This window comes from Dermacentor andersoni, chromosome 8 (genome assembly GCF_023375885.2).
Source record: "Dermacentor andersoni chromosome 8, qqDerAnde1_hic_scaffold, whole genome shotgun sequence".
Taxonomy (NCBI): domain Eukaryota; kingdom Metazoa; phylum Arthropoda; class Arachnida; order Ixodida; family Ixodidae; genus Dermacentor; species Dermacentor andersoni.
The window spans coordinates 36,495,449-36,567,537 of record NC_092821.1 but is presented as its reverse complement, the minus strand read 5'-3'; the positions used below and the strand labels follow the sequence as shown (position 1 = coordinate 36,567,537).

The window sequence follows — 72,089 nt, the reverse complement described above, 5'->3', positions numbered from 1 at the left end:
ATAATCCAACGATTCCCATCAGATGAACGCGGGAAAGGACCGAGCAGGTCGATGCCAACTTGCTCAAAGGGAGTGCTGGGGGGTGGCACTGGATAGAGTTAACCAGGAGGAGCGCTCGTTGGACGCTTCTAACGTTGACACTCGCTGCAGCGGGACACATAATGGGCGTTCGTTTGGCGTATTTTAGGCCAGTAGAACCTTTCTTGAAGGCGGTAGACAGTTCGCACAGAACCGAAATGACCAGATGTTCGATCGACATGCACAGCGCGAGAGACGGAGACACGGAGACTCTCCGGGACCACCAGAAGATATCGTGGGCCTGTAGCAGAATAGCTTTTTGTAAAGAAGCCCATCACGAACGCAGAAACTATTGGATGGTGCTGATTGCCTTGCAGTAATGCGCAGTGGTTCTAAAGTTCTGTCTTTTTGTTGCTCGACCTTGAAGGTATTTATATCAGGAAATCCCGGCTCCAGTGATGCGATATAGTAGTCGAAGTTGTCCGCATCGCAGTCCGTCGTTTGAAGCGGCATGCACGAGAGGCAGTCAGCGTCGGCGTGTCCGCGGCCGCTTTTATAAAAAACGGTAAAGTTATATTCCTGTAAACGAAGTGTCCAACGCGCAAGCCGGCCCGACGGATCACGGAGATTAACCAGCCAGCAGAGAGAATGATGGTCTGTCACCACAGTGAAGGGGCGCCCGTACAGGTACGACCGGAAGCGCTGTACTGCGAAAATAACTGCAAGACATTCTTGCTCTGTAGCGGTGTAGTTACGCTCGGACTTACTTAAAGAACGACTCGCATAGGCGACGACGTGTTCTTTGGTGTCGACGCGTTGAATAAGGACAGCGCCGATGCCAATACCGCTAGCGTCCGTATGAACTTCTGTGTGAGCCGCATGGTCGAAGTGTCGGAGAATGGGATGGGACGCCAGACGAGACTTCAGCTCACGAAAACTAGCTGCACATTCAGGAGTCCATTCAAAGGGAACGCCCTTCTGGAGGAGGCATGTCAGCGGATATGCGATGTTGGCAAATCCACGAATAAACAAGCGGAAGTACGAGCAAAGCCCTAGGAAACTGCGTAGCTCTTTTACATGGCGAGGTTGCTTGAAAGCTTCCACCGTAGCAGTCTTCGCTGGATCAGGTCGTATACCGTCCTTATCCACTAGGTGTCCCAGAACGACTGTTTGCCGCTCTCCAAAATGACACTTCTTCGAGTTGAGCACCCAACCCGCTTTGTCCAAACAGTCTAGCACAAGATCGAGACGTGCGTTGTGCTCACTGAACGTGCGCCCGAAAATCACTACACCGTCTAGATAGCACATGCATACTTCTCACTTCAAACCACGCAGGATGTTGTCCATGAAGCGCTCGAAAGTTGCAGGCGCGTTACAGAGCCCGAATGGCATCACATTAAATTCAAAAAGGCCATCTGGTGTTACGAATGCCGTTTTCTGCTTGTCTGCATTGTGCATAGGAATCTGCCAGTACCCCGACCTCACGTCAACAGACGAAAAGTAAGACGCTGATGAGAGGCAGTCGATAGCACCATCAATACGCGGAAGAGGATATACGTCCTCTTTAGTGATGGTGTTGAGGTGGCGGTAGTCAACACAAAATCGCCATGTACCATCTTTCTTTCTAACCAGAATCACTGGCGCTGCCCGCGGACTACAGTATTCTTGGATTACATTCTTATTTAGAATTTTGTGGAGTTGGTTATTGATCAGGTTGCGTGCCGATGGTGAGACTCTGTATGGTTTCTGTCGCAACGGTTGGGCAGATCCCGTATCTATGCGATGGTGTATACGAGAAGGAGGAAACAATGTTGGCCCCTCCTGCTGGAAAAAGTCGAACAGTCGGTCATGTTTTAGCAGAATATTCGCCACTTCGTGACGCTGCTTAGTGCTGAGTGACTTGTTTGCCATAGTCAAAAAACAGGAGTGCGCCGCAGGGCAGGCATTAACGCAATGGCGCTCATCCGCAGAATCGAAGGCCTCTGTAACAATGGCGAGCGATAGCACTTGATCTTCTTGGTAGGCGGCAAGTTTCAGACCCTGTGGTAGTATTGCAGGTTCACTCGAACAGTTTACGGCCCATAAGTTGGTGCGTCCCTGAACAACTGACAGCGTGCAATACGGTATCAGTACATTCCTCTTGATGCAACTCAGATGAACGGGATCCACGGTAGCGTCAAACGTTCCGTCGGTGGTGGGGAAACAGGCGACTGAAACACAGGTTGCGGATAACCGAGGCACAACTGTATCCCGGGATACACAAAGCACACTTTCACGATACGGTGGGCCATCCATAAACGCAGCAGAAAAGCTCGTACCTACACTGATTTCACCCGTTTTGCAGTCGACGGTGGCACCACACAGTTTCAAAAAATCAAGGACCAGGATTACGTCATGCGTAGAATGAGGTAGAACAGCGACCTCCGCGTTAAATATTTTACCACCCAAGGTAACGTCTACATTACACACGCCCACACGATACAACAACTCCCCACTCACTCCGCGAAATGTATGGGCACGGTCCCAGCGAAACATCACTTTTCGCCCTAGGAGGCTTTTGAACGCAAGACTCATCACTGAAACGGTTGCTCCCGTGTCCACTAAGGCCATGGATGAAACCCCGTCAATTATTACAGACACCTTATTCTGAAACATACAAATGGTTGGAGGTATCTCTGTCGACATCGAAGATTGTCCAGCAACCTCGCCTCCAACGGCCGCGCTGGCTAGTTTTCCGGAGGGGGCGACGGGTATCGATGCCGCGGAGAGGGCGGTCGGCTTACACGAGGAGCGGGTGGTGGTGTCAAGCTGCGATCAGATGCTGGAGAATGGTTCCGCAGCGACTCCGCGTGCTGGTGAGGCAAGCGTCCTAAATATGTGTGCCAGGGCGAATATGTTTCGCCCAGAGGAGCGCGGTACCGCCTAGACATCGTCGATCGGTCGAACCTCGGTGGTTGGCGGCGTTTGCAGTACCTGGCAATGTGACCCAAGTCGCCACAGCTATAACACACAGGTAAACGACGATCGATGAACTGCCCTTCGAAGCGCTCAGCCGTGGGGGGTCGTGTAGCAGAGGGAAGCGGCTGAGCCTGCTGCACAGGAGGAACGGTCGGTCTGCGTGCAAACCTGCTGGGGCGAGGGTGCTCTGCAGGTCGGTGTTCGGGCGTAAATGCGCCCTCACGTGGCCATGGACCTCCTCTGTGGTTGACGTCTGTGACACATACCGCCCGTTGCCAGGAAGCGTAGGGTGCGGCAGGTGCCATGTGTTGCGGGTAATAAGCATCAGGTTGTTGAATGACGTCGCGAGCAAGTTCCTGGTGCCGCAGCAGTTCTTCACGCACGATCTGCCGTATAGTAGACGAAAGATCGGCGGACGGGCTCTCATCGACGCTGGCAACGGTTGTCACAATCGTCAGGCGTCCAAATTTTGGCACAATGCGACGTGTTTTCAACGTCTCAAACCTATGGCAATGACGCGCGACATCTTAAACGGAATCAACGTGTTCCCGGCTGATGAGGAAATTGTATACATCTTCTGAAATTCCTTTGAGGAGATGTCCGACTCGGTCTTCCTCAGACATCTGCGAATTTACGATTTGGCACAGCTTGAGGATTTCCTCTATGTATATAGTGCATGTTTCTCCAGGAGCTTGAGCTCTTTGAGCTAGTGTTCTCTCGGCGCGTTTCTGTTTGGCGTAGGAGTCGCCAAAACACTTCTTGATTTCCTCAACGAAGCGCACCCACGTTGTTAGGGAGTCTTCGTGGTTTTCATACCACATCAGCGCTGCCTCACTCAGAAAGAGTACGACATATTCAAGCTGAGAAACAGAATCCCAACGGTTCTAGCGGCTCACCCTTGCGTAGTGCATCAGCCACTCGTCGACGTCTTCGCCCACTTTTCCCGCGAACGAGCGTGGTTCCATGTAGTGCTGCAAAGGTCCAACTGGCGCTGACCTTTGAGCAGGTGAAACTAGAGCTGGCATTTGTCCACCTCCGTCCTGAGCCATAGGGAAGGTCGTTGGCAAGAGACCGGCAAGACGACGGCTCCGGCGAAGTTCTAGGTGTTGCGACTCCGTGGTACGTTGTGTCGTACCCCGCACCTGCACCACTCTGTTACGCCCACAAAAGGCGTTACTTTGAAGCCGGGTAGAGTTAGATTCGATGGCCTTGATGAGCTGAGCGCCTGTCGAGATTCAGCTAGCCAGCCACCCATCGTCTTCTTCTTTCACCAATCTGCGGTGCCCCCGCATACTGTTTGTTGAGGCGTGAACCCACTATGCACGTAAGAGCGTCACAATATATATATATATATATATATATATATATATATATATATATATATATATATATATATATATATATATATATACAAGTTATATATATATATATATATATATATATATATATAGTTATATATATATATAAGTTCAGTGTTTGACGGAAGCCCGTCTGGTCGGGATGAAACATGGGTAAAAGGTAAACAAAAACCCGGTGCACTTCGCCGACCAAATAAAGATTTAAAAGAAAAGATATCCTTGCCAAGGCTCCCGTGTGGGAGCCGAAACGTCTTCTTTTCTTTTAAATCTTTATTTGGTCGGCGAAGTGCACCGGGTTTTTGTTTACCTTTTACCCATATATATATATATATATATATGTGTGTGTGTGTGTGTGTGTGTGTGCGTGTGTATGTATGTGTGTGTGTGTATGTGTGTGTGTGTGTGTGTGCGCGCGCGTACATACCAAAAAAACATGACTTACGTAATAACGTAAACGTTAGTCGAAACAGGTCCAAGGAAAAGAACATGCTTCGGCGTACGTCATGTTTACTCGTTTATGCAATACCAACGACGCCAGTGTGACTTCTACGCCGCCACATTTCTCAGTCCCTCTCTCCCCCTCTCTCTCTCTCTCTCTCTCTCTCTATATATATATATATATATATATATATATATATATATATATATATATATATATATATATATATATATGTATATATATATAATGCAACATAAGAAGCCAAAATGCAGACACCTACGACAACACAGGGGCAATAGTTCTTAGTCGCAATTAGTAGCATTAATGTTATGATAAATTATCGAAATCACAGTAAATGAAGAAAGAACTTGCCGCAGGTGGGGAACGGTTCCACGTTTTCCAATTACACGTGCCATGCTCTACCAATTGAGCTACCTCCGTGCCATTTTCCAATCAACACTCTGGGGTATTTAGGTTTTCACTACTAGAAGTAATCCCGGGAGGGTTGGCGGTGGATGTGGAATCTTGGCGGCGGATGTGAAACATCCTTTCTGCCATAGGCTTGACGAGTACGGGATCTTTTTGGGTGAAGGGGACTGGTCAAAAAACCCAGACATGCTACATGCACGCATCAGTGCTGCCGTATTCAAGACCATCGTTATGTAATTGACGAGAAGAAAGGTGGTTGACCGAGGGGATTCGTTATCATTACTGATAAAGTCTGAAGCCAAGAAACAAAGGCAGCAAGGACAACAAAGGGCAAATTACTTGTACTTGCTAAACGAATTATCGAAATTATAAATAATGGAAATGAAACTAGATGAGAAAAAAGCACTTGCCCCACGTGGCGTGCGCTCCCTCGTCTTCGGTTTACGCTAGCGATGCCCTCCTAGTTGAGCCACCGCGGTGCCGCTTTCCCATCCACTTCCCGGGGTATTTATGTTTTTGCTACCAGAACCATCCTTGGGAGAAATTCCTGCGATATCCTGTGCTCGACGAACAAGAGGCCGCTGGCCACACTGGTTTCGGTCACGGAGCTCAGTGTTGCAGGGTAGGGACACCGTGGCTGAAGTCTTGACTTGTTTGACTGCCACTTGCGTACTGTCGTCTTCACGCCGTGGCGCTTTAATATGGCTTTCCGTCTCCACACCCTGCGCGTCAATTGTCGTCATGGAGAAACTTCGTCGTTCTTCATTTTTCACAAAAACCAGAAACGTGCGGCACCATTCCTTTAAATATTGCACTTGTTATTATTACAATATGCTGCAGTTGTTCCGCAAGCATCCCCATGTCTTCTACTAGTGTTCCCTTATTGAAGGCGCGCCAAACGACGCATGCTGTCTGACCGCGATTTCCTCATCACCCGCCATCCTTCTATGTATGCAAGGTGCCACGAGCGAAGAGTGGCTACTCACCCGTTTCGTCACGGCGTTCGCTTTGCGCATACCCTCCCATTCTTTTTCGCTTCTTGGCTGCTGCCCGTGACAAGAATGGTGGGCGCTGCAGCTTTTGGAATGCCTTGGCAGGGGGCTCACGCGTAATTACAGCCTCCCAGAGGCCATTGTCATGACGGCAAGGGATTCCAAAGGACATGATGGCAACAGCCAGGGAACTCTAGAGGACATTGCTGCGAAGCCTGCGGAGTTCGTTAGAAATGTGTCACAGACACCGTGCCCGCGCTCCTCTATGTACATTACACTCAGGCAAACGTGAAAAAAAAGGACAAGAATATCTCAATTAGAGTGGTCGCCGCGGCAATACAACGAAAATATGGCGAGTAACGTTCGGTGAAAGCGTTCAGACAGCCGGAGGTTGGCACGAAGACGCCGTTTTGTGTATGTTGTCGGTTGCGCGAAGCATTTCATCGAGGATGGGAGGAAAAAAACCGACTTCCCGCCATCGCTCAACAGATCACGCACAGCTCTCTACCATAAAACATCGGAACGTAAGAAGAGCCCGGCGATGTCAGAGGCAGTGCCTCAAGTTGGAGAAGCCGTCTCAGCGTAGCGTGTCATATGGACGATGATAGTAACACTCCAGTGGTTTCCAGAAGGCATTTTTGGGTGTGAACTATACAAGTCAAAGCCGACAAGGTGAATTGAAGTGGACGGGTACGGAATTGACGGTATCGGCCCCAAGGGAACAGTGGGTAGACGTTGCGGTGCTGGAGGGCTCCCAAGGAGACGTATTTAGCAATGCTGGTAAGAAAATGAGGCAAGAAGCAGCGCTACTTGGCACTGTCGTGAGTTTTGTAAAAGTTTAGGTTTCCTGTATTGGGGGGGGGGGGGGGGGAGCCATCATGAAATCTTCCTTAGACAGTGAGTGGAAGGGAACCAGGACTAACAGAGACCCATCAGTTGTCTTAACGTTAGTAAATGCACCGGTATCAGGCACTAATGCGAAGCTTGTTCGTTCAACATGCCGTGGGAAGCGACAGTTATGGTGAACATTTGGAACCACTTAGCTGCTCTATAAAACAACAGATGTATAAGCGATCAAGATGGCATTGCAAACTCCAGGGTTGGTGGACCTTATGAGCCCCTGAGCTACTCTATAAAATAGCGGAAATACGAGTCGTTATGTTGATGGAATAGCAAACTTGCGTACATAAAATGAATGTGTCTATCACGGCTAAAGATATGCTATTGGAGAAGGGACAAGTTGTCTAGATGGTGGAGTAGGAACCGTAGACGGAGGTAAGCGACGTGACGGCGGTTGACAGTGCGACAGGGCATGTGCATTGTGTAGTTATTTTTGCAGACATGTCTCAGTGAGGGAATATTCGTGCAGACGACGAATCCATTTTGCGAGGCGATTGGTCAAATTATTTATTGACTACAGCCTACAAGAGCGTGGTGGTGTGTCACGATGGTGAAAAACTATGCAGATCACACACTTTGTCGGAAACTATGTACCCATTCCCTGTATCCTCTTCTTCCTATTCTATCTAGCTTCCTGGCTGCAGCGCGTGAATAGAAAGGAAAGCGCTGCAGCTTCTGCAATGCTTTTGCCGGGGCCTCACACCGAAATACAGCCTCCCGGATCCCATTGTAGCGACAGCCAGGCAAATCCAGAGGAAATGGTGGCAACAGCCAGGGAGCGCCAGAGCGAATTGTTGCAACGCCTCCGGAGTTCACTGGAAAAGTGTCATAGACACCGCTCCCGTGCTCCGGCCAAGCATGCTACGCACGTTCTCAACCACTCCCGCGGCGGGGCGTACCTGACAGCAGCAGGAGCACAGAAAAAATCAAGCAGAGGAAAAGAAAGCTTGTCTTTAATGGCGGCCGTACAGGTGTGCACTGAATTTTAGAATGGACCAAACTTTGAGAAGAAATTCTTTTCCAGTTGTCATCGAATATCCTTTTGCAAAAAAAAAGGTTACCGCTTCCGCACCATACTACTTATTCTTCAGCGGCGGCATTACGTTATAGAAGAATAACGCCGATGCCTTGTCCAGGGCAAAGAATGAGGGCAAAGAATGGTTGCTCTGGACGCACCAAAGTTTGGCAGGATAACGCTCAGGTGAAGACGTCCTTTAAGCTGTCAAAGAGTGCGTCGGATTCATCAGAGCATACTAGGGGAGTGTCGGAATTAATGTGGCGTTAAAAACGGGCTGGGAGAGGCACGAAAGTGCGTACAAATCGCCGGAGATATGATATAGAGGCAAAGAAATTGCGGTGGTCTTTCGTGTTCCATAGTCGAGGAAATTTGAGCACAGCTGCAATCCTATTTGGGTCATGCTGAATTCTCTATTGATGACAATACAACGAAGGACTTTAATGTTTTTCATGGCGATGAGCCATCACACCACCCAGAAGTTGTGCGAAACACCTTTCAGATTTGCAGCGTAAGTCCGGCCCTGTAGGTGGTTTCATGTTCGTAGTTGAGGAATCATACTTTCGCGACATAAATGCGGTACAAGGCGACGCTTACTAACTTTTGATTGTCTTCCCACTTGTTATAGTCGCTGACTCTGTTATAGTTGTTGACCACATGCTCGACTTGGAGATCACGATGTTGGCGATGGTGTGAAAATGATCAGGCATCGTTACGCCATGGTTGTCACAAAGGCTTTGTCCTACAGTCATCATCTTGCAAATCCCGTAACATGCTCGTCGGGATTCCGTTGCGCAGATGCAGTTGACATGCAATCGTCGTCATTCTGTCGTCGTCATACATTCGTTGTCACACCTTAGTCGTGATGCCATCGTTCTATGCTCGACCTTTTAGCGTCAATATCCGGTTCTCGTCGTGCCGTTCTCTTCACGTCCTGCTCATTCCACAGGCGTCATCGTACTATTGTCATCTTGCTGTCGTTGTCACGTTGCCATTTTACCATCGTCATGACTTCAGTAAAGACAATAAATTGTCGTCACGTCTTCTTCGTCATTCTGCAATTCTTATTCTAAGTACTTCATTTCTTCGTAACCTTACCATGACCATGCTGGCGTGATTGATTCGTGATTATGTCTGCGTTGTCAAGCTATCGTCGCCATTTGTATATCCAGCGTTTCTGTCCACATACCAGCTAGCTCCCCAAGCAGCCGCGCCACGAAAGTAGCGCGTTTTCAATTCAACGAGCGGGCTATTTTCGAATAATAAATCTGCAGGTCGCTTATTGAAAAAGGCAGTTGAGAGACATGTTCTAGAAGACAATCCACCCGAGACAAATGCTGTGATCACGCTGTTGAAAGCACGAAATTTGTTCCCAGAGCACTTAAAGATGCAGCAATGGAAGCCTATGAAAACGACGATAAATTGGTATTCGATTTTCGAAACGAAATACGTAGCTGTGATGAAACTACGGCTGCGATATAGGCGCTACAACGAATATAATGCGGAGACTCAGATTTCGATTGATGCCTAACTGGACTATCTACAGATGGCGGAAACCTGCTCTCAAAATTATGGGGTTTTACGTGCTATAACCACGATCTGAATATGAGGCACGCCATAGTGCGGGACTGCTGAAATTTGGACCATCTGGGGTTCTTTACCGTGTACCTAAGTACACGAGTGCTTTCGCATTTCGCCCCCGTTGAAATGCGGACGGCGTGGCCGGGATTCGACCCCACGACTTCGTGCCTACCAGCCCAACACAGCACTGCTCCCAAAAGCGACTTTTGAAACACGGTCGTGAAACTCACGTGGTATCAATAGAAACCCCAACGTATCACTGCGGTAGCGGTAGCCGAGTGGTATAATTGCTCGCACTTGTAGTCCCGCGCCATGTTGGCAACGATGCAATACCAAGCTCAGTTGTTATTTTCTTAACGTCACGTAGGACTGATTTCGATAGTCTCCCACCGGATGCCAGAGGCACGAAACTCAAGGTTTAGTTCCGTTTTGGTTGTTCAGGAGTGCTCTTCAAATGTTATACTTTCTATTTTTACGTCCTAAAACGAAGCAATGGTTTGCTCATTTGTGATGTCATCGCTTGTGTTATCAGATTTTATTCTTTAGACAACATAACAGCCACGATACGCATGTCTTTGTGTTACGTAAAAAAAAACTATCAGTTCAAGCACTTCGTAGAGATGGTTAACCAGCGAGGTTAAAACGCGGGGCCCCGGTATTTATCACTTAGTAAATCCTGGCGATTAATTGAAGCATTTCTAAATTATTGGTTACGTCTTTCTATTTCTTAATGAGGTCGCACACACGTTTGGCTGCGACGGAGAGAACGACGCCAGTGACGGTATGCCAACAGACCAGCGTTGTCTTTTGCGTTCGATGCCTCGAGTTTGCTCCGTGACGTGTTTAACAGCATCCGCCCGGCATTGCCGCTTGAGATTCTTCAAAATTAAATTGCTTCACGGTTAAATCTGTCTGTCACGTAAGACAACGAATGGCTTGTACCACCTTAAGCAATGGCGCATGCCCCCGTAAACGCGACCTCCCGATTACAATGACGGAAATGAAATTCTACGCTGGAATGGCGAAGCCAGCTGTGCAAAGAGGCGAAGACGCTCGAGCCATTTCTGGTGATGATAGCTTTAGTGAAGTCTGACAACGACGGCACGGGGTCCGCATAAACAGCTACACTGTGAAAAAGAAAAACTGTCGTGCCTCGTAGCATGGTCCTACTCAGGGATTCTGGACATTGCACCTTCACCATTCCCTGGAACTTACGGCGATGCACATTGTTACAAAGTGCGTGTACTCCTCGGCGTCACCCCATCGCCGCCAAGAGTTCCCGCCGCGGCGTGACCGGCGCGGGGAGCGCTCTCCCTAGATCCCGCCGGCAGCGAGACGGCTTCCTCACGTGACAGCCGGCGCGCGGCGAGAGAGAGGAAGGGAGAGAGAGAGGAGAGGGAGACGAGCATGGAGTGATCTGCGAGAGGCGGGCAGAGTTGCTGGACCGGCGAGGCAAGTGGCACGTGAATTGGACGTCAGGCAGGCGTGAGGACGGCGGCCTGAGTTCCCGTAGCCGTAGCCTCCCTAGACGCGGCCCCGAGTCCGTTCCGATCTTCGGCAGCGACGTGCGGTTACGACGGACCCAGCAGCCCGGCGCCTCCCCAGCTCGGACGCCCTACTTGACACTCCGCAGATAAGCCCACGCCACGTGTTCAACATCTCTCAGAACTTTCCGCCGGACTGTATTTTTTTAATCGCGTTACATCTTTCATTTATTTATCCATCGCGTGTTAATTATTGTATGTTCTGTTAGTGTAGGGTTTGCGGCGTTCATTGTCACGTGTATTTTTCATTTTTGTCGCGTATTTTTTGTTATTTCGCGAGTCTTAGGAGCTCCCACGTGGTGGGCTTAGTGTCGCGCGAGTGGCGTCAGGGCGTGTGCTGTGTGACCCGCACGCCTTCCGCGAACTAAGCCCCACGGCTTGTAATTTGTATGCTCTTTTTCTTTTATTATGTTTTGCCCATGATTTTATTTTATTAAATTGAATGTGTTAGTGGTACGTCGCCTCCCGTCTCATGCCTCTGGTTCACGGTCGATCAGGCGTGGACCTTATCGCCGGTCAGCAGTCGAACCATCAGTAAACGCACGCGGGGTGGGTTTGTTGTCGCCCCATCCCCTCCGGTTCGGAGAGTGCGACTAGCTCACCACCAAACTTTTGACAACTGGCGTCCGCACGACAGGACTCGCTGACCACGATCTGCCGTGAACACGAGGCATAGAGGGCAGAACAAACGCATTCTGTCAAAAAGCGCAATAGGGCCGAAATATGGCCGAGGAAGCGGAACGATTTGTTGCGGTCGGGAAGCAGCTGGGCCTGGAAGGGACAGCACTTCAGGAATTTCTGCGCGAGGAACGGGCGGTGCAGCGCGAGCGCCTTAAAGAACAGGAGCAGCGAAAACGCGAAGACGATGAGCGCGACAAGGCGCGGAGCGACCGGCGTCTCCTCGAAATAGAAAAAGAGCTGGAGCTACTTCGCGCAAAGAGTGATTGCGCAAGCAGTAGTGGCGGCTCAGAAAGCCTGCCCAATGGGAGCCCAGTGACAGCGCAGTTCGCGGGGGTCAGCCTCCAAAGATTACTGGCACCCTTTAATGAGAAGGCGGACGACCTGGATGCATACCTGACGCGCTTTGAGCGAGTGGCCGAAGCGCACGGATGGGCGAGGGAACAATGGGCCACCGCCCTCAGTACGTGCCTGACGGGGGAAGCGCTTAGCGTGTTCGGCCGCATGCCGGCGTCGGAGGCGTTGTCTTACGACAAGGTGAAACGGGCCCTCCTGCGTCGCTTCCGCCTGACAGAAGAGGGCTTCCGGAAGAAGTTCAGGACGGAGGCGCCCCAGGACAACGAAGCGCCATCGCAGTTCTTCGCCCGGCTGGAAAATTACTGGGAGAGATGGGTCCACCTCTCAGAGGTCCCGAAGTCCTACGAGGGAATCAAAGACCTCCTCCTAGCCGAACAGTTTCTCGAGAACTGCAAGCCCGCGCTGGCGATGTTCCTTAGGGAAAAAAAGAGCCGGGACATCCTGGATATGCTCCAGAGAGCCGACGAATATGTGAGCGCCCGAGATACAGTCAACTTCGGCAGGCGTGAAGCGAAACAAGGAGGCCAAGCCGGGGACTGTCCCGATGCGGGCCGAGGCAGGCGACAGTCCAACAGTGGAACAGGGCTCCGTTGCTACCTATGCTCCCGACCGGGACATGTCGCGTCACAATGCACGAGTACCAATAAGAAGCCGGAGCACTCGAACAGGGAACAGCCGGCTGCTAGGAATGTCTTGGCCTGCCTTGAGGAGGATGGCTACCTCGAATTAAAGGACGGCCAGCGCTTGTCCGTTGTAAATCTGGGCACTTCACCGGCCGCGGGTGATCTCCCTGTAGTCGAAGGCCGCGTTGCCGGGAAGACCGTGAAGGTCCTGAGGGACAGTGGCTGCAACATTGTTATCGTCAACCGGGACCTTGTCCAGCCATCGGATCTGACAGGCCGATGCCGAGCCGTCTACCTCGTAGACCGTTCAGTGAGAACTTTGCCCGAGGCTCGGATCGGGATAGACACGCCCTACTACCGAGGGGAGGTCTTGGCGGCATCCATGAAGGACCCACTCTTCGACCTCATCCTGGGGAACATCGAAGGTGCCCGAGCTCCGGCAGAGCCAGACGATACGTGGGGTGAAGCCTCCGAGCGGGATGAAGATAACTGGGCGGGGCCATCGATAGCCGAAGCCCAGCCTCCGCCCGTAGCTGCTGTTACCACACGCCGGCAGACCCAACAGCAGAACTCCCAGGCCTTCCGGAGATTGCCGGTGCCGTCCACCCTAGCTGAAGTCACTCCCGAACAAATGAAGGAGGACCAGCAGCGAGACACGACCCTGCGACAGCTCTTTCAGCTACACAGAGAGCAACGCAGCGTGAAATGCAAGGGGGGCGGATCATTCAACATCCAACTGAGGGACGGTCTGCTGTACCGTGAATACGTGCCAGACTCGGGATCTGGCACGGTGCAGCTGATAGTACCGAGACAACATCGCGACAAAGTCCTCCACCTGGCACACTGCGGGCTAATGGCGGGTCACCTTGGACAGAAAAAGACCACGGACCGCATACTGGCCGACTTCTTTTGGCCGGGAGTGCATGGAGATACGCACGCGTTTGTCGCTTCGTGCGACATTTGTCAGAAGACGGCCAGCCGGGGGTCCGTAAGGAAAGTACCACTCGAGAAGATGCCGCTGGTCGACACGCCGTTTCGCAAGGTCGCGATTGATATCCTGGGGCCGTTGAAACCAGCGACCCGAAAAAGCAATAGATACATCTTGACGCTGGTCGACTATGCAACCCGCTTTCCCGAAGCGATTGCCCTGCCGAGCATAGAAACCGAGCGAGTGGCCGAGGCACTGCTACAAATCTTCTCCCGGGTAGGCGTACCAGAAGAGATGCTGAGTGATAGGGGATCCAACTTCACCTCTGAACTCATGGCAGAGGTAGGACGCCTACTTTCGTTGCGTCTTCAGACGACGACCCCGTATCACCCCATGGCCAACGGCCTCGTGGAGAAGCTGAATGGGACATTGAAGAAGATGCTGCGGCGCATGTGTACTGAACAGCCCAAGGACTGGGACAGGTTCATCGAGCCGCTACTATTCGCCTACAGGGAAGTCCCGCAGGCCAGCACCGGGTTCTCCCCATTTGAGCTATTGTATGGGCGGAACGTGCGGGGTCCTCTGGCCATACTCAAGGAGCTTTGGACCGGAGCGAGACTAGAGGAGGAAGTCAAGACGGCATACCAGTACGTCGTCGACTTGAGAGAAAGGCTCGAAACGACATGTCAGATGGCACATGAGGCCCTCGATGAGGCAGGAGAGCGCTACAAGCGATACTATGATCGCGGAGCAAAGGCGAGGATTATGCGCCCGGGTGACCAAGTACTCCTGCTGCTGCCTACGGAGCATAACAAGCTCGCTATGAGGTGGAAGGGGCCGTACGTCATAAAGGAAAGGAAAGGCGAGGTGGACTACGTGGTGGAAATCAATGGCGCTGTGAAAACGTTTCATGCGAACATGCTAAAGAAGTACCACACCAGGGAACCGGCAGCTGAGACACCCGTCATGACCGTGGTAGCAAGTGCCAGCGACCGAGGGATGCCAATGTGGCCCTGGGGGGAGCGAGGCGACTACCGCGACGTCGCTGTTTCCGACAAACTCCACTCGCAGCAAGCGAAGGAGTTGCGAGCCATAATCGCCCTACACCATGATGTGTTTTCAGAGCAGCCAGGGTACACCGACTGGGCTGTGTGCAAGCTAGCCACAACGACGCAAGAACCTGTACATGTAAAACAGTACCCACTTCCCTTCGCAGTAAGGCAAGAAGTGGAAGCCGAAGTCTCCACGATGCTTCAGATGGGCGTGATAGAAAGGTCTCACTCACCATATAACGCCCCGACCGTACTGATAAAAAAACCCGATGGCACGAACCGTTTCTGCGTGGATTTCCGACGGCTCAACGAGGTTCTGATTGCCGACTCGGAGCCGATCCCTAGAGCGGACTGTCTGATCGCTGAGGTGGGAGGTCGGAAAATATTTTCGAAGATGGATCTCTCAAAGGGGTACTGGCAAGTGCCTCTAGACGAACAATCCAAGGAGAGGACAGCGTTCTCTGCGCCCAGTGGGCTTTATCAATTCAAGAAGATGCCGTTTGGCATAAAAACTGCTCCTGCTGTTTTCGCGAAACTCATGCGGAAACTTCTCGACGGCATCGCCAACGTCTACCATTACTACGACGACCTCTTGATCGCGACAAATAATTGGCAGGACCACTTGGATGCCTTGGGGGAAGTACTGGCGAGGCTACGAGAGGCGGGGATGACTGTCCACCCCAAGAAATGCGAAATGGGGTTCGATCAGCTGTCTTTCCTGGGACACAAGATTGGAGGAAGGAAATTGGGCCCCATGGAGTCCACTTTGGATAGAATACGGAACGCTGCCCCGCCGAAGACCAAGCGCCAAGTTAGGGCCTTCCTGGGACTGGCCGTATATTATCGCGAATTTATCCAAAATTATGCCACCATCGCAGCGCCCTTGACGGACCTGACGAAGAAGCGGGCGCCGAATCAGATACCCTGGGGAGATACCGAGCAGGAGGCATTCGATAAACTGCGAAGGCTGCTCTCCGAGGCCCCCATTCTACAGATCCCCGACTTTTCCCAGCCATTCGTGCTACGCACCGACGCCTCCGACCAGGGGCTCGGCGCTGTCTTACTACAAGATAAGGGGGGAGTGCTTCACCCGGTTGCATACGCCAGCCGAAAGCTCCTGCCGAGAGAACAGGCCTATGCGGCCATTGAGAAGGAATGTCTGGCCATTGTCTGGGCAGTAAAGCGCTTCAATTTTTACCTTTACGGTAAGGGCCCGTACATGGTCAGTCCGCCCGTCCGTTCCGCCCTCGTCCGGTCGCGTGCTGATGGCTCTCTACTGGTGAGCGAGGAGCGGTCGCAACTTTCCCTTCCGCACGCCTGCTCGTCTCTCATTGGCTGGTCCGAGGCGGACAGTTCGGCTGTCGTCACAGCAAACATGGCGCTTGCTCGAAGCGAAGCGGGGACGTAAGGCTTAAGCTACAGCCGCGTCAGAAACAGTCTATTTTTTCTCCTTTTTGTGATTTTACTAGTTATCTGGCACCCACGGAGATAGTCATCGAAAGCAGCAAGCCGGCGTACCCTTCCAGACCTCATCAGTGCGTGCGATCGCCAACAGAAACAGACGGAGCGCAGGAAGTGTGTGTTGTGTTTACGAGAGCGTCGGAAGAAATATTTGAAGCCGTCGACTTCGTGATTTTTTGTTCCATGCTTCGCGTGCGTGTCGCAAACGAGAAGTCCATCACATACACGTGCATTCTGAGCATGTTGCACATACACGTGCATTCTGAGCACTGACACATGTTCAGTGCGTGGCGAAATAACTAGCGTCCGATTGGCGCACCCAGCGTACACGTTTGGTTTCTGCTCTGTGTATGCGGATCGTTGCCGCGAAGTGGTGAACGCCAGCCCTTCGCAACTTTCAGAAGTAATGATACGATCAGTAGCGATAAATTTTTATCGCCTTGTTATCGCTGCCATTCCGCGTGTGCTATACTGCGCGTCCCTTACAAAAAAAATTGTTGAAAGGTTATTGACGTATCATTGTTCAACGTCAACAAATGACCTTGAAAGATCATTGGGGAATTGTTGAAACATCATTGAGGAAATTGTTGACAAGTGTTGATAATTGGCCCGCGACATTCACTGGAAACATCATTGTGGCCTCTCAATTTGAAAGATCATTGGCATATTGTTGAAACTATGGTGTACTTCAATGCTGAAAGTCCATTGAAGCATTGTTGAAGGTGTGTTGTTTGTCAATGTTGAAACCCAATTGACGTATTGTTGAAATGTGTTGTTTGTCAATGTTGAAAGCCCATTGAAGCATTGTTGAAGCTCAAAATTGAAAGCCCATTGAGGTATTGTTGAAATGTGTTGTTTGTCAATGTTGAAAGCCCATTGAAGCGTTGTTGAAGATGTGTTCAGTCTCAAAATTGAAAGCCCATTGACGTATTGTTGAAATGTGTTGTTCGTCAATATTGAAAGCCCATGGAAGAATTGTTGCAGATCTGTTGAACATCAACACAAATTATGTTGAAATCCCTTTATGCCCTACTGGGTATTTAGCAGTTTAAACCTGCACTTACCTTAAAATACTGCTGAGCTATGTTGCATATAAGTACCTTTGATGTCACGTTGGTATGTTTGCTGTGAGAGGATAGGGATAAAATTTAAATACAGCCGTTTTGTATCGCAGGCCTCTGTCACCCTGGGCTCAAAACATGCTCCTAGATTGCCTGTAATAAAACATATTGCAAAACTGCTAGCAGTACTGTTATGCCACTTTTTTCAATTGTCAGAGTGAATGGTCCTCCACAATATCAAGAGTGCTGAACTGATGCAGACAAAAACCATTTTTCTAGGTGAACTGTTTATTTGTAACCAAACATCTGTGTAAATGTACAAACATTTGTAGTTTGAGAACATCAGAAACTTCTTAAAAACTATTGCACAGTACAAACTTCCTGCAGCTTGACACCATAACAAAATTGAATACTGAAGGTGTAGTCTGTGTGGCCCTCAAGTAAAATACATTTCCCAAAAGAAATAAATTTTAAAAAATAAATACCTAAATAAATAAATGTAGAAGCAGACTGACATGACTGTCAATAAGAACACTCAAAAAAGGTACTTGCTTTCTCTATTAGGGAGCCAGTGGTACTATTACCATGGCACGATTTGCTTGAGCCCACAGCACTCAAATGAGACCTGACATGCAGGGTGGTTATCTTTAAGTTTCATGGAATTTATTAAACACGGACTGTTGCAGCTAACATAATTCTAGATACAGAGTGCCAAACATTACTTGCATGAGAAATCAAGACACCATAGTCAGCTGATTAAGAAAAACTCAGTTCCTAATAAAGTTTTTACGAATTGTAGACGGTAATTTTACAAGGTGTATGCACTAAGAACGAACTTCCAGAATGACACCAGTAACAAGACACATGCCATCAAACTGGCTGTAGAAATGCACTGCTGTAGCACTTTTTTGTTAACACAACACACTGTTATGCATTGAAGCACAAAAGTAACCGGAATGCCCATGTATTTCTCACATTTATGAAAAAATCTCGCAACTGGTGTCATCCTGGAAATTAATTTCAAGTGAATATGTCTTTCAACCTCACTGGCTACAATTTGCAAATTGAAATATGTGCCGTGATGTTTAAGTGAATTAATAAATTTATGAGAATCAGTTTAATGTTTCCATTTCTTGTGCTAGTAATGTCCACCTCTGAATAATCCAGCGCAAGAACAAAAATTATGCTACCTGGCACAGACAACTTTAAAAAAATCTGTAAAACTGAAAAAGGACCACTGTACAATCCTTATTTGTTGGTTGAATGGTGTGTGCCAATTTCAGTAAACCTTACATACTTCTGAAATATGGCAATCACAATAAGTGATGCTTATGGGAGCAGTTTATTATGCTGCATTGCTGTTGCATGATACAGTTGCGTTTTCTGCCATGATAACGTTCCTGCGCAGGTCATTCCATATCAAGCGACTTATTCATATTAACTACTTCAGATTTTTATATGAAAAAAAAAACTATTATTGATGTGCTGGAACAAAACAGTTACTCCTTTTGTGAGTTCAATTTTATTCACTGTCACAAAAAAATAACGAAAGAATTCAGAAAAAGATATGGTTTCATGCAAACATGAAAGGCACATCATTGCCATTACCGGAGATTTTTTGTTGCATTTTAAATTTAAGCCGACTTATACCTATTAATTTTTACTCATGTATTTTAGATAGCAATAAACCGTGTTTACAAAGCTATGTAAAATGCAGTTTTTACTGAACTCTGACAATGGCACAGATGCACTTGCAGGTGTGCGATTCCATGCCCAATCGACCAGTGTTTTTTTGACACCACACATATAGCTGAAACATTGCCATGTGTTTACTAGATTTCAAAACTCGTTACCCACTTTTATTAATTTTTGCCAGATATTTTGTAGCATTTTGGTGACAGTTTAGTTTTCCTGCTCAGCTGAGCTAGAGGACATCAATCAACATTCTTTTTCAAATGCACATTGTATTGATCGAGGCCTTCAAATGGTGTGCGTGGAAATACGTGAAGTGATGCAACTGCCAAAATAGCCAATTTTTCATATATTTGAATACTTCAATTGCTTTTGGCACCGGCAAAAATGAGTCAAATTGCAATCCGTTAGATTTTTTTTCGTAACGAAAAATTCACAGGACAGAACTTAAATACAGAATGGTAGCCCAGGTGACATAGTATAGCAAAATATATGTGCAGCTTTGAAGGTTCAGCTGATCGCCTGTAAAAATAAAACAAATTCTAATCTTTTGCAAGAAGCTTCATGTTGAATGAAAAAACAGCTTTCGTAGTTGGCCAAAAAATGTGATACCTTATTGGATAGCTCTACATGTCTGCTATGCATGTGTGAAGTTAAAGAAGGAATTATTTTTAAATACGAGAAATTCTTTTTTGAAATTTTGTCAGCACAGACTTTTCTCGGATGTGCGCACAGCTTGCCGGCTGGGAATGCACACGACAAAGCTGGCTTTGTCTCCACACAGATGACAAAGAAGCGGTGTTAGGGTCTGCATTTTATTGCCAAGGGCCACATGCTCTAACGCAGCGAGGCTTGTGTTTGGTGTGGGCCAGGTAAACCATACAGCCATTGCACATAAACTATCAATATGAGGTCTGTTAGAAAAGTATCTGACCTTTGGCTGAAGAAAAAAAAAAACTGGCATAACTGGAGCGTTGGAAACCTAATCACCCTCAAAGTAGTCTCCTTGGTACTCCAGTCACTTCTCCCAGCAGTGCTGCCATTGTTAGAAGCATTCCGAGAAGGCCTCTTTCCAAACGGAGTTTAGCTCAGCTGTCGTTGCAGCCATAATGTCTTCTCTTGTCTGAAATCGCTTCTTTCAATGGCCTCTTGACTTTGGGAAACAGCCAGAAGTCGCAGGCGGCCACATCAGGAGAGTAAGGAGCCTATCGAACTACAGGAGTCTGGTTATTCGCCAAAAAGTCTGAATCAAGTGCGAGAAAAGCATTGTCGTCATGGATGTGCCAATTGCCTATTGACAACTTCTGTATCTTGCGCCACACAGCATCACATAGGCCATGGAGGACATCCCTGTAGTAGTCTTTAGTGATTGTTTGACCCTGTGGTGCATACCCGTGGTGTACCACACTGCGGGAGTCAAAGAAAGCAGTCAGCAACACTTTAACGTTGATGCGCACTTAGCGGTCTTTGGTTGGTGACGTGGAATGCTTCCACTGTAATGACTGGGATTTGGTTTCCGGGTCGTAAACATACCCCCAAGACTTGTCACCAGTGATTATGGTGTTCATGAAGTTGGGGTCACTGTTTGTGGAATCCAGCATGTCTGTGAGACTTCAACACGAAGTTGCTTTAGCTCCACCATGAGCAGCTTGGGAACGAATTTCGGTGCAACTCTCTTCATGGCCAAATCTTCAGTGATAATGGAATGTGGATAAAATGTGCTGATGCCCACCTCTTCCACAATTTCTTGGATAGTCACATGACAGTCCCGCATCACCACGGGGTTCACTTCGGCAATGACGTGGTCATTTTGGCATGTTGATGGCCGACTGGAGCGTGGCTCGCTCTCCACCGATGCGTGGCCGTCTTTAAACTGGTTGTACCACTCCTTAATCTGTGTGCTACTCATAGCATAGTCACCAAAAGCAGTCTGAATCTTCGGAATGGTTTCCACTTGGCTGTCGCCCAGTTTCTGGCAAAATTTGATGCAGTAGCACTGCTCCAGTCACTCCGCCATTTTCCTTGCAATAAAAAACCGACGAGAGCACTGTGTACTACCTCATTCAAATGCTGCATCCCAGCAAGTCACGCTATTGGCAGGCAGGAAAAAATTCGTGCATGCGCACAAAGGTTCAAGGGCGGCTGATGAAAACGCACTTGTTACATATTCATCAGGTGTTCGCAAAAAAAGGTCAAATACTTTTCTAACAGACCTCGTACGTATTAAATACGTGAGGGAATCCTGCAGTGCTAAAAGATATGGTTCGTGCAGTTTACAAAAAGAAATATCAGCTATTATGTAGACAGTAAATCCAGAAAGAGCGCTGATATTGTTTATACAAAGCATTTTAAAGGGCATGTCGCAGTGCAATGCAACATAGAGGGAGCAGGACACTTTGTGCCCTGCTCCCTGAAGCCCAATGACGATGCAAGTAGAAAACACCTTCATAATTAGGACTGAAAACCTACATGAGTACGAACAAATTCTTGTGGTGGTGTTTGCTACCACTGTTTCAGAGCCGGAACATGCTCATCTATAAAAGTCATATGTGCCATGTTTAGTCTGATGTGGTCAGACACCATTGGCAACCACTTCTTGCGTTCATGTTAAAAAAATACGAATTGAGACTGCAGCTGCAGCGCTAGACATCACCTGCCTTCGCAATGATAAAAAAGGCAGTCAGTTTGTTGAATAGTTCTTGTGGCTATTTATATTAACAATATTTCCTTACTAGATGACATGGCTTCATATATTTATGCTATATTTATGCTGTATGTGTGATCCACAAATGAACATTATAAACAATTATTTATCGCACTTAAAGAATAATACCTTTTTGTTACTTGTCACATGTATAGCAGACATGTAGGGCTGTGTAACGATGGGCGACATATACTTTTGTGCCAACCACCAAAGCTAATTTTTTTACCTTCAACACGAAGCTTTCTGCACAAAATTTGAACTTCACAGTTTTTTAGCTGATCAACTGAACCTCCAAGGCTTGAAATATTTTGCAGCTATCCCAAGTCAACCAGTCTGATTTTATATTTATTTTGTGCCTTCTGTATTTCCCTACGTTAAAAGACAATTCAAACTTTGCAAATTTTGGCACTCACACCACTTCAGTCTCTTGACATGAACACCATCTGAATATTTGGATCATACAATTTCCCTTTCAGAAGAAACGTGTATCAGTGCCTTCTAGCTTAGCTGGGCAAGAACAATAAATTTTTGCCAAAGATCAAAGAAATTTTTGTGAAGGAAAATAAATGGGGAGCAAGAGTTTGGAGCTTCAACTATATCTGTGATGGTCAAAAAAACGTTGGTTGGTTGCCCTGGAATGACTCAAGTGTATGTACGAAAGCAAATTTTCTCATTGTACCTACTCAATATCAAGCAAACTTGAAATGGTTTGCCGTAATGGAACAGTTCTTGACAAATATGGGTGGTTTGGCATGAATGGCTTAAGATACTTAAAAATATATTAATAAGAAAACACTTTCCTTACTAGAACCATATCAAAAACTAACATAAAAATGCAGTGAACTATAACAAAGCACAGCACTTGTATTCTGGATTGAGCAATCCAATGTGGACTTCTCAGGAGACTAGCATAATTAACATAAATAAAATTAACATAAAAATGTGAATGCATAGAAAGGCACAACATTTGTAAGCTCATTTGAGAAATCCAAATTGGGCCCTTCAGGAGACTAACACAGAGCATAAAAATGTCGAGAGCTACAAAAGCACAACACTTGTGTTTTGGTTTGAGCTGTCCAACCTGGGCTCTTGAGAGGTTATTGGTCCCATGCGAGAAGCGAGGCCACAGTTCTTTACCTAGGGCATGTTGGTACCAGGCAATTTGCGACACGTGAAGCCTGCAAAAACAAGAAGCCAGAACAAGCTTTAAAAAGCAACTTCCACATGCAAAAGAATGGCATGCAATCTGCCCTCGTTATAATGAAATTGATTTATGTATTTGTGTTGCTTTATTCCAACTTTCCACGGGTACAGCTTTACAGCATGAGCATGACCATTTAAATTTATTCAGTGTGGCACAGGACTCGACTAAGTGTCAAAAGCAGGAAAGGGCAAAGAGGAACAAAACACTGTAGCAAAATAACTTGATGAATATCCTCAATGTCGAAGATGTGAACTTTACATGCTAAGAAATAAAATGGTGAAAAAAATTTATGTTATTCATAAATAAACCTGAGCTGACAACTAAAATTATTTCTTGTAACTTTCATAATTAAAATGTGCAGCACTTGACTGTGTTTTTCCATGCTCCAAATACAATACTGTCATGTCACTACAATTGAGTGTCGCTTCATTTGAAGTTAGGTTTCCTGAGTTCACATGCAATCGGAATGTACTTCTCGCCTTACAATGACTTAGGACTTTCTACATTAAAGAAGACACTGCTTACAGCAAAGTATGTTTTCTGCCTCAACGACTGAATTACTGTTATAATGAGGATTCCATGTAGTTGTGCACCAAGCTGCTTAGCATGACACATGCAGAATGTGACAGATACGAAGAAATGCTGTCTTTTAAGAGCCATATGCCATAGGACTGACTTCTTTAACCCTTTTAGGGTTTACTGCCGTACATCTGTGGCTGTGACGGAACGTTACTGAAAAAATGTGCCTTTTCAGAACAAAGTGTTGCCTAGCATCCCACTGGAGGTGCTGCAACCTTCTGAGACTTCTAGAAAATATTCTTATAGTGCTTTCGCTCCATGGGTTTCTCCAAAACTGATTTTCACTTAGCTCCTTGGTGTCTGTCATTGCAGTAATTTGGGAGTGTTGCCACAAGTTTTTTGTAAGTTTCATTACACAAAAAAGTTATGCTGCTTTATCCTGCATAAAAAAATAAAACATGTAAAACTGCAAATACTGAAATGGTATTGCCACTTTATTGTTATTTAAAAATATTATTTACCAGTTTATTTTCTCGGAATGTCACTCTGAAGAACTTAAATCTGCAATCAAAATATTAAGGGTGCGTGAAAAGTGATTTTTGAGGCTGAACCGAATAATGCTAGAAGCAAATCAAATAATGGATAGTTTCTGAATAATGAACAGCTGATATCACAATTAATGTAAGATGAGGCTCACATCCTAGTATTATTAAAGTTAGCAAGTTTCTGCCATTGTTATGTTATGAAAAGCTGTTTACTAAAAGCACAAATGGAGCAGCAGAAAGTTGCTTCACATGCACAGGACTCTTCAGTAAGCATAAATGATTGCTGTACAGCCTCTAAAGTGCAGCTACTGAAGTAATGTAGCCTGGTCTGCTATTACAAGTTGTTACGTTTATGTCTACACTATGTTATTGGAGGTGAAAATTTACCGTACTATGGCTCAAATTTCATGTTTTATTGGTGTTTCGAAATATTAGAATACTCGCATTTACAAATAGTGACCATTCAAAGACTAAATTGAATAGGACACTATTCAATTCGAAAGTTTTGAGCATTTGCACACCACAAAAAATATATAACTCCTAAATTAGAGAGGCATATTTTTCCCCAAAATGTGATCCTCAATGGGCTAAACAAGAGTGACAGAAAAGCCCATTCATCTTTTTGATTACTTTAAGCCCCTAATCTACTTGGCAATGGTTCATAATAACCCTGTTAACAGGTAGGTGAAGTAAGGAAGCAGGAATCAATTCTAACAATTTCAGAATGGGAGTAGTGGACATGTCCGATGGTCTGTAAGAAGCTTTATACATTAGGCCCCAAGAGCCTATTCTCAATTTATTGAAGTATATGGGGAAAAGCCACATAAATATTTTTTTCATATCTTAGAATACACATAAATATTTTTTTCATATCTTAGAATACAAAGTGATAAAGTGTGCGTTAATAAATACGAGCCATAGGTTAAGTGCTTAGAATGAGTAAGCGCCCACTAAACGTAGTACTGTTGACAGAAATGCTTGCAACTCTGTCCCTGTTGTTTCTTTGATTGAAACAACCAAAATAAAATTGCCACACCACTCAGGTTCCCTCTGCTAAAAGGCTGCTGTCTGGCATCACATGGAACTCCTTCAATATAGGAGCAACCTTAATTCGATGTGGTCTGTTAAAATTGGTGAAACTACTGTTTCACATCTCAGAACCTGGAGAGCTGTTTTGACTTCTGCAATTTGGTGAACATGCTCCTGCTCGAGCTGAGCAGTAACCACACTTGAGCATACCTTCTCCGCAATTCGCGTATTAGAATAACATTTTCAGGCTAACTAAACATGTCCTCCATGCCAATAGATTTGGAGCGTGCTTCACAGACAACTATTCCTTGCAATGACAGCCAAGCAACACTGCTAATGCGCAAATGCAGCTCATTTTATGTGGTGGAGCCACTAAAAACTTTCAGCAGTGAAGGCAGCTTTTAAATTTTAGAAGCATTTGAGTATGGCGGCATTACACACTTAAGATCGTACGAACAGTCATTCCAAATAGTAGGCTATTGTCGCACACAACTGCGCACACGGGCTACTTGAAAGTCGTTTGTTATGCCAATGGCAAGTTCATAATTTTAGAAAAAAATGTGAATGTAAAAATGCAACCAGAAAGGATATATGGTACTTGCCTATAACAGCACTGACCCTGGTGGGGTCAAGAGCCTTTTTTGCCCCTTGGTGTTATTTCCAAAGCCCAAATGGCCCATGAGCTCCTCCTCTGTGAACACATGGTGAAGCAAGGCCCTTGCAAACTTTCCTGGTCCACCATGGCAGACCATGGTAAACTGTGCCAGGATAACCTTCTCAATGTGCACTCCTTCAACCTATGTGAACCTGCATGTTTAAGTAAATGTTAGCAAAACAGTTTTAAGCCTTTCAAGCACATTCACGCAACAGCCCTACTGCAAATAAATTACAGAAGTACCTGTTGCAAATCTAGATTGCTAAACTTTACTTCTTACAAGCTTCTTATGCTGTCTGGACGCCACATGTTTCAGAAAAACAATCCAGCACAAACAAGAATAATAAACCAAAGTATCCAAACATCTAGTACTTGAAAAAGGGGAGTACCAGCGAAACACAAATGACACGCACACAAGGAAACGGCATTAGACACGGACGGACGTTGGGACGGACCAGCGTCCGTCCCTGTCTAACGCCTTTTACGTTTGTGCGCGTCCTTTGTTTTGCTGGTACCCCCCTTTTTCAAGTTCATCATGCACCAACTGGCCCAAGAGCTTGCGCTAATGCACATCTAGTACTATTTATTGTGATTACCATTCTTAGGATACTTCATATTTTCAGGTGTTTGTCTCTATTTTCCCATCCATTTGTGTCAATAGGTAGTCCATGGTCTAATGGGGAGATTGGGCTGCTATGTTGAGGGAAGAGTTCAAAATCAACCGTTGGAACAGCTTGCGTGACTGGGTATGCGACCCTGGGCATATGCCACTTTTCAATGAATCTCCTTCCCGCTATCTTGGGCAACTGCTGCTGCTTGTGTTGGCAAGCAGCATTAGGAGCTCAAAGAGGGACATGATTGTCGATCATTACTAAGATTACCACTACACGTCACGTTAGCTTGCTGTGCTGCAGAAGTAATATGTGAGATTCCACTCCACTGTATGAAATGTACATAAGCTGCAAGGACAGTATGTGCCACCCACCACTTCAATTAAATTAATCGACTCGCAAAGCACAGGCTGCACAAGATCACGGAGTGAACTCAGAAGTTTGTGGACAGTCAGTTGATGTCCATGTCAGGGACCTCTAGGGAAACTCAGTCATTTCCTCGATGTGCATCATCGTGCCGTCATACATTGTATTACAATTCTGTCTGTCTCGTTGTACCACCGTTCTAATAGTCATCACGTATCACCACAATTCAAAATATAAATAGACACTTATATCTACTGTGTATTTAATCTTTATGGAGAATACTTTGAGCATGAGTTTTTGCAAAGATCATGAATTCTACAGCTTAAAGGAGCACTAAAGCAAAATTAAATTATTTAAATTCTGGCGTTTTATGTGCCAAAACGACAATCTGATGTTTAGGCACGCCTTAGTGGGGAACTCTGGACTAATTTTTACCAAATCAGGCTGCAAGGTACCTGGGCAGTTTTGTATTTCACCTCCATCAATATGCGGCTGTTTGATCCTGTGACCTCGTGCTTAGCGGAGCTGTGCCAACACCCCTAAGCAACTACGGCATGAAAGTACTAAAGAGAAAAATTATTTTAGATGTATCTGTACATGACCTTCCTACAATTCAAGAGATTCACTCATACCTTGACAAGAGGCTGAGTAAACTGTAAAAGCAGCAAGAGGAAAGATTGGTGGCAGTGCTGCCTTGAAGTTACCACACCCGCTTGCTGTGATGTCATGGATTTTGATGATGTCTGTTGAGGTGTAGCAATTTTTTTTACAAATAAAGATATTCTTCATCGTATTCCAAAAACCCGAAATAAAAAGCATCAGGAACTTTTACAGAACCAATACAGCCCAAGTTTGAAAAAATACTTGGAATCCATGATGTGACAATGAGGTGTCAGCACGAAGATTTTGGGGCGATATTCAGAAAATTGAACTTTGAGCTTTATTTTCTCTAATAATCAAACAACTACCAAGAAAGTTACAGAAGTAGTTATTTAAGATGATGCTTTATTTTAAATTCATTTAAGGTGTCATTAGTGTCCCCTTAATACAAAACAAGGAATGCACTTGGCTGCGTAATAGGTTAACATGCATCACTGGTTCTCATTAAGGTATGAATATCAGTATAGCAAAGGGCATGCACTGGCTGCTCCAGAGGGGAGCCCTTCCACTTCCCCTCAACCTCCCAATTTCCAATTTTTTTATGAGCAGTGATGCAATTTCTGTATCTTAACGAGACATAATGCCAAGGAGATTAAAAATGCCATGCTGGCTACAGCATGTGGTGAGCGGCACTTCACACCGTCCAGCTCGGCATCAATCTTTTTGGAATTTGGCCCTTGAAATGCAGAAAGCCCCGATCACTGCTCGTTCTTCAGCCAACTTTCTCAAAGGGTGCTGCTGTTCTGGTTTGATACCTCTAGCTGTGCACTGCTGTATGACATAGGTCATAATACCTTCGTTCTGGTAAAACTAGAAAGATGTGCACTCATGCAGACCACTAATGTCCACACTAAGTTTCTGAACGCCCCTCTCATATCAGGCATATACACTGAAAAAGGCACATTCCACGTTTAATATGTCCACAAGTGACGATGAAATTCACTCCCAGTCCTGGTGCAGTTGCAAAGTCTTTAAGCTGAGTGCTTAAAGGCACCATGTCTCCTAATGAAGGCACTCTGCACCAATTGATCACTGGAGCAAATGCGTTGCAGTTGCATCAGCAATGTTGTTTTTTCTGCTTCCTGCAATACATTTTCACGGTATCACTGTATTTGATCATCGTGACGCTACAGAATGGATGGGCAAAGAATTCACTTTTACCGTTCCAGCTGGGGCCTCTCCCAGCTCATTTTGAATCTGAAAAAAGATGTCACTATTAAAACGTGAAGCCACGATGCAGCAAAAGTGACAATCAAAAGAGCTACATGGACCTTTAGGCTTACATAAGTGGACGGATACAAATGACTAGTCATTGAATACACTAAAGTGTGGCCGCTCTTGCCAATGGCAGTGTGAGCTTGTCAAAAAATTTATTTCACATTCCTCTAGTTACTTTAAACATTATTTCCACGCATCTACTTAACTGTTATGGCCACATATTAAAGGCAGCTCCTTCATATAAAACCATTGTTACATTCTTTTACTCCCCGTCTACCTGATGCTACTGAAGTTTTGCCTACTCTCAAAGAAAGAATTTCACAGAACTGCTCCTTCGACAAAGCATTATTCCAAGCTTGTGGCAAAGCGTCGTGATTTAGTTCACAACGATGCGCTCCCCTTTGAATCTGTTCACTCTATAGTGCTCTGATTCGAAGCAAAAATAGCTTTTCGACATAACTAGCTACTTCTATGGTCACAAGAAACAATGCTAATTATTGATGTTTATGTTGCCGATAACGTATACATGCCGCCTCGAAACACAGTGGGACGACAACGCAGATATGCCAGGCATCTCGTTCCTTTACTGATTTTAAAACTATTGTTAAATCAGTTACTGAAGTGCGAAAAGCTGCAATTTCACGAAATTACATTATTTTGAATGTTGTAGGACCTGGAGTGCCATGAAATCTGCCTTTCCGTGAATGCAAAGAGCGCCTACGCGAAGCCGTTTGGGCGAACCACTCGATGGCGACGAACGGAGAAGATGACAAAAATAAAGTTGAATGCGCGCGACCTGGGGGAAAACAAAACGCACGCGGTTGGCAAGGCGTATAACTCGATGATTTCGCAGCACTCTGTGGCATCACCCCTATTGTATCTCACGTATCGCATGTACACCCTTGAAATTCTTTATTATTGCGCGACAGCCTCCTCTGTGTTTTCCGATCGCGCGAACATCGGCCGCACGGCGTGTCAGATAGTGGCCTTGAAGCACCGCGGAGTCACTCGATCCTGAAGGGAACAGCGCAACAGAATACACTTTCGCCAATCCCAATGCACCCCCCCCTCCCCCCCTTTTGCTGAAAGCTCGCTCACACGCCTTTTACTAGCGTGGCGCAAACGAAATATCTTCGATTACAGTACAGATCGGATGGTTTCACGTCGCATTGTTTTGCGCTCATTAATAAGGCTAACTGAATCGGTGCTCGAACACCGTATCAGAAATCATGGCGTACAACATGCCCTGTTTTAGGTGGCACCACATAGCTGCCTTACGTCACCACAAGCGGAGTGTAAAGTTAAACCAGGACAAAATTCCACGTTATCTACCACAAATCTAGTGCTGTACAACCCATTCTCGCAACGGAAGGATAGTACTAGGAATGAACACTAGAAAAGAGGCGCGCGGAAGACACGCACAAGCGCTGAAATTTCCCCGCTTCCGTTCACCGCGTCGCAATGGACGAACAAGGGGAATTCGAAACACTCACTCACCCTTGATGTCGCTGAGTCGGAGGCGATCATGGCGACCTTCGAGGCAACAAGTCCATAAAAAGCGAGCAACACGCAGGAATATTCCAAAGATGTCACAGCGAAGCACACAAAGAACACAGAAAACGCAGGAAACTCTCAAGCCAGCGGCGTGCACGAACTCGCCGGAACGCGCAAAGCATCAACAGCGCAAACGCGCAATCATACATGTGCACTCATGCAAATACACGCTTATATTATCATAAATTGTACCATTGGATAACAAATTATGTAATTTCATGTTATTACTGAACAATTGTTGCGATTTGCAAGTGTATAAAAGTTTTTTGCTTCGCTTCTTTGGTGAACTACTTTCTTTAGCGCAGTAACGCAGTGAACCGGCCGGAGCTAATGGCATGCGCGGGAAAAGGCGCCAAATTCAAACGTCACAAACGCCGCGCTAATTTGTGCGCGCACAGTTTTCGTCGTTTGGATTTAAAAAAGAAAAGTAATGCGTGCCGCAACCATGCGAACTGAACTATTGACCAGAAAAGTACAGAAACGTCGCTGTTTGTGCTTCTCATTTCGACGTCATGGCAAACTGCGGGCGGTCTGTCGTCCCATTCTTTAAACATTTGTGCGTGTGCTCCTGCGCTGTGCGATTTGTCACCGAGAACGTATAGCAGCGCAGATTGTGCTTGGTGGCCGAGCAGATTCCGAACACATTCCCCAGCACCCCGTCTAGGTCACAGAAAAGAATTTGGCCTCCATGTGAAATATGAGCACCATGTCGTACATATCGGCCAAGCTTTTCGTTTCGTTCTGTATAGCGCGCTAACGGGTAAGCGAAACGCACTCTGTAAAAACGATGTTCACTCCTTTCTCCGCCGCACCCACCGTGGTGGCATAGTGGCTGAGGTGTTGCTCTACTAACCCGAGTGCTTGGGATCTAATGCCGGCCGCGGCGGCTGCATTTCGATTGGGGTGAAATGCAAAAACGACCGTGTACTGTGCGTTCGGTGCAGGTTAAAGGACCCCAGATGGCAAAAATAAATATGGCGTTTCTTACTACGGTGCGGCTCATAATCAAAGTGTGGTTTTGGCACGTCAAACCCCAGACTTGAATTTTGTTAACCTTCTCCGCCACCTTGACCATATTTAACATGGAGGCATGCAATGCCGTTTCCTAACACACAGCCAGGGCACTGGCCCCTTATAATGGAGGCCGATGGAAATGCAGGATGCGTCCCATCATCGGTTGTTTGTCACTGCTTGTAGGGACGTTTGTCTTCTCAAACTGCATACATATATATATATATATATATATATGCAGGGTGTTTCTGCTAACTTTAGGCCGAGTGTAAACTCTATGACGACGCGACTAAATGCATGTTGTTCCCTTTGGTATGTAGCGTGTCGCGCTATTTGTGTATTTTTGCTTAATTAGCTAATTAGTCAAGCATAATTAACCAACTTCTGAAGCAAGGAAGTTAGGACAGAAATTCCAATTAGAAAGTTGCAGAGCTGTTGGCAACACGTCCGAATAAACAGTTTCTGTCTTTCTATCTGTTAAGTATTATTGTTTTTCAGCTTACTGCGGATGCTCGCGAAATAGAAAAAGCACCACGTGACATATATGCCCGCCTGCGAGTCGTGATTGCACTGCTCCTAAGCCTTCTGCGCACAAATGAAAACATACCATTTAACCGGTGTGAACACCCGTCTGCTTATCGCCATCATGAACCGCAGCGAGGGAAGCACGTCGCTGGCGTCAATACCACAGCCAACGCCTTCGTCACTGCCCTGTCGCCTTTTAAGCGGCAACACACCCTGCTCGATGGTATGCTCGTTTGGGAGCGCTGCAAGCACGGCGCGCAAGCGGATATGTCAGGTGATATTTTTTCTATTTCACGGGCATCCGCAGTAAGCTGAAAAACACTAACACTTAATAGATAGAAAGTGAGAAATTACCTAATAGGACGTTTTGCAAAGTGCTCTAGAGCTTTCTAATTAGAATTTTTCGCCTAGCTTTGTTCCTTCAGAATGGCTAATTTTCTTGACTAATTAACTACTTAGGAAAAATACAAGAATAGCGTGACACGTACAAGAGTGAGCAACATGCATTTGGTCGCATCGTCTTATGGTGCATCGGCATATTTTTAAACTCTGAGTAAAGTCAGCTGAAACACGTGTATATACGTCTATAGTTCAAGTAACGTGAAACAACACCCTGTATATATGCAATGGTGATCAAGTGATCAGTAAAGCAACATATATGTGCAAAAGACGCCCACATACATATGTGCGTGTGCTTTTCACATGTACTTCGAAACACAATATTGCTCATCACTCAATTTTATTCAACAATAAGTTAACAGCATTTAGTCAACGACTTTATTGTTGGAAACTACTCAACAATGGTTCAATAGTCAATACTATTCAACAATATGTCAAGAGAATTTAGTCAACGACTTTATTGTTGGAAACTACTCAATATTGGCTCAATAATACTCAATACTATTCCGCAATATATCAACAGAATTTAGTCAACGTCTTTATTGTTGAAAATTACTCAACAATGGCTCAATAATACTCAATACTATTCAACAATATATCAAGAGAATTTAGTCAATGACTTTATTGTTGAAAACTGCTCAACAATGGCTCAATAATACTCAATACTATTCAACAATATACCAACAGAATTTAGTCAACGACTTTTTTGTTGTGAACTGCCCAACAACTTTACTGTTGAATTATTGCCTGTGGTTTCAATAATTGTTGAGGTATTGTTGAAAGGCTATTGAGTCAACAATTCGTCAACAATATGCCAACAACTTTTCAACAGTCATTTTCATAAGGGGTGAGCCGTTTTGCCGGCTGCGACGCGCCGAGGTGACCGCGACGTTCGAGCTGTGTTCTTGCGGTTATGAAGTGCGTTTGCAAGCTACAAACCGTGATATGTATGTGCGATGTGTCGCAGCGTTGCTGGGTGTAGAAGTGCTCGTTCTACGCGATGTGCGTTTGCTCAGAAGTGAACTGTGCAGAAGCGTTGCCGATCGCGTTTTCATATTTAGTACCCTTACAGATAAGCCCTATCACACCGGCCTTTTCTGCTTCGTACGTCTATCTTTTCTTTCAAATGTTGTTACTGCATGGTTGAAGATGCTTCTATCGGTGGGGGGAAATTAGGGAACATCATAATAATTGCATACGTCAAGACGTTCAGCGCTGTCGTGAAATGTGGACGCGCCTGAGAGCACTAATGTCATGAATGCAAATTTCTGGCAGCCTTGATTTTCATAATGTGGACACTAGTGTGAAGATCAAGAATTTCGAGATTTCACGAAGTAAATTGCTTTATATATTGTGATGCAAGCGGCTTACATAGCCAAAAATCTCAGCTGCTTGTTTTTGACTAGTGACTAAGCACAGCGTCTGTTTATGAAGACACCAGTAGCATGGTAGATGAATATGTTATAGGTAAGAACTGGATACTACCTTCTTATTAACTAAAAATTTTACGCTTGCTGACAAAAAGCAATATGAATGTAAAAATGAACACGTAGGACGAGTAGTAACAAGTAAGTGTCACAGGTATGGTGTTATATAATATTCTGCTAGCAGCCAGCAGAACTGCGTGAAAGAAATTTTGCCCAGAGTTCTTCCTCACTAGCCAGCCATGGTCACGTTACTAATGCAGGCAGAATTGGGTTAGCGAAAGTTTGTGGTTACTTTGTTTATCCACCCTATTTGATTACCTGGTTCGTGTCGCCTGTTTTGGCACGTGCCTTCAGTTTAAAGCGAACAATAGCACAAGTACCAGCATTATATGCCTGATAAGTGCTTTATTTTCTTTCCTCGTGTTCATTCTGCCAACAGTCATTAGCAAATAATGTTCATTAAACTGACTTGGGCCTGTAAAGTATGTCCAATAAATGTTTTTCCAGTGCACTTTCATCTGCCAGTAAGTTTACTGCTACCTATCATTCGTGGGTGTGGGATGTTGGACGCTATAAGTGGCTATCTGACTGATCTTTATTTTGAATAGGCCACGGTTCCACTCATTAACTGAACCGTTTTCAGCTGCGCTGCCAGACTATAGAAAGGGGGACCTGGCCTCTTGTCATTCTTTAGCTTTTTCATGGCCACAGTGCATTGACCCGAGAAGTCAGCTGCTATCACAATATAAAACGTGCCTATTGGCTGCTATGAGTTTATCCTGAACACGAATTTTCACAGTTATGTAAGCATTAGTTATGTGACCGAAGCCAGCCAATGAGCACGAACTGCTGGCAAAATTTTCAAGCAACTCTGCAGGCAGAGTGTCTGCTCCCTATATTATGTTAGCCACACTGCTTTGTCAGTATGCTGAATTGTTTTTTTTTTTTTGACAGAAAGCTAGACATGGGACGCCCATGTCTAGCTTAGATTAGCAACATCAGCTTAACTTATGCATGGAGTTGAGTTGCTGCATGTGAGAAAAAAAATCACTGCATAGCTAATAGGAATTAGACTGGTACGAAAAAATTATTTGTCTTTATGGCTTGTAGTATAAGTGGTGCTGTTCATTTGATGCACACAGTAACACGTGAACACAAATGTATGTGTACCTTGCATTTATGTGCATGTGTGTGTGAATAAAACCGCACAACTTCTAATATCAAGGCACGTTGTACCAACTATACCCATTAAAGATGTTCTATGTGGTATTCAGCTGATCGTATTGAAATATTATCACATGGTGCAGTTACAACATTTCATACCTTTATGTAAACCAATCTAAGACCTGTATTCACTGCATGTGAGAATGCATATTTTAGGCCAATGCAGTACCTGGGGTAGCAGCTTTTTAGTTAGCTTTTGCCACAGCTTATTAGAGGAATCTTGTTGTTTATGCCATCCAAACAACTCATATAAAGGTTTGTGTTTAGTATACCAGCAGTGAAATACTGAATGCAGCTGCAATTCTTTGTATACTAGTGAGAATAATTCCACTGCTCATTGTTCTGTAACGTGTTGTTATTCAGTCACACATGGTGACAGTATTTGGCGTCATGAGTTCTAGGCTAATTTTCACATGGGCCTTTCGATGAAGTGAAATCTGCCTCTTCAACTGTCAGTTTAGTGGAAAGCCACCACTGAACCAATAGCTCAAAGACCAATTCCTGCATGCTTTTCGCCAATTGGGTAGTGCGCGGAAACTATGTGTGATACATCACTTCAGCTACAACAATAATCACACAGCTAAACCTGCCACATATAGTTAAGTCATTGATATAGGCAGAGGAAGATGCTGCACGTATGTAACAGTTACTCATCCCTTGAAATGTGAATGACCCAAATCTCCGTGAGCATATCAGTCACAACCATCCAGCAGCACAAGCGGGAACACTTGTGCTATCACAAGCGAAAACAAGTAGAATAGTACCACCGTCTCGGCTGGTTTGTCGTGATTACCTTGCCTGCAAGTTTCTTGTTTATATTAGATAGGCTTCCTACTTTATGAATTAACAGCTTTCACAACATTTACTGCGCTAATGAAGGCACAGCACAGATACCAGTACTGAAGGAGGTATATACAAGTAGGGCAGAGCACTTGTGGGTGTGTTCAAAAATAAACAGGTAAAACTATGTCGAACAAACCATTTTCACAAAAGAAGATATACCATCGGCAATTAATGCACATTCAGAACATGCAATAAGTGCCCTGTGTGGGAGATTGAGACCTGTGATGCCAAAAACTTGTTTGCCTTTTAAATACTGACATAAAGAAAAATTCCAGTCTGTACTTCTGTGTCGGAGGGTAGAATATCAAAGGAGAGGTGCAAAACGGATTTTGCATGTAGTAGTTCCTTATGAATGTGCTACTGAAGTTGTGCCAAGCATAGCTATCTGTGTGCAAAGCATTGCACAAGGTACCATATGTATGTCTGACACATTAAAAATCTTTTGCATTGAACATTCTGAGCTCTAAATGTGATGCATGCTGTTTTCAGCTACAAATAGCGTGTATACATATTTGACCTGCACCACAAAGCGCTGATGTGACAAAAAAATGTGTACACCTTAGTGTTATGTTGCTTTCCATGGTGTCTCAGTTTACTTAATACAGTTTTGAATTTACAGATTGCTTCACATGTTTATAGCTAAAAACCACAGAAAACTACTTGCATTGTGACTGCGAGGTCACAACACGAGCATTTGTGTGGTATCCTTCCTGTTCATCGGTGTGTCCTTGCACTATAAATGTAAAATGTGACACCTGCAAACCTGAGCATCCACCATTACATTTCAAACACTTTGTTGAATGCTCGGCAGTTATGCTTACAAGCACATTGTGACAGCAAATCTACACCACCTTAATTTAAGTGCGATGTAAAGGGTGGTTTGTGCATAGCCAAGCTGTTCTAGCGTGCCTGCAGGGATACAGCATTGTCCAGTGGCACCGTATAGTTCAGGCGTAACAGTGAACTAGTAAACGAAGCGGCTGATAATACTAAGCTGACCAATATGTAGGAGCATTATATTAGCTAACCCACACGCAAAGTTGCTTTCAGTGTACTGAATAACCACAGCTTTGATTTACCAAGTTATATTGCTGCACACACACAGCGCTGAAACAAAGTCTGTACAATGGTGAGAAATGCGCCAAGGAATGAAAGATTACTTGTGATGTGTGGATTTGAATAGTAGATGTGAATGCATACCCAATTCACCAGTATGCATGTTTTCTTTTGGAACAATTTTACATTTGGCCCAGAGGCTGAGCCACTACGGCCTCTTGACTGCAAATTTCTGTGCTCTCACAGTGCTAATGGGAGTATCATTCATTTGGCTACCCGAATAGGTAATAGAACACTACAATCTTTCAGTTTTACGCAGAGCACCTTGTGCATTATTCAGAAAACTGAACCTAAGGAACTATTCGCTGCTTTGTTATGGAAATAAAAAAATGGCAATGAATGTTTCCTCACTTTTTGTGTGGCCCTGTCTTCTGCCCTACGTGCCTTCATTTCATTGCCATGTGCATGTTAAAACAGCAACTAATTAAGAAAGACAAACACAAAAGTACTAATTATATCAACTTTTTCACACCACAAGAGGTCACTGATCTCACTGCTAAGCTACACTTGATAATCTCTGTTTGCTTTCAAATAAATACAGGCACTGGCCAGCTGTTATGTTATGCTATGCATTTTTCATTTTCCTAAAATATGGCTGTGCATGAGCTAGCTAGGTTGTTACTGCATAAATACATAAACAACCTGCAGCCCATGCCCAACTAACTCATATAACCTGAGTAGAGCTTATTTTTTATATGTAGAGCAATCAAAATAGAACGCGCACGTATGATGCTGACAGTATCAAACAGTCTCAAGTCGAACATCCATGTTTGGTGCCATGGGTGAGAGAGGGAGCATGTCTGTCAAGGTACTGCTTTATTTTGTGCGCTTTGGTAATGTTTGTACATTGTTGAAATGTTAAATTAGGTATGTTAAGTAGTAAGGTGGCAACATATTGGCCACCCAGGCTGGCAAGAAAGAAGGTAATTGTTCGATTTCACTCCAAATAAGTTTTCTTATCAGCAATGTAAATTATATGCTTTCAAATAATTACTCCCCTTGGAAACATCTCATGATTAAAAATTAAATTATTGGGTTTTACGTGCCAAAACCACTTTCTGATTATGAGGCACGTCGTAGTGGGGGACTCCGGAAATTTTGACCACCTGAGGTTCTTTAACGTGCACCTAAATCACCATCTCATGAGTATACATATATCTGCATAAGGTCACCGCTATACATACATATTGCTTTAAGCCAGTCATAATGAATTGCACACTCACTGCTTAACCCTTAATTCTTTGCTGCATGAAGTTAACCACTCATGCACAACTTTTTTGCACACGGTGAGAACTTCATTCATCGCTGAGCACATCATTTAAGGTTATATGTTGTTTGGAAAGTTTACAAGCAGCAAGTATTAAATTTCTAAGGTGCATGTCTCATGCCTCATCTTTGGTGCCTTTATATCTGTAAAGAAAGGCAAAGGCATTCCATGCATCCAACTGCTTTAAGCACTCTCTTAAAATTGGCAGAGTAAAAAAAGAAAGCACGAGCAAGCGTATCAGCAAGCTGTACTCTGAGCCTCACACGTGTGCTCAGTAGTAAAAAGGTGCGTCTTGGCGACCTACGCAAATGCATTCCGCGACAGATGTGCGTGTGTTCCGTATTCTTGCAAGCTGTCACTAGCACTACAGAAACCGCGCCACCGCGCTTCCGGCGACACTATCAGTTTCGCGTGACGCAGAACGCAGCACGTTGGATAATTAGAGAGGTTTTGTTCAACCAGCTAAGGCAGCGCGCACTGAAAGTAATCATCCGAGAATACGTCGCGTGATGCGATTGCAATACATCTGTAAAAGGTGGCGCAGATAAGACGACTTTGCAATGTTTCGAAGAAGGATGACGGTGTCAATGCAACACATACGGCTGCATAACAGAATGTGGCAGCCTAGAGTCGCATTTTCACCGGGACGCGGAAACTTGAAATCACATCTGCAAAAATATGCCAGTGTCGTCTGCTGTCAAAGGTCGTTGCCAACCTTGAACACCTTTGCTCCGCCGAACGGTTGCCAGCTGTCAACAGGCCGCGTCGCCCAATAGTAGTGCGCGTGCGTTCCGCTCGTGCGGATTGAGCGTGCATCGAATTTTGCGACACCTTCCGCCTTTTGGGCTTCCGCACGCGACCGGACGAGGGCGGAACGGACGGGCGGACTGACCATGTACGGGCCCTTAAAGATTCACGGTCCAGACGGATCACCAACCCCTCAGATACCTCAAGGAGGCCCAGTTCACGAACTCGCGGGTGCTTCGGTGGGCCCTGCTCCTACAGGAGTATGACTTTAACGTCCTTAGCATCAAGGGGGCGGAGAACGTGGGCGCTGACTACCTTAGCCGGGTCTGAATTGGCATGGATGGGTAGAGGAGTTCGGACCGACTTTAGTTGTCTCCATGTTGTTCTTTTTTTTTTCGACTAAGACTACTCCGTACATCGTGTTGCTTCGTAGCCTCGTTGAGGTATGCCTTGTATTTTATCTTTTTCATTGTTTGTCATGTGATCATACCAGTGCGAGGACAATGCGGAGGTGTTGTGCAGTGGTTTGTGCGCGAGTGTTCGCGCAACTCAAGAACGCTCATCGACGCGGTGGTGCGGGCAACCGTCAGCAGCGATCAAAGTCTCCTTTCAGTGCGCGTACACGACTTTGTGTATTGTTCTGAATGCTATTCTATAACATTCTTGTCGCCGGGGTGGTGTCACAAAGTGCGTGTACTCCTCGGCGTCACCCCATCGCCGCCAAGAGTTCCCGCCGCGGCGTGACCGGCGCGGGGAGCACTCTCCCTAGATCCCGCCGGCAGCGAGACGGCTTCCTCACGTGACAGCCGGCGCGCGGCGAGAGAGAGGAAGGGAGAGAGAGAGGAGAGGGAGACGAGCATGGAGTGATCTGCGAGAGGCGGGCAGAGTTGCTGGACCGGCGAGGCAAGTGGCACGTGAATTGGACGTCAGGCAGGCGTGAGGACGGCGGCCTGAGTTCCCGTAGCCGTAGCCTCCCTAGACGCGGCCCCGAGTCCGTTCCGATCTTCGGCAGCGACGTGCGGTTACGACGGACCCAGCAGCCCGGCGCCTCCCCAGCTCGGACGCCCTACTTGACACTCCGCAGATAAGCCCACGCCACGTGTTCAACATCTCTCAGAACTTTCCGCCGGACTGTATTTTTTTAATCGCGTTACATCTTTCATTTATTTATCCATCGCGTGTTAATTATTGTATGTTCTGTTAGTGTAGGGTTTGCGGCGTTCATTGTCACGTGTATTTTTCATTTTTGTCGCGTATTTTTTGTTATTTCGCGAGTCTTAGGAGCTCCCACGTGGTGGGCTTAGTGTCGCGCGAGTGGCGTCAGGGCGTGTGCTGTGTGACCCGCACGTCTTCCGCGAACTAAGCCCCACGGCTTGTAATTTGTATGCTCTTTTTCTTTTATTATGTTTTGCCCATGATTTTATTTTATTAAATTGAATGTGTTAGTGGTACGTCGCCTCCCGTCTCATGCCTCTGGTTCACGGTCGATCAGGCGTGGACCTTATCGCCGGTCAGCAGTCGAACCATCAGTAAACGCACGCGGGGTGGGTTTGTTGTCGCCCCATCCCCTCCGGTTCGGAGAGTGCGACGAGCTCACCACCAAACTTTTGACACACATGCGTGACTGAATGGGGAAAATTTTGAAATGTTATTGCAATATGTCGGCCCAGTATCAACAAGTTTCAGCTGACTGCGCTCAGAGGGTAGTCCCTCCTAGTCACATATGCATTTGTGGCACTTAGTCGGTACATTGGTGGTGCGTTAAAGCAGTGTTTTGGTCAGTGATGGGTGGTTACGTAGCACGACAGGACCAATGTTTTTAAACCCTCACCCGCCATGGTGGCTTAGTGGCTATGGTGTTGGACTGCTCAGCAAGAAGTCGTGGGATCTAATCCCGGCCACGGCGGCCGCATGTAACCACTGTTCGTCTAGCCACTGTTGCAAAGTTTTCGGTTAGCTCAAACGCGCCTGCACATATTTCTAATGGACAGTTTAATTTAGCGTTTGCAAACAAACGTGTACGCATTACCTACGTAAGGAAATATCGTTGTCATCTCTGCGCATGCTCTGAACGTTATTGGGTATCAGCAGTTTACGTGTGCTATGATAACGTGCGTTATTTGGCGAGTTTAACGTTATAATGTTTACTTACGCTAAGGAATAGCGTTGTCGAATATGGCGGCATCTATGGCTCTCACTTCAGCGTAAATTTCCCTGATGGCTGCGCTCTGACTAGCGTTGATCGCCAGTAACGATTCAAATGAGCTTTCGCTTTCTCTAAACTCGCCTGAAACGTTACGTTATCAGCCCATAGCGCGTCCAATTTCTGAGATCGTTCGGCGATTCCTGCGCCCGTATGCCTAACGAGACGCGTCGGCATAGCAACAACAGGATGGTTGCTATTAGGTTGTCTTGGCTTGTATATGTTTGGACTGAGGCACCAGAAGGCACCCTGTTTTATAACATCTTCCTAACATTTGTTTTCCCGTGCGGTAAACTAAAAGTCTTGAAAGGACGCGCACAGTAACTTCTTGCAAATGTGATTACGTTTAACCTAGGTAGGGCGACAAATTATATTTTAAAACTGTCTAATATCTAGAATGTTGTCACGAATTCAATAACGAGCGAGCGTTATTTAATTAGATTGCGCGCGTGAAGCGAATACTGGCGTACATTCTCGATCATATATGAGCGCCCAAGATGGCGCTGCAATGTACGAGCATTCCCATCTGATGAACCGATGCCTTGATCTGTACATGATATTCAGAGCAAAGACTACTTTGAGCGCAGCCATCCTTGTGCTTTTAGTGTTATTCTTTTTTCCAGCGCAAGCCCACCTTATCACGAGTTAGATTCGTGGCTCACTCTTTCGGAGCTGCCTTGCTCTTCGTATCAGTAGAACGAGACAGTATAGACGTGCTACATATTCACTCAGTTATTACTAGGAAATCGACTAGCCCTTTTCTTGCGTGTGCGTTTACACCTTTAACGCAACAATTTCTTATTCATAACTTACTTTTTAATTTAGGAACTTGTAAAAGACAGCTGCCCGATATTACCAGGAGGTCTTAAAAGTAAAGAAAATTTAAATGCTTATGAGTAAGCTTTCTCCTAATGGAAGGGAAGGAAATTTCGATAAATATAGCCTGATTATAATTAAAGGCATATACGCTTGAAGATATTTCATCTGAGTTCCCACTCAGGAAGCTGATACCGACTTCAAGGGGGTTCAAATCGCCGGCCCTTGACAAATGTCCAACCGTCGAACAAAGGGACATTCGGAATGTTTAATTTCGGGAAGTCGTTTTACCCGCCTGCCTTTCACTCCGGTTCACAACCACGCATAAGACTAAAGTGCTGTGTAAAGAGCGTCGTTAGCACGAGGTCGTGAGATCGAATCCCGTCTACGGCATCCACATTTCGATGGGAGCAAAATGAGAAAACACACGTGTACTTGTATTTAGGTTCACGTTAAAGAACCCCAAGTGGTCCAAATTTCCGGAGTCTGCCACTACAGCGTGCCTGATAACCCGATAGCGGTTTTGGCAGGTACGATTCCATAATTCTGCCAACACTTCTGCCGCGATGCGCTGTGACATGTGAGGCAATGACAATGCTCAACCTTCTCATGGGTTATAAACAATGGGGCACAATAACGCATCAAGTAAACACGTATCCATGTATGTTCTGAGTACTACGCAAGCAAACAGCAGTAGTGCAGGCAACGTAACATTTACCATCAACTCACTACTCTCGTAATTGCACCAAATGCTGAAGAAATCAAACATTCGCAGCCACTATCACCGCTAAATACCGTCTATCAAATTAAACAGCACAGAGAGCTTAGCTTACATCGATTCCCACAGTGCATGGGATCCGCATAATTTTCTAGACTGTGAAGTTATACGCTTAAGGATCGCCCTCATTAATGGAATAGATATATTCGAAGTGGGAAAAAGCGGCTGTCGTGTCCACGGTAAATTTGATTTAAACAGTTAATCCACTGGTCGCTGCATCACTGCCGACTTCCGTGGGAACGTGGCCGTCAAAATGGGCTACAATTGGTAGTGAATTCGGGAAGTTGATAAAAGGCAAGAGCACAGAAGCTTGCGGACGGCCACAGGAAAATAACATCAGTTTTTGTGCAGCATGGCCAGGCTCCATGCTATGGTTTCAATGTCTTTCGAAAATCCCGCAATGTATGAACAGAAGCGGACAAAAAGTATACACTAACTCCACTGAAGTTTTCTAAGTATACGGCAAACCCCGGAATTTCAGTTAACAGACCCACAAATTTCAAGTAGGCCCACCCTCAAATTTGAAATTTCCAGTTCGCCCACCCCTAAATTTCATGTTGGCCTATCCCCAAATTTCAGTTAGCCCACCCCTTGATTTCAAGTTGGCCTACCCCAAAGCTCACTAAACCCACCCCTATATTTCAGTTAGCCCACCCCTTAATTTCAAGTTGGCCTACACCAAAGTTTCCTAATCCCAGCCCGAAATTTCATGTTGGCCCCACCCCAAATTTTATTAGGCCACCCCTATATTTCAAATTGACTCACCCCCAAATTTCAAGTTAGTCGAACCTGAAATTTCATTTATGCGGTCCTAAATTTCAAGTTGGCTCACCCCCAAATTTCAATTTGGTCCACGCCCAAATTTGAACTTCGGGCACCATCAAATTTTCAGTTGGCTGACCACCAAAATTCTTTTGGCCCACCTCTACATTTCAGTTGGCCAACCTCCAAATTTCCAGTTGGCCCAGCCACAAAATTTATTTGATCCACTCCCACCTTAGGCTTTCCCGTACATTTTCTATGGGACCCTGTGTATCCCTAAGGCTATGCGTAAATTTGGTCTTATGGGTATTCTTACTGGTCCTTCTTTTTGTTTAAATTTTTCCTAATCACTTTTTCCTAATCAAGCGGACCCTGTGCCCCGAAACGTCCATACCGTGCACAACGAGGGCAGACGCAAGGCCAGAGCAGCAGCCATTCTCAACAGATCAATCAACAAGACATTTGAACAAGCTTCGTCGATGCCGCGGAGTACAGCGCTTGTAAGACCTTTGCCGTCGTTGTGGTCGACTCAAGCGGTAAGATTTCCAATAGCGCCTCCATTCGAAATCAGACCCCGGAGTCGCCGAGCAAGCAACGATCGCCCTGGCCCTGCTAGACGGTCGTGCAGCCTAGATCTATAGCTATTCGAATAGGACAGTTAGGGCTTTTCCGTAGGGTTGCATCGCCAAGCAAGCTGCTCGCCGTCTTAGCATCTCGAGTCCATATGCTCTCACGCATCATTCAATCCACTGGTCTGCCGCTCACGTAGGGTCGGTCGAGGGTGCTCCCCCGAACCTCAATGAGCCTGCTCACGAGGCTGCGCGTGAGCTCACCCACCGCGCTTCCTCTGCAAGGAGCGCCGACTCCCGTCCTCGGCCACAGGGATGCTCCCACTATTCAAAACGAGGTTATTAATTCTTCTACATGTCTAGAAGGGTCTTTCCGCCCCCTCCCCTCAAGTTAAATAGGGCGCAAACCGTTTCGCTTAGACTTCTTAAACTTAGACCAGCACATATATGTGTCTGTCCGTTCCCCACGAGGCTTACCCCGACAAGTATTGCGACGACGCCTGCCCATCCAGCGGGCAGACCTCCACTCTAGCGCAGACACTCTGGGAGTGCGGGTTGCATACCTCAAGTTCATCAAGGAGGAGTGGGACTCGCTTCTGCGTAGCCCCGCTCTGGAAAAGCAGATCGTGGCTGTTCGGCATGCCCGCGACCTGGCCGGTGGGCTAGACCTGCGTCCTCGACGGACCTGCAATAATGTTTCTTCACTCCCTCACTAGCTCACTCACTCACTCACTCACTCATGTGAATAACAGTGAGAGGGCAGTGCTTTCAGAACTAATTGCAAGAACTGTATATGTCATGCCAAAGATGTACCTGGCCCGGTGCACATTAAATGGGACGTAATATTGTCTAAAGCAATGAATGGGGCTAATTGGTGGACGTTCATGATTATATGGCGCTTAGTGGGACACTCAAGAATGTAAGGGAGAAGACGCGGACGTGCATAGCGCTACATAGGTCCGCGTCTTGTCCCTTATGTTCGTCAGTGTAACACTAAGCGGAATGTAATCACGAAGGGACGTAATATTGTGAGCAGCTTCGGCCATACCATGATAAAGGACGACGACGCAGAGACAGTTTGCACAATTCTTCTCTCACGACTTTTGCCTCAAGGTGCGAAACCAACTTATCCATGTATCCATGTCAATAGTTAAGCACATCTCGATTTGCAGCGGGTGTGGCAGCCAATCAGTGCGGATAGCAAAGTCGCTAGAGAAATAATTGGCGGCACCTTAACAAAACCGATAGGCGAAAATCAAAAGCCGTCCATGACAGCGTCTCTCGTAGGCGCTGTGCGATGTTCAGACGCTAAGAATATTTGCAGCTTGAAGAAAAGCTGCCGCCGGGTGCTCTCGACGATTGCGCTAGCCCGTTTACTCGGTAACATAAAACAAAAATTAAAAATCCGCGGCTGGCTTTCTGGAAGCCTCTGAAAAGCACAGATTGAATCATCCTTCTTCGCGACTAAAGCCTCTTAGGATAATAAAGCATTTTCAGCGCACGAGCTTTACACAGAACACTGATAACGCCTGCAGGACAAGCGTTGTGGTGAAGTTGAGTGCGAGGTGATAAGGTTTTAATTCTTTTACTTTTGTTTTGCAGACGTCATAACTACGTCACGGCGACAATTTTGAAACGCTTAAGGTCACTACGCCACGGAGCGGCACTCACGAGAACTAAACTCCGATATTCAGGAAAACTGGATACGCTCGCCGACAGAAATTTCCGATCAAGCATTCCTTCTCATATCCTCGTGGTCGCCCATCCTATAAGCCAATGAGATGACTGTGGCGAGCTGTATGACCGTTCCCTAGGCAACACTACGGGCGCGTGGAGTTTCAGTGCGTCTATTCTCTGGGGACTGCCTCGCATTGAGGGCGAACAACCTTTAAAGCGTTGAGGTCCCATAATCGCCGAGCACCAGGCCAGAAGCACGCTTGAACGATTTCACCAGCAAGTACGCAGCGGCAATCCTAGTCTACCTCCACCAGCGACGGCGGATTCTGTTCAACAAGACCATCCGTGGTTGGCCAAGTGGCGCCCAGAGCCTACGTACATAATCTTTATGGGGCCGAGCACCGGGCCGGGGGACACCTACCCATTTGGAAAACCGGTGCCTTTCCGGCGCCGCAGGAATTTCAACCGAGTACCTATCGCATGCTGATGTTTAACTGCCATACCATCGCTGCGGTTAAGAGGATGCTTGCCAATCTACTGCCGGCAGGCAGCCTACGCCAATCTCGATTGGGCGCCCTTACGTGATGGAAACCCCTTATGAAAATGCCGACCCAGTTGCCAAGGACAATTTAGGCCATTGGATAAAACTAGCGGGTTCCCAGCGGCACTTGGATTCGATCGAAGCACTTTCCGCCTACGACAGGGACGCTCAATCAATTCACTACCGCTGCGGTGCTGGAGAGAAGTCATTAGACAAACATGCGTTCATATTGCTGAAAAAATGAATGCTTCATTTCATTCTGGAATTATTATTAACCATCAGAATCAACCAAGTCAGATAACTTGCTAATGTGTTATTAATCCGTTTTACCCAACTGCCTAATCTACTAGTTACCAACAAAAAATGTTCGGTCAAGAAAATTCACTCCGAATTTTCTGGACAGTCCCTGTTCATCATTTATTGTGGCAATACATATCATATACGAAAGGGAACAAAACCACAAAGTAAAAACCTACATGAGCCTAAGAATCTTATGCAAAAGCTTTTTTTAGTGCGTACCTGACACCACATTCTGTTCACTTTCGCTACAGACAATGAACGAGTGTATGCATTGCAAAGTGAGTTTAGTCACGATTCTTGGAATTCCTGGGGAAGTCTCTATGTTTACAATATTTGCATACTGCAACATAGATTTCCAAGAACTGTTGACTTCAAAAAATATAACTCATACTGCTGTCACCAACAAGCTCCAACGGCTGCGACTGAAAAAGACCGATGTTATTACCACAGTTTTCACATCTTTACAGCATTTTTATCTGCCTGTATTGCGAAAATTATCACATTTTAGCGTTTCCTCTTAGTATAATAGTTTGACCGTAAAGAGGGGAAATTGCCATTGTGAAATTCATCCAACAATGGCACTTTTGGTGGCGTCATTCTTGTTTGCTAAAATAAGAGGAAGTGTTTAATTTAGGCGATATATATATATATATATATATATATATATATATATATATATATATATATATATATATATATATATATATATATATATATAATATATTACAGCGTAACAGAATACAACCTACGTAGAAACGTGAACCTACGTTGTAAACGCGTGTGGCAACATGTCCAAAAATAATAACGTGCTTCCACACACCTCGTGTATATTCTTGTCAGCTATAGCGGTGGCGGCAGTGTCTACTTTTTAACGATAGAATGGGTCCAGACCGAACGCTTTTATTAAGCGAGAAGATCAGTAGCAGAGAAAAAGATTGTGCACGACGACGATAACCATCAGCATCGGCATCGCCATGACGTTCCGTATAATGCACAAGGGCGTTAAAATCGTCGCCACTCGTCGTGTGCTGAATCTAGACCGCTCAATCTTGAAATCCATCAGCGACGGGGACATAGTCCGCCGCACGCTGCGTTCTCGCGGCTTAGTTCACGTTGATGCGAGACGTAGCACAAAGGTCAATTCGTTCGCTGCTGCTACCGCGCTTCTTCACTGCAGCGTTTACAGCTAGTTTCTGCGGTCATCGAGAAAGCTAACTTCAGGTTTGCTTGTGAGCGCGTGACACCATGCTTGGTAATGTTGTTAGTAGGCCTACGTTTGCACGTTTATATGGGCAGAAAAACTACTATCCTCACTTCGTATTGCTCATCATCATCATCAGCCTGGTTACGTCCACTGCAGGGCAAAGCCCTCTCCCATACTTCTCCAACTACCCCGGTCATGTCCTAATTGTGGCCATGTTGTCCCTGCAAACTTCTTAATCTCATCCGCCCACCTAACTTTCTGCCGCCCTCTGCTACGCTTCCCTTCCCTTGGAATCCATTCCTTAACTCTTAATGACCATCGGTTATCTTCCCTCCTCATCACGTGTCCTGCCCATGCCCATTTCTTTTTCTTGATTTCAACTAAGATGTCATTAACTCGCGCTTGTTCCCTCACCCAATCGGCTCTTTTCTGATCCCTTAACGTTACACCTATCATTCTTCTTTCCATAGCTCGTTGCGTCGTCCTCAATTTAAGTAGAACCCTTTTCGTAAGCCTCCAGGTTTCTGCCCCGTACGTGAGTACTGGTAAGACACAACTGTTATAAACTTTTCTCTTGAGGGATAATGGCAGCCTGCTGTTCATGATCTGCAGCCTGCCAAACGCACCCCAGTCCATTCTTATTATTCTGATTACTTCAGTCTCATGATCCGGATCCGCAGTCACTACCTGTCCTAAGTAGATGTATTCCCTTACCACTTCCAGTGCCTCACTACCTATTGTAAACTGCTATTCCCTTGTATATGTCATGCCAAAGGTGTACCTGGCCCGGTGGACAGTACATGGGAGGTAACATTGTGTAAAGCAATGAATGGGTCTAATTGGTGGACGTTCATGATTATATGGCGCTTAGTGTCACATGACGAATATAAGGGAGAAGACGCGGACGTGCATAGCGCTACGTAAGCCCGCGTCTTGTCCCTTTAGTTCGTCAGTCTAACACCAAGCGCAATATAATCACGAACGAACGTAATATTGTGAGCAGCTTCGGCCATACCATGCTAACGGACGACGACACAGAGAGAGTTTGCACAATTCTTCTCTCACGCCTTTTGCCTCAAGGTGCAAAACCAACTTATCCATGTATCCATGTCAATAGTTAAGCACATCTCGATTTGCAGCGGGTGCGACAGCCAATAACTGCGGACAGCGAAGTCTCTAGGGAAATAATTGGCGGCATCTTAACGAAACCGGTAAGTCAAAATCAAAAGCCGTCCATGACGATGTCTCTCGTAGACGCTGTGTGAGGTTCGGACGCTAAGAATATTTGCAGCTTGAAGAAAAGCTGCCGCCGGGTGCTCTCGACGATTGCGCTAGCCCGTTTACTCGGTAACATAAAACAAAAAGAAGAACCGCGGCTGGCTTTCTGAAAGCCTCTCAGAAGCTCAGAATGAATCATGGTTCTTCGCGACTTAAGGTTCTTAGGATGATAAATCATTTCCAGCGGATGAGATAACGCTGGCAGGACAAGCGGTTTGGTGAGGTTCAGTGTGAGGTGATAAGCTTTTAATTCTTTCATTTTTCTTTTGCAGACGTCATCATTACGTCACCGCGACAATATTGAAACGCTTAACACTACTCCACGTGGCGGCACTCACGCGAACTAAACCCTGATATGCAGGAAAACTGGATACGCTCGCCGATAGAAATTTCCGAATCAGCATTCCTTCTCGTATCATCGTGGTCGCCCATCCGATAAGCCAATGAGATGATTGTGGCAAGCTATATGACCGTTCCCTACGGGCGCGCGCAGTTTCTACGCGCCTATTAAGGACAAGCAATCTTTCAAGTGTTGAGGTCCCATAATCGCCGAGCACCAGGCCAGAAGCACGTTTGAACAATTTCACCAGCCGGTACGCAGCGGCAATCCTAGTCTACCTCCACCAGCGACGGCGGATTCTGTTCAACAAGACCATCCGTGGTTGTCCAAGAGGCACCCAGAGCCTACGTACATAATCTTTGTGGGGCCGAGCACCGGGCCGGGGGAAACCTCAACCCATTTGAAAAACCGGTGCCTTTCTGGCGCCGGAGGAATATCAGCAGAGTACCTATCGCATAGGAGGCTGATGCTTAACTGCCATACAATCGCTGTGGTTAAGAGGATGTGTGCCAATATGTTGCCCGCAGGCAGCCTTCGCAAACCTCTATCGGGCGCCCTTACGTGATGAAAACCGCTTATGCAAATGGCGATGCCGGGCCCAGGGCAATTTTAGACTATGGGACAAAACAAGTGGGTTCCCGGAGCCACTTTGATTCGATCCAAGCAACTTCCGCCTACGATACGGACGCTCAATCAATTCACTACCGCTAGGGTGCTCCGGAGAAGTCGTTAGGTAAACATGCGTTCACATTGCTGAAAAATTGAATGCTTCATTTCTTTCTGGAATTATTATTACAAATGAGAGCCAACCAAGTCGGATTACTTGCTAATGTGTGAATCCCCCTTTTTGCCCAACTGCCTAATCTGCGAGTTACCACGTTCGGTCAGGAGCATTCACTCCGAATTTTCTGGACAGTCCCTGTTCATCATTTATTGTGGCAATACATATCATATACGAAAGGGAACAAAACCACAAAGTAAAACCTACATGAGCCTAAGAATCTTATGCAAAAGCTTTTTCCTTTTTTTTTTAGTGCGTACCTGACACCACACTCTGTTCGCTTTCGCTACAGACAATGAACGAGTGTATGCATTCCAAAGTGCGTTTAGTCATGGTTCTTGGAATTGCTGAAGAAGTTTTTATGTTTACAATATTTGCACACTGCAACATAGATTTCCAAGAACTGTTGACTTCAAAAAATATAACTCATACGCTGTCACCAAGAAGCTCCAACTGCTGCGACTGAAAAAGCCCGACGTTATTACCACAGTTTTCACATCTTTACAGCATCTTATCAGCCTGTACTGCGAAAATTATCACATTTTAGCGTTGCCTCTTAGTATAAAAATGTGACCCTAAAGGTGGAAAATTGCCATTGGCAGTGAAATTCATCCAACAATGGCACTCTTGGTGGTGTCATATATATATATATATATATATGTATATATGTATATATATATATATATATATATATATATATATATATATATATATATATATATATAGGCGCTTTTATTAAGCGAGGAGAGCAGGGGCGCTATTCTGGACACGCATGGCGGCTGCACGGCCGCCATTATCCGCCATGTTTACTCTCTGATTGGCTGTCGAGAGGTCACGTGTTTTGAAATTTGTGCCGGGAAGCGGAAGTACTGCAAAATGAAATTTTGCGTTTTCATCATGATGACGAAACGTGACGTGGAGCTGCAAATTTTATGGACTAATACATTTTTTTGGTCCTTGGCAGATATATTGTGGCGTTAGCGCTTCAAAAAACTGTGAGCGGTAGCGTGCAGAAGCCAGTGCAATGCATCTACAATTGCGCGAATATGTGGTGGCGATCCAAGATATGCGCCATGCCACCTTGCTGATTGGCTGAAGGAATATCTCGTGAGGAGCGTCACAGGAAGGGCTGTTTCGTAAACGTCATTTTGACGATGCGTGACGTTGCGCTGGGCCGCGCAACGTCTGAGATGTTGAGATTTTCCGCCATAATTTTTGCTGCGACGAGCCGCGCGAATTATGCTAATGAGCAGCCATATGCAATGACAGCCGAGAGGAATGCGTATCGCCACATTTTCCCCGCCGTTTGGCGCCACGAAAATCTTTGGTTCATAAAGCGTGCTTATAGTATTTGCATCGCTCTCGGGTAGTGTTGGCATTTGTGTTTGGGGCCGTCATTTTTTAAGAGAACGCGTTTATACGAAATAATATTGGTCGAACATAGCAAACTTTCGGCAATGTTGTCCACTTTTTACTGCTGCATTTGTATTGTAATCAAGATTAATGCCTTTTCGCACAATCAAAAGTTATGACAACGGCCTCTTTCTAATTTATGAAAAGAAATGTACGCAAGGCGGCGCCTTGAAGTTTTCTCCCGCACCAGCGAAATGAACAAGAGATGGCAGCGCCGGCGCTTGCGTCGTGCTAGTGGATATCTCTGGCGCGCGCATCGCTATCGGTGATACTCGGCCGTTTCTCAGCCAGCCGAGTCGGGGTGAGTCACTTGCGTTTCACTAGATAGCGATAACGTGGCCTAGAACGTGCGCGCATCACCACTGGTAGGTCGCGTATGTTGTCTCAAGCAAGAAAACAAGCGCGTTGGCGCCAACATGCGATGACTCATTCCATTTTCCTGCGACACGCATTCTAGCTATTGAAGCAGACGACGGCTTGTACGCAGCAGACGACGGAAGCGAGAAGCGTTTTCGACGGAATAATCATACGCTTTGAGATAATTGCTTTATTTTTACTGCGGAGGAAAACTGTTTTGCTTTACCGATAACGCTACATTCAGTGCCTTCATTTCAGTTTCTTAGGCGAAACGTCAAGTTGGCGTCACGTTACGTAAGCAGAACTGGGCCACCAGCGCCATTTTGTTTGCGTCGCGCCTACGTCACGCACCGAAGAAAATGGCGGAATGTCCAGAATAGCGCCCCAGCAGCAGACAGAAAGATTGTGCACGACGACGATAATCGTCAGCATCGGTGTCGCCATGACGTGCCGTATAATTCACAAGGGCGATAAAATCGTCGCCCCTCGTAGTGTGCTGTAGGTGCGAATCTAGACCGCGCTATCTTGAAACCCATCAGCGACGGCGAGATAGTCCGCCGCACGCGGCGTTCTCGCGGCTTAGTTCGCGTTGATGCGAAACGTAGCACAAAGGTCAATTCGTTCGCTGCTGCTACGGCGCTTCCTTACTGCAGCGTTTACAGCTAGTTTTCTGCGGTCGTCGAGACAGATATCTTCAGGTTTGCTAGTGAGCGCGTGACACCATGCTTCGTAAGGCTGTTAGTAGGCCTACGTTTTGCACGGTTATATGGGCAGGAAAACTGCTATCCTCACTTCATTGCTAGTTGTCTACAAATATGCTATCGCAAACGACTGCAGACAAACATCTTTAAAGGGACAATAAAGTGAAAAATGATTTCTTCTGCATCAGTAAATTACCGTTCTACAACACCAAAAACAACAATCTTACAATGATAAGACGTTTGGTAAGCCAGAAAAAGCGCAAGAATGAAATACGGGTGGCGACGCCTACTCAAGTTGCCGCACCTGGGGGCTGTGACGTCTTGCATTTTGATTGCATCTTCTAGGGCCTACTAATTATATATAGCGGTACAGATTGACTACATTGTGTTCTAAAGGAACCAAATGTTAAACATGGCAAGTTTCGAGAACCCTTATTCAGCCAACTCCGCCAAAATGCCAATACATACTTTCGAATCCCTGACGTCAGGGTGACGTAGCCGCGCTGAGGTTACCGCGCGAAATTCGAATACTTATTCTTGGACCTTCATTTTGTCATCTAATAATCAAACTATTTCTTTTAAATGACTGCCTGCAGGGTTCTCAAACAGTGCTTCACTATTCTAAACTGATTTATTGTTTCGCTTTAGTCTCCCTTTAAGTAAGGATTTCTTATAGCGAATCAACGATGTTTGAGTTTTCAGTTGTTTCGACCTCAGGTAAACAGATTACATTATGAGAAACATTTCTACGCCAGAAATAGACACGTCGTGGTGAAGTCCACTGTTAAGCCCGTTAAGCCGAACTGGCTGACTAACGCTCAGATGCGCGGCCGGTCTCTCTCGCGTGTATGTCTGACGAATGACGCATGCAGCTGGCTCGTTATTCGCCGATTCGTCTGTCGCTACGCAACGGAAGGAAGCCGTAAAGATTAATTTGGTTTATACGCAGATATCTTTACTTTTGCCGGGAAAGAATAAAAAAAATAAAACAATTTCTGTTAGTCTCATTCCACATTCTTTTTTTTTTCGATGCTCGCGGCACCAAACGGTCGGCGTTAAAAATATAGCGTGACGTAATTCTGGTTTTTCGCCGAGTGTCCGCCCTTGTTGTATTCTTTTCTGTGTGCCTCAGGCGTTTCCATTTTGCATTGATTTCTCTTTCAGGAAGAGGTAATAATGCTATAAATGCAGGGCCATTCGTCGTTATCCCGTAGATCTAAATATGGGTTGAAATAAACACTATTTCCCATTCATACCCCAGAATAGGTGTAAGCGTGGAAATGCTTTCGTTCGCTCGCTCGCGAACACATCCACGCTGGCACGCACGCACGCAGGCAAGCAGACAGGCAGGCCGGCACACAAAGAGACGCACATAGAGGTACGACACATGTTCGCCCGCATACACGTTTACACACCCCCATGCATGCACACACGCACGAAAATGCACGCACGTACGCACATGGAATTGCACGCACAAAAACACGCATGCATGACGACGACACAATGACGACGATTGCATGTCAACTGCATATGCACAACGGAATCCGGACGAGCATGTTACGGGATTTGCAAGACGATGACTGATCATTGTCACAACTTCGACAACATCGTGATGCGCACGCCGAGCACTTCATCGACAACTATTACAGAGTCAGCGACTATAAGAAGCGGGAAGACAATCAAAAGTTAGTAAGCGTCGCCTTGTACCGCATTTATGTCTTGAAGGTATGATTCCTCAACTACGAACATGAAATCACCAATTGGGCCGGACTGATGAAAATGCCCCTGATGAAACCCCTGATGAAAATGCCGACGCTGGACTGAGAGACATTTCTCACTATTGGATAAAACCAATGGGTTCTCGGCAGCACGTGCATTCCGTCCAAGCACCTTCCGCCTATGAGACATACGCTCAACCAGCTCGCCCCTAATGCGGTGCTGTAGAGAAGTGGTTAGCTAAATCTGCTCTCTTAATGTTAAAAAAATGACAGCCTTATTTTCTCTGTAATTATCATTTATCCATTAGCGCCAACAAAACCTGGTAACTTGCGTAATTTGTGATTCTCCCGTTTGACCCCCCTGCCTAATATGGTAGTTACCAAAATAATTTCGGCTAGGCGCATTTATTCGAAATTTTCTGTTGAATACCTGTTCATTATTTACTGTGGCAGTACATATCAGACACGAAATGGCACAAATGCACAAAGTAAAAATATATGAGTCTATGAATCACATGCTTATTGTGTTTCTTTCTTTTCTTTTTAATTTTTTCCTCCGTAGCTGAAACTACACTGTTTGCTTTCGCTACTGACAATGGACCATTGTCTGCTTTGAAAAGTGTGTTGGATCGCGGTTCTGGCAAATTTTCGAAAACAGTTTTTGTGTTTAAAGTATTTGCATACTGCTGCACATATTTCCATGTAATGTTGACTTCGAAAAATATAATTCATACTTTTGTCTCGAACAAGGCCAGCTGCTGGAACTGAAAAAAATTGTTATCATTACCGCAGTTTTCACATGTTCACAGCACCTTGATCAGCCTGAACTGCCAAAATTATTAAATGTTCTACAAGATTATCACATTTATTTCTTGCCTGCTAATACAGTGATGGGACTGCAAAGGGAAACTCTCATTTCTACTGAAGGTCATGACGCGATGACACTTTTAGTGGTGTCCCCACACTTTTTCCAAGCTAATAGCAAGTAAACATGTCGGCCAATAAATATCTATAAATATACATATATATATATATATATATATATATATATATATATATATATATATATATATATATATATATATATATATATATATATATATATATATATATATATACATATATATATATGTGTGTGTGTGTGTGTGTGTGTGTGTATACAGCGTAAAGAACACGACGTACGTGGAAACACAAACGTGCAGCGTCAAACCTTTGTCTAAAAACAGGTCCAAGGAAAAGATCGTGCTTCGACGTACCTCGTGTTTGTTTTTTTATGCAATACCAACGAAGCCAGTGTGACTTCTTCGCCGCCACATCTCTCTCTCTCGTTAAATATATATATATATATACACATGTACATACCTATTTATAATGCATGATAAGAAGCTAAAGAGCAGGCACCAAAGACAACAAATGGGAAATACTTGTGCTTAGTAGCAATTAGTAGCATTAAAGATATGATACATTGATGGAAATCACAGTAGATGAAGAAGCAACTTGCCGCACGTGGGCAACGCTTCCACGTTTTCTCATTACACATGCCATGCTCTCCAATTGAGCTACTTCCGCGCCATTTTCCCATCCACATTCCGGGGTATTTAGGTTTTGACTACTAGAACTAACCCTGGGAGAGTTGGCGGTGGATGTGGAATCTTGGCGGCGGATGTGGAACAGCTTTCTGCCGCAGGCTTGATGAGAAGGGGATTTTTTTGGCTGAAGGCAACTTGTCAAAAAACCCAGACATGCTACCTGAACGCGTCAGTGTCACCGGATTGAAGACCCTCCTTATGTAAATAACGAGAAGAAAGGTGGTTGACCGAGGGGATAGGTTATTATTACGAATAAAATCGGAAGCCAACAATCAAAGGCACGGAGGACAACAAAGGGCAAATTACATGTACTTACTAAACTAATCATAGAAATTATAAATAATGGAAATGAAACTAGATGAAAAAACAACTGGGGTGCGCTTCCACGTCTTCGGCTTACGCTTGCGATGCTCTCCTAGTTGAGCCACCGTGGCGTCGATTTCCATCCGCTTCGCGGGGTATTTATGTTTTTACTACCAGAACCACCCTTGGGAGAAATTCCTGCCCAGTTATGTGTCTTGCGGCGCGAGCATGTTTCGCTGCAGGCTATACAGGAGACATACGGAGGTTTGTTACTGCTGCGGAGGTTTAGTACATCGTGCCGACGTTTGCCCTAATACAAACAGCAAGTGGTGCCGCACTTGCGGACAGAAATCACCAGCGGACTATCATCAGCATTCCAAAGTGTTCGCTATGCGAAGGTCCACATCCCACTGCGGACAGAGTATGCAAACCCAGATTGCAAGTCCCCTACATCGTCAGAAGGAGAAGACGCCAACGCCACTGGCGCGCCGAGAAGACGCAGGTGGCCCGAGGAATGCAGTCACGCGACTCCAGCGTATGTAGCAGCGTCGCCAGCACCCTCGAAAGAGGTCGCTCCAGGACGCCATCTACGCGGCGGCGCTACGCCAAGCGGAGCCGCTGCCGTTCCAGAGGGCGCTCGGCGTCTCGAACGAGATTTCAGGAGGAGCGCACCTGGGCGGATCGAGTGGCGAACACGCCCAAACCCAGAAAGGTAACGCGGTCGGTATCGCCAGAGCATAGTGCACAGCGTGAAATTCAACTACTACGTCAGGAGGTTGCTAGTCTCAAAGAAGAGCTATGCAAGTAAAAAGTTGCGCAGGCCATTCAAAGCAGGGTCGAGGGTGCGAAAGCGGCGGATAATGCCGTGCAGAAAAGCACGCAGAAACCCAAAGTCGAGGCCAGCAAAGCCAAACGTAAGGACCCCCTCCACTTGAGGACGACTCGGAGATGAGCGAGTCGGAGATGGCCGGGGCGGAAAGCTCGCAGAACAAAATGCTCCAAGAGTTACTTAGGATTTCCATAGAAAATCAGGAAAGCATTAACCAGCTCGCGCAGCGCATGGGAGCACTTGAGAGTAAAGTAGGAGCTATAGAGAATAAAGTAGTAGCAGTTGAAAACAAGATGGCGATAAAGGCCAATTCAAAGGTTCGTAGGCAAGCTGCAGCTAATGACGGTACTGGGATGGCCCCGAAGGGTCATCAAAATATAAGCTAGCAACATGGCGGGCACTCAAAAGGATCTAGTAATTTGGCAGTGGAATTGTGCTAGCTTTCAAAGGCGCAAGACTTCGCTCCAACAGTACATTACAGCTGAGGCCAAAAGGCCGCAAGTAATTTTGCTACAGGAGACACTGTGTGTTACACCCACCCTCGCAGGCTACAAATCGGTGGCGGCAGTCCAAGAGAAGTATAGCTACGCTAGTGAGCAAAAAGCTAGCATACGTTGAACATGACATTCAGCCAGGTCGCGGCAGAATGGAGGCGCTTCTGGTTGAGGTTATCCCCAACAGCTGGCTTAAACAAAGCGTGTTCATCCTCAATGTTTACAGCCCACCATCCAATCAGACAGTCTTTCCACTCCCTGTTTATTAAGGCGGCTTCGCTCGCTAGAGAGTCACCGTTAGTAATCGCGGGAGACTTCAACGCCCCACACAACGCATGGGGGTACATCAGGCAGACGGCTAAGGGCACAAATCTAGCGCGGGCCGTCGATGACCTAGCGCTAACAGTTATCACCGATCCCCGTTTCCCCACGAGACTGGGCACGTCGGTGGCTAGAGACACAACCCCCGATCTGGCCCTTATCAGAAATGTAGAGCAAACAACATGGGATAACAAGCAAGAAAACATGTGCAGCGATCACTTCATCATTAGTGTTACTCTTCAGGTCAGAGCCCCCCAGGCCAGGGAATTTAAAGTAACGGACTTGGATGTTTTTCGTAAGCCCAGAAAGGAGGACACAGGCGAATACGCCAGCTTCAGCGAACTCGTCGAGACACTCGGAGCAGATGTTGAAAAGGCTACAAAAACTATTCAAACCGAGCTCGAGATTTCCAGGATGGACCCGCACCTCGCACATCTTTTGGAAGCTAAAACCTCTATTTTGAGGCGATAGAAAACGAAAAGGCTTAACCGGAGGTTGCGAAAGAGGGTTGCCGCATTAACAGGGAGATTGAACAGTGCTGCACCGAGTTAGCTAGGCTACAATGGGATGAAATCTGTTCAGCAGTCGATGGGCGCATGCGCACAGGCGGAAAATTGAATCTCCTTAAACACATGCTACATGACACGCAAACCAAAAGCAATCGAAGACAGACATTGTGCCGCCTCATTGACAGGCACAAACAAGAAGGAGGAACCGAACAAACGCTCTTAGACGAGGTAGCCAATAGCTATCTCCCGCTAGGCGCAGCACACTCAGAGGAATATCCCAACATCGAATGTGCTACGGTAAAGAAGCTCGATGACCCCTTCACGGAGTCCGAAATCAGAGCAGTACTTCAGAACTTAAATAGCAGGTCGGCCTCAGGTGCGGACGGCATCTCAAACAGACGGCTAAGGAACCTGGATGATAGATCAATTGGGCTGCTAACGAAAGAGGTCAACAAGACTTGGGAGAATGGGTGCGTCCTGGACGAGTGGAAAGCGGCCTCAGTTGTGCTTATCCCGAAACCGGGGAAGCCCCTACACCTTGACAACCTAAGGCCGATATCGCTAACCTCTTGCGTAGGTAAGGTAGCGGAGCATGCGATCCTCCACAGGATATCCGATTACATAGAACGCAACGAACTGTTTCCGCACAACATGGACGGCTTCAGGCCCGGCCTTTCCACACAGGATGTAATGCTACTCCTTAAGAAGCACATTTTCGATAACAGCACTAGGGATGTTAGGGGCATCTTAGCCCTTGATCTGACCAAGGCCTTTGACACCGTATCTCATCGATTTGTCCTGCAGGCCACGGCCAGCCTAGTTCTGGGAGCAAGGTTTCAGGCTTTTGTTAGATCATTCCTCATGAACAGAACAGCCACCATCAGGATTGCGCTCAAGTCAGATGAGTTCGCACTAGGGGCCAGAAGCACTCCCCAAGGAGCAGTCATCTCCCCCTTAGTGTTCAACATAGTCATGAAGGGCTTATCGGAGAGGCTCAGATCCCTTCCTAATATAAGCCACTCGCTATACGCGGACGTTATCACGATTTCGTGCCCCGGAGGATCACTCGCAAAGGTAGAGCACGCGCTACAATCAGCCCTAGACGCAACGGAGTCCTACCTGGAAGACACAGGCCTCCAACTACCCCCAAACAAATCTGAATTGTTACTTTACAGGCCGGCCAGGCAAGGTGTTAGGGGGCTCACCCTCCTAAACCAACTTCCCATATTCCTCTTTGCAAGAAACGGGCAGCCCATTCCTCAAGTCGAATCTATCCGAATCCTAGGATTACTGATTGACGCGCGTGGATGTAACGCCAAAACGCTCACGCGCATCACGGCGAAAACCCGGAGCAGGCTGAGATTAGTTGCTAGAGTATCCGGGCGAAAGAAGGGACTAGGTGAAGACAACCTCCTCAGGATCCATCACGCTTTCCTAATGAGCCACATCAACTATGTAGCCTCGGCCCTTAACTGGACCAAAACCGAAAAGAATAAGCTTAACATTCTCATGCGCAAGAGCATCAAAAAGGTACTGGGGTTACCAGTAATCACTTGCTCGGACAGGTTAAGCAAACTCGGTACGCACAACGACATTGATGAAGTGATCGAAGCGCAGGTCACCGCTCAGGTAGTCAGGCTCTCGTCCACCAGGGCAGGGAAACGCATCCTAGACGAGGCCTGCATGGCTCCAAGAATACTCAATGAACGGAAAATCACCTTATCCAGGGAGGCACGGGCAACCTTTGTGGTCAGCGCATTCCCTCGGAATATGCACCCGCAATACAATATAGGGAGGCGAAAAGCCCGAGCACGGGCGATTTTACAGAAGGCCAGCGAGAATCAAGATTGGACTGTCTTTGTCGACGCGGCTCAGTACGGCAACTCTAGCACCTTCGCGTTGGCAATCATTGACGGCAAAGGGGAATTACGCTCCTCGGCCTCGGTTAGGTTAGGTACGAGCGGAGTCGTGGAAAAGGTCGCCATAGCCCTGGCCATGACCGACCCCTCGCGCACCAACGTTTCCACAGACTCACGAGCGGCCATCAAAGCTTCCGAATCGGGTAACCTAGCCCAAGAGGCTGCCTCCATTCTGGAAAAGAGAACAAACCCTGGCACTCACTACATCTCTTGGTTTCCCGCCCATATGTGTGCGGACGTTCATCAGAACATACCTAACCTCAATGAGCTTGCCCGTGACCGTGCGCGAGATCTAACGCGCCGCGGCGGGATGGAGGCCTTGTGGAGACATGATGAAATCCAGCAGAACGATCCGCTCCTTACTTTTCACGAGATAACATCTCACTATCGGCTTAGTAGAAGGGCCTATCCTCTTCCTCAGCCGAAGTTAGACACGTCTCAGTCAGTTTCACTTAGAATGCTCCAGACGGGCTCATTCCCCTCGCTGGGCTTTCTCAGCCGTATCTACACAGACGTCGATTCAAGTTGTCCGGACTGTAATGAGATCTATTGTTCCTTAGCTCACATGCTCTGGCAATGTCCCGCGTTACCTAACGACCCCCTAACCAGCGAAGCCGACTGGAAAGAGGCACTCCGGAGCCCATCGCTCCAAACACAACTAGAGCCAATCCAGAGGGCCCGAGAAAGGGCGGAACATCACGGAATTCCTGCCCCGACTTGGACGTGGCCAGCGGCTTCCGTGGGTCCCCGATAGGGGCCCCCGCTGAAGCTCCTCAGGATCAAATAAAGTTCATTGTCTGTCTGTCCTGTACCCGACGAACCAGAGCCCGCTGGCCACACTGGTTTCGGGCACGGAGCCCACTGTGGCAGGGTAAGTACACCGCGGCTGAAGTCTTGATTTGTTGGACCACGTATTGAACTAAGCGTATTGTCGTCTTCACGCAGTGGTGCTTTAATGCGGCTGTCCGTCTCCACGACCTGCGCTTCAATTGTCGTCAGAGACAAACTTCGTCCTTCTTCATTTTTCACAAATACCAGTAACGTGCCGCACGACACCCTTAAATATTGTACTTATTATTATTATTATTACGAAAATTTTATAGTTGTTCCGCAAGCATCCCCATGTCTTGTACTAGTGTTCCCTTATTTAAGGCGCGCCAAACGACGCATGCTGTCTGACCGCGATTTCCTCATCTCCCGCCATCCTTCCATGTATGCAAGGTGCCACGAGTGAAGAGTGGCTACTCACCCGTTTCGTCACGGCGTTCGCTTTGCGCATACCCTCGCATTCTTTCTGCCTTCTTGGCTGCTGCCCGTGAAAAGAATGGTGGGCGTTGCAGCTTCTGGAATGCCTTTGCAGGGGGCTCACGCGTAATTACAGCCTCCCAGAGGCCATTGTCATGACGGCAAGGGATTCCAGAGGACATGATGACAACAGCCAGGGAACTCCAGAGGACATTGTTGCGAAGCCTGCGGAGTTCGTTAGAAATGTGTCACAGACACCGTGCCCGCGCTCCTCTGTGTACATTACACACAGGCAAACGTGAAAAAAAAGGACAAGAATATCTCAATTAGTGTGGTCGCCGCGTCAATACAACAAAAATATGGCGAGTAACGTTCGGTGAAAACGTTCAGACAGTCGGAGGGTGGCCCGAAGACGCCGTTCTGTGTATGGTGTCGGTTGCGCGAAGCACTTCATCGAGAATGGGGTGGAAAAAACCGTCTTCCCGCCATCGCTCAACAGATCACGCACAGCTCTCTACCATAAAACATCGGAACGTAAGAAGAGCCCGGCGATGTCAGAGGCAGTGCCTCAAGTTTGAGAAGCCGTCTCAGCGTAGCGTGTCATATGGACGATGATAGTAACACTCCAGTGGTTTCCAGAAGGCATTTTTGGGTGTGGACAATACAACTCAAAGCCGACAAGGTGAAATGAAGTGGACGGGTACGGAATTGATGGTATCGGGCCCAAGGGAACAGTGGGTAGACGTTGCGGTGCTGGAGGGCTCCCAAGGAGACGTATTTAGCAATGCAGGAAAGAAAACGAGGCAAGAAGCAGCGCTTCTTGGCACTGTCGTAAGTTTTGTAAAAGTTTAGGTTTCCTGTATTGGGGGGGGGGGGGGGGAGCCATCATGAAATCTTCCTTAGACAGTGAGTGGAAGGGAACCAGGAATAACAGAGACCCATCAGTTGTCTTAACGTTAGTAAATGTACCGGTATCAGGCACTAATGCGAAGCTTGTTCGTTCAACATGCCGTTGGAAGTGACAGTTATGGTCAACATTTGGAACCACTTAGCTGCTCTATAAAACAACAGATGTATAAGCGATCAAGATGGCATTGCAAGCTGCAGGGTTGGTGGACCTTTTGAGCCCCTGAGCTACTCTATAACATAGCGGCAATACGAGTCGCTATGTTGATGGCATAGCAAACTTGCGTACATAAAATGAATGTGTCTATCACGGCTAAAGCCATGCTATTGGAGAAGGGACAAGTTGTCTAGATGGTGGAGTAGGAACCTTAGACGGAGGTAAACGACGTGACGGCAGTTGACAGTGCGACAGAGCATGTGCATTGTGTAGTTATTTTTGCAGACATGTCTCAGTGAGGGAATATTCGTGCAGACGACAAATCCATTTTGCGAGGCGATTGGTCAAATTATTTATTGACTACGGCCTACAAGAGCGTGGTGGTGTGTCACGATGGTGAAAAATTATGCAGGTCACACGCTTTGTCGGAAACTATGTACCCATTCCCTGTATCCTCTTCTTCCTATTCTATCTAGCTTCCTGGCTGCAGCGCGTGAATAGAAAGGTAAGCGCTGCAGCTTCTGCAATGCTTTTGCAGGGGCCTCACGCCGAAATACAGCCTCCCGGATCCCACTGTAGCGACAGCCAGGCAAATCCAGAGGAAATGGTGGCAACAGCCAGGGAGCGCCAGAGCGAATTGTTGCAACGCCTCCGGAGTTCACTGGAAAAGTGTCGCAGACACCACTGCCGTGCTCCGTCCATGTGTACATTACACACGTTCTCAACCACTCCTCCGGCGGGGCGTACGTGACAGCAGCAGCAGCAGCAGCACGGAAAAAATCAAGAAGGGGAAAAGCAAGCTTGTCTTTAATGGCGGCCGTACAGGTGTGCGCTGAATTTTAGAATGGGCCAAACTTTGAGAAGAAATTCTTTTCCAGTTGTCATCGAATATCCTTTTGCAAAAAAAAAGGTTACCGCTTCCGCACCATACTACTTATTCTTCAGCGGCGGCATTACGTTATAGAAGTATAACGCCGATGCCTTGTCCAGGGCAAAGAATGAGGGCAAAGAATGGTTGCTCTGGACGCACCAAAGTTAGGCAGGATAACGCTCAGGTGAAGACGTCCTTTAAGCTATCAAAGTGTGCGTCGGATTCAATAGAGCATACTAGGGGAGTGTCGGAATTAATGTGGCGTTAAAAACGGGCTGGGTGAGGCACGAAGGTGCGTACAAATCGCCGGAGGTTTGATGCAAAGGCAAAGAAATTGCGGTGGTCTTTCGTGTTCCATAGTCGAGGAAATTTGAGCGCAGCTGCAATCCTATTTGGGTCATGCTGAATTCTCTAATGATGACAATACAACGAAGGACTTTAATGTTTTTCATGGCGATGAGCCATCACACCACCCAGAAGTTGTGCGAAACACCTTTCGGATTTGCAGCGTAAGTCCGGCCCAGTAGGAGGTTTCATGTTCGTTGTTGAGGAATCATACTTTCGCGACATAAATGCGGTACAAGGCGACGCTTACTAACTTTTGACAGTCTTTCCACTTGTTATAGTCGCTGACTCTGTTATACTTGTCGATCAAGTGCTCGGCGTGCACATCACGATGCTGACGATGACCAGTAATCGTCGCGCCATCGTTGTCATAAAGGCTTTGTCCTACAGTCATCGTCTTGCAAATCCCGTAACATGCTCGTCCGGATTCCGACGTGCAGATGCAGCTGACATGCAATCGTCGTCATTGTGTCGTCGTCATACATTCGTTGTCACACCTTCGTCGTGATGCAGTCGTTCAATGCTCGACATTTTATTGTCAATATCCGGTTCTCGTCGTGCCGTTCTCTTCGCGTCCTCCTCATTCCAAAGGCGTCATCGTACTATTGTCATCTTGCTGTCATTGTCACGTTGCCATTTTACCATCGTCATGACTTCAGTAAAGACAATAAATTGTCGTCACGTCTTCTTCGTCATTCTGCAATTCTTATTCTAACTACTTCATTTCTTCGTAACCTTACCATGACCATGCTGGCGTGATTGATTCGTGATTATGTCTGCGTTGTCAAGCTATCGTCGCCATTGTTATATCCAGCGTTTCTGTCCACATACCAGCTAGCTCCCCAAGCAGCCGCGGCACGAAGCTAGTGCGTTTTCAATGCACAGAGCGGGCTATTTTCGAATAATAAATCTGCAGGTCGCTTATTGAAAAAGGCAGGTGAGAGACATGTTCTAGAAGACAATGCACACGAGACAAATGCTGTGATCACGCTGTTGAAAGCACGAAATTTGTTCCCAGAGCACTTAAAGATGCAGCAATGGAAGCCTATGAAAACGACGATGAATTGGTATGCGATTTTCGAAACGAAATACGTAGCTGTGATGAAACTACGGCTGCGATCGTGATAGGCGCTACAACGAATATAATGCGGAGACTCAGATTTCGATTGATGCCTAATTGGACTATCTACAGATGGCGGAACACTGCTCTCAAAATTATAGGGTTTTACGTGCTATAACCACTATCTGAATATGAGGCACGCCATAGTGTGGGACTGCTGAAATTTGGACCATCTGGGGTTCTTTACCTTGTACCTAAGTACACGAGTGTTCTCGCATTTCGCCCGCGTTGAAATGCGGCCGGCGTGGCCGGGATTCGATCCCACGACTTCGTGCTTACCAGCCCAACAGAGCACTGCTCCCAAAAGCGACTTTTGAAACACGGTCGTGAAATTCACGTGGTATCAATAGAAACCCCAACGTATCACTGCGGTAGCGGTAGCCGAGTGGTATAATTGCTCGCACTTGTAGTCCCGCGCCATGCTGGCAACGATGCAATACCAAGTTCAGTTGTTATTTTTTTAACGTCACGTAGGACTGACTTCGATAGTCTCCCACCGGATGCCAGAGGCACAAAACTCAAGGTTTGGTTTCGGTTTTGGTTGTTCAGGAGTGCTCTTCAAATGTTATACTTTCTATTTTTACGTCCTAAAACGAAGCAATGGTTTGCTCATTTGTGGTGTCATCGCTTGTGTTATAAGATTTTATCCTTTGGACAACATAACAGCCACGATACGCATGTCTTTGTGTTGCGTAAAAAAAAAAACTATCAGTTCAAGCACTTCGTAGAGATGGTTAACCAGCCAGGCTAAAACGCGGGGCCCCGATATTTATCACTTGGTCAATCCCGGCGATTAATTGAAGCATTTCTAAATTATTGGTTACGTCTTTCTATTAATGAGGTCACACACACGTTTGGCTGCGACGGAGAGAACGACGCCAGTGACGGTATGCCAACAGACCAGCATTGTCTTTTGCGTTCGATGCCTCGAGTTTTCTCTGTGGCGTGTTTAACAGCATCCGCCCGGCATTGCCGCTTGCGATTCTTCAAAATTAAATTGCTTCACGATTAAATCTGTCTGTCACGTAAGACATCGAATGGCTTGTAACACCTTAAGCAATGGCTCATGCCCCCGTAAACGCGACCTCCCCATTACAACGACAGCAATGAAATTCTACGCTGGAATGGCAAGCGGCAACGGAGCCAGCTGTGCAAGGAGACGACGACGCTCGAGCCATTTCTGATGATGATAGTTTTAGCGAAGTCTGACAACGACGGCACGGGGTCCGCACAAACAGCTTCACTGTGAAAAAGGAAAATTATCGTGCCTCGTAGCATGGTCCTACTCAGGAAGTCTGGACATTGCACCTTCACCATTCCGTGGAACTTCACGGTGATGCACATGCGTGACTGAATGGGGAAAATTTCGAAATGTTATTGCAACATATCGGCCCAGTATCAACAAGTTTCAGCTGACTGCGCTCAGAGGGTAGTCCCTTCTAATCACGTATGCATTTGTGGCATTTAGTCGGTACATTGGTGGTGCGTTAAAGCAGTGTTTTGGTCAGTGATGGGTGGTTACGTAGCACGACAGGACCAATGTATTTAAACCCTCACCCGCCATGGTGGCTTAGCGGCTGTGGTGTTGGACTGCTGAGCAAGAAGTCGTGGGATCTAATCCCAGCCACGGCGGCCGCATGTAACCACTGTTCGTCTAGCCACTGTTGCAAAGTTTTCGGTTAGCTCAAACCCGCCTGCACATATTTCTAATGGACAGTTTAATTTAGCGTTTGCAAACAAACGTGTACGCATTACCTACGTAAGGAAATATCGTTGTCATCACTGCGCATGCTCTGAACGTTATTGGGTATCAGCAGTTTGCCTGTGCTATGATAACGTAGGTTATTTGGCGAGTTTAACGTTATTATGTTTACTTACGCCTAAGAATAGCGTTGTCGAATATGGCGGCATCTATGGCTCTCACTTCAGCGTAAATTTCCCTGATGGCTGCGCTCTGACTCGCGTTGATCGCCAGTAACGATTCAAATGAGCTTTCGCTTTCTCTAAACTCACCTGAAACGTTACGTTATCAGCCCATAGCGCGTCCAATTTCTGAGATCGTTCGGCGATTCCTGCGCCCGTATGCCTAACGAGACGCGTCGGCATAGCAACAACAGGATGGTTGCTATTGGGTTGTCTTGGCTTGTATATGTTCGGACTGAGGCACCAGATGGCACCCTGTTTTATAACATCTTCCTAACATTTGTTTTCCCGTGCGGTAAACTAAAAGTCTTGAAAGGACGCGCACCGTAACTTCTTGCAAATGTGATTACGTTTAACCTAGGTAGGGCGACAAATTATGTTCTAAAACTGTCTAATATCTAGAATATTGTCACGAATTCAATAACGAGCGAGCGTTATTTAATTAGATTGCGCGCGTGAAGCGAATACTGGCGTACATCTCGATCATATATGAGCGCCCAAGATGGCGCTGCAATGTACGAGCATTCCCATCTGATGAACCGATGCCTTGATCTGTACATGATATTCAGAGCAAAGACTACTTTGAGCGCAGCCATCCTTGTGCTTTTAGTGTTATTCTTTTTTCCAGCGCAAGCCCACCTTATCACGAGTTAGATTCGTGGCTCACTCTTTTGGAGCTGCCTTGTTCTTCGTATCACTAGAACGAGACAGTATAGACGTGCTACATATTCACCCAGTCAATACTAGGAAATCGACTAGCCCTTTTCTTGCGTGTGCGTTTACACCTTTAACGCAACAATTTGTTATTCATAACTTACTTTTTAATTTAGAAAGTTGTAAAAGACAGCTGCCTTGTATTACCAGGAGTTCTTAAAAGTAAAGAAAATTTAAATGCTTATCAGTAAGCTGTCTCCTAATGGAAGGGAAGGAAATTTCAATAAATATAGCCTGATTTTAATTAAAGGCATATACGCTTGAAAATGTTTCATCTGAGTTCCCACTCAGGAAGCTGATACCGACTTCAAGAGGGTTCATATCGCCGGCCCTTGACAAATGTCCAACCGTCGAACAAAGGGACATTCGGAATGTTTAATTTCGGGGAGTCGTGTTACCCGCCTGCCTTTCACTCCGGTTCACAACCACGCATAAGACTAAAGTGCTGTGTAAAGTGCGTCGTTAGCACGAGGTCGTGAGATCGAATCCCGTCTACGGCATCCACATTTCGATGGGAGCAAAATGAGAAAACACACGTGTACTTGTATTTAGGTTCACGTTAAAGAACCCCAAGTGGTCCAAATTTCCGGAGTCTGCCACTACAGCGTGGCTGATAACCCGATAGCGGTTTTGGCAGGTACGATTCCATAATTCTGCCAACACTTCTGCCGCGATGCGCTGTGACATGTGAGGCAATGACAATGCTCAACCTTCTCATAGGTTATAAACAATGGGGCACAATAACGCATCAAGCAAACACGTATGCATGTATGTTCTGAGTACTACGCAAGCAAACAGCAGTAGTACAGACAACGTAACATTTACCATCAACTCACTCCTCTTGTAATTGCACCAAACGCTGAAGAAATCAAACATTCGCAGCCACTATCACCGCTAAATACCGTCTATCAAATTAAACAGCACAGAGAGCTTAGCTTACATCGATTCCCACAGTGCTTGGGATCCGCATAATTTTCTAGACTGTGAAGTTATACGCTTAAGGATCGCCCTCATTAATGGAATAGATATATTCGAAGTGGTAGAAAGCGGCTGTCGTGTCCACGGTAAATTTGATTTAAACAGTTTTAATCGACTGGTCGCTGCATCACCGCCGACTTCCGTGGGAACGTGGCCGTCAAAATGGGCTACAATTGGTAGTGAATTCGGGAAGTTGATAAAAGGCAAGAACACAGAAGCTTGCAGACGGCCACAAGAAAATAACATCAGTTTTTGTGCAGCATGGCCAGGCTCCATGCTATGGTTTCAATATCTTTCGAAAATCCCGCAATGTATGAACAGAAGCGGACAAAAAGTATACACTAACTCCACTGAAGTTTTCTAAGTATACGGCAAACCCCGGAATTTCAGTTAACAGACCCACAAATTTCAAGTTGGCCCACCCTCAAATTTGAAATTTCCAGTTCGCCCACCCCTAAATTTCATGTTGGCCTATCCCCAAATTTCAGTTAGCCCACCCCTTGATTTCAAGTTGGCCTACCCCAAAGCTCACTAAACCAACCCCTAAATTTCAGTTAGCCCACGCCTTAATTTCAACTTGGCCTAAACCAAAGTTTCCTAATCCGAACCCTAAATTTCAAGTTGGCCCCACCCCAAATTTTATTAGGCCACCCCTACATTTCAAATTGACTCACCCCCAAATTTCAAGTTAGTCGAACCTCAAATTTCATTTATGCGGTCCTAAATTTCAAGTTGGCTCACCCCCAAATTTCAATTTGGTCCACGCCCAAATTTGAACTTCGGGCACCATCAAATTTTCAGTTGGCTCACCACCAAAATTCTTTTGGCCCACCTCTACATTTCAGTTGGCCCACCTCCAAATTTCCAGTTGGCCCAGCCACAAAATTTATTTGATGCACTCCCACTTTAGGCTTTCCCATACATTTTCTATGGGACCCTGTGTATCCCTAAGGCTATGCGTAAATTTGGTCTTATGGGTATTCTTTCTGGTCCTTCTTTTTGTTTAAATATTTCCTAATCACTTTTAACGCTTCCAATTATGTATATTCATACTATTATAACATTTAAATGTCTTAAGTTCGCAAATTACACATTTTCGTGCAGATACAAGGCATTACACATTTTGCGTGACATTTGGGGGGGTACTCGCCCAAGAATGCTTACGAATTAAAATACGGGCATCTTGGGATACATGAAACCACTGGAAATGTCATGACAGCACTAACTTAACTATAAAAAATAACTAGAAAAGACATAACGTTGAGAGGGTGGCCCAATTTCGCGACAAATAAATTGGCTGTAGAACTAATTCAGCTGATAACAGATGGTGCGAAATAAGGCGAAAATTGACTACAAGTGTTGAACAGAGGTCCAGTAGGTCCTGTGACCTGCGCCAGCGCCCGCAAAATGTCGGGCAACTGCGCATATAAGGGAGACACCCGGTCGTCAGTCGTTACTGGGTGAGTCAGGTCCTTAATATGGCACGCGAATTCCATCGCATTAAATACAATTCACTCGACGGTGTCATTCTTCGAAGGCTGATACCGATTTTCGCGCAATGAGGATGCGTAAAATTGTCTCATGTGCCGAGTGTCGCCTTCCTCGATATGCCAACATTCCTTTGTGATATCCTCCACAGTCGCACAACTCCTAAATAAAAGCGTGAGGACTTGTGCGCGAGACCTCTGAGTTCACGGACAGCCTTTTTGGCGTTCGATACCTGCTAGTCTGCGGTGCGGCTATGTTATAAAGGCAGAACGGCAACATGGTAGGCAATATGGAAAACAGACAAATCGTGCATGTATTACTGCGCAATAATCTTAACTAGAGGTCTTCTTCCACGTGATCACGTGATCGACGTGATCGATGAGTATCTCCGCCCCACCGGGCTTTGATGCTCCCGCGCCAAGTCGGAGCTTCTGCTTTTTCAGAACAGAGAAGGGAGGCAGACCCAAAGATTGGAAGCCAGTCTCCGAAAGCAGCATGGATCGAAAGCACCCAGGATCGACGTTATTCGGGTCCTGGGCATGTTTGTCGAATTCAACGGCTGGAACGGAACGGCTCTCCGCAAGATCATCGCAAAGACGGACAACGCTTTGCGCCTCGTTCGCAGAATTCCAAACCGGCAACGAGGCTTCAAGGAACACAATCTCCTCAGGCTGATCAATGCCTTCGTACTATGCCACTTCACATACACGAATTCTATGCACAACTGGCTCAGAGCGGAGCGAGACGAGCTCAACGCTCTCATCCGCAAAGTAGCCAAGAGGGCTCTCGGGCTACCCATCAGGACCCGTACCGGGGACCTCCTCAAGCTAGGGGTGCATAACACCACCGAGGAGACTGCCGAAGCCCAAGAACGCGCACGACTCACTTTCCTGATCAGAACAGCGGCAGCTAAATGCATACTAGAAGAGCTGGGTTACAACCCTGCAGGATTCCCCATGGTCAGTACACCGATCCCTAGGTGCATTCGAGACAAGTTCGAAGTGGACCCTGTGCCCCGAAACGTCCATCCCGTGCACAACGAGGGCAGACGCAAGGCCAGAGCAGCAGCCATTCTCAACAGATCAATCAACAAGACATTTGAACAAGCTTCGTCGATGCCGCGGAGTACAGCGCTTGTAAGACCTTTGCCGTCGTTGTGGTCGACTCAAGCGGCAAGATTTCCAATAGCGCCTCCATTCGAAATCAGACCCCGGAGTCGCCGAGCAAGCAGCGATCACCCTGGCCCTGCTAGACGGTCGTGGATCCTAGATCTATAGCTATTCGAATAGGACAGTTAGGGCTTTTCCGTAGAGTTGCATCGCCAAGCAAGCTGCTCGCCGTCTAAGCATCTCGAGTCCATATGCTCTCACGCATCATTCAATCACTGGTCTGCCGCTCACGTAGGGTCGGTCGAGGGTGCTCCCCCGAACCTCAATGTGTCTGCTCACGAGGCTGCGCGTGAGCTCACCCACCGCGCTTCCTCTGCAAGGAGCGCCGACTCCCGTCCTCGGCCACAGGGATGCTCCCACTATTCAAAACGAGGTTATTAATTCTTCTACATGTCTAGAAGGGTCTTTCCGCCCCCTCCCCTCAAGTTAAATAGGGCGCAAACCGTTTCGCTTAGACTTCTTAAACTTAGACCAGCACATATATGTGTCTGTCCGTTCCCCACGAGGCTTACCCCGACAAGTATTGCGACGACGCCTGCCCATCCAGCGGGCAGACCTCCACTCTAGCGCAGACACTCTGGGAGTGCGCGTTGCATACCTCAAGTTCATCAAGGAGGAGTAGGACTCGCTTCTGCGTAGCGCCGCTCTAGAAAAGCAGATCGTGGCTGTTCGGCATGCCCGCGACCTGGCCGGTGGGCTAGACCTGCGTCCTCGACGGACCTGCAATAATGTTTCTTCACTCCCTCACTAGCTCACTCACTCACTCACTCACTCATGTGAATAACAGTGAGAGGGCAGTGCTTTCAGAACTAATCGCAAGAACTGTATATGTCATGCCAAAGATGTACCTGGCCCGGTGCACATTAAATGGGACGTAATATTGTGTAAAGCAATGAATGGGGCTAATTGGTGGACGTTCATGATTATATGGCGCTTAGTGTGACACTCAAGAATATAGGGGAGAAGACGCGGACGTGCATAGCGCTACGTAAGTCCGCGTCTTGTCCCTTATGTTCGTCAGTGTAACACTAAGCGGAATGTAATCACGAAGGGACGTAATA

The 72,089-nt window shown here is 46.4% G+C and overlaps 1 protein-coding gene and 1 long non-coding RNA gene across 2 annotated transcripts; one reads left to right on the top strand and one right to left on the bottom strand.

Annotated features, from left to right (window-relative positions):
* The first annotated feature begins 11,957 nt into the window (after nucleotides 1–11,957).
* On the top strand, nucleotides 11,958–16,053 carry LOC140212948 (uncharacterized). The gene is made up of 2 exons (XM_072284052.1): nucleotides 11,958–15,924; nucleotides 15,980–16,053. Exons 1-2 carry the CDS (start codon nucleotides 11,958–11,960, stop codon nucleotides 16,051–16,053), a joined length of 4,041 nt encoding a protein of 1,346 aa, XP_072140153.1.
* Nucleotides 16,054–17,664: 1,611 nt separating this feature from the next.
* On the bottom strand, nucleotides 17,665–30,276 carry LOC129383442 (uncharacterized). The gene is made up of 4 exons (XR_008611347.2): nucleotides 30,095–30,276; nucleotides 28,541–28,576; nucleotides 25,690–25,894; nucleotides 17,665–22,968 (listed from the first exon to the last, which is right to left on the bottom strand). It is a non-coding gene; the product is annotated as an uncharacterized lncRNA (long non-coding RNA).
* Nucleotides 30,277–72,089: the final 41,813 nt, after the last annotated feature.

Coding starts and splice junctions, on each gene's coding strand:
- LOC140212948 (XM_072284052.1), top strand. CDS start 11,958: ATGGCCGAGGAAGCGGAACGATTTGTTGCGGTCGGGAAGCAGCTGGGC. Junction 15,925..15,979: donor CGCCTCCGACCAGGGGCTCG/GCGCTGTCTTAC, acceptor TGCATACGCCAG/CCGAAAGCTCCTGCCGAGAG.